The following is a 72089-nucleotide window of genomic DNA, read 5'->3' as shown; positions in this document are numbered from 1 at the left end:
AGGAAGGGAAAGGGGAGGGGATGAGGGAGGAGGGGAAAGGGGAGGAGATGAGGGAGGAGGGGAAAGGGGAGGGGGATGAGGGAGGATGGGAAAGGGGAGGGGATGAGGGAGGAGGGGAAAGGGGAGGGTGGCGAGGGTGAGAGTGCCAAGTGAATACGCGCGGGGATTCCCCACTGCCCAGGGGATGTGCACATGGACATATTAACCCGTCACGCACACATCCTCACACACGCACACGTCCCTTCACACAAGTACACATACGCACACACCCTGACACCCGCACACACAAACCAAAAGAGATGGACACGCGCAATCTTTCATCAGTGGCACTTACAGCACTCACACCCACACGCACACGCAGTGACAAATACATACAGACATACTCTCAGTATGCTAAAACATACACATATACTAAACTATAAATATACAATGCAAGACCGAAGAAACTATCAAGAAAGAAAACTGCGAGAAAAAGAAAAGGGGAGACAATAGCAATGTTCTTGCGCGTAACAAACTAGATCCACAACACTCACCTTGCCAATAAAACCCCCATTATTCTTCCCCCCTCACCGTTGTGGGGGTACTGGTGGGTGCGGTGGGGATGTGTATGCCATTATACGTACAGGTGACCATGGTATACGCACACGTGAACGCAGAGAACCGCACACACTACATACATTACTAGCGACACACAGAGGTAGCGCGGCTTTGTTTACTCTAGCGGGTGTCACTAAACCATTGTACGTATTTAGACAAATCGTCGTTTACGCGGAGGCGTTTTTTTTTTTTTTTCCACACAATGTTATTCTATGATATACTGATACAATATTAAATATAACAGCTGCGGAGAAGGGATGCATGCATCTGTATTCGTATGATGATTGAGAAATATCCATTTACTTTTAATAATACTTGTGCTTGTTCAGGTTATGAAAACGGTTGATGACAAAGCTCTCGTTACATCTTTGATAAGTACTTTTTTTTTTTCTAAGTAAGGTGTAATAACAATAAAATAAATTAATGAAATGAGACTGAAGGAACATAAGCAAATTATTATTACTACTGAGTTCATGATTGCTACCAGCTGAGACTGAAGAATTTTTCAAAATGTATTTTGAAGATCACTGCCATTTTTAACGCTTAATCACAAAGAGAAAAGCACATTAGATTTCTGAATGGTACAGTTTGAAAGTTTCACCAAAAAATGATATTACTAGAAGAAAATCCGTTCATTTTGATAATTTTGTGGTAGATGGTAAAGACCATCATCCACTCACTAAATGTTATGCTGCCTACTTGCTCCTTCACATTTATCAATCTCCTGTCTTCCCTCCTCTCTTCTTATTTCTCCCAACTTTCCTGTCACTTTTTATTACTCTTCTTTACCTTTCAGGTGACTGTACATTGAGTGACAAGCTTAATGGTTTCCTGCAAGTCAGGAAGCCATTTACAACGCTGGGTGGTAACCCTATCACCCACTCACACGTGTTCCCTACGTGTCAACAAGTGGGTTGGCGGAAGGTTTGTGTTCCTCCCAGTAAAACCACTAACTAAAAGACCAAAGTCCAGCCCTTATGGGATTATGGCGTCTCACTATAGATAGATTATGGTAATTTTGAAACTCTTAGAAGCGTAGTAGTTTCTGGTGCATTTGTTTTCATCATTGTTAATGATTTACACAACAACAATATATCTTCACAATAAGAATCTTTCTTCACAATTTGTCCTTTTCAGGTCTTGTGGCATTCAGGCTCCTTTGGGTCACTACGAGCTGAATAAAATCGACTGATGCAACAGCGCTACAGTTCTCCCGACCAGGTGAGGTTTAACAATAATTCACCCGTAAATCAAATCATCTGGCGTAACTGGAATACAGTAGCGGCACGGCAAATGATGAGACCAGCAGAAGGGTATCAATTTACTTTTAAAAATGTAACGCCAGTCTAACTCTGTAATCCGCTAAAACATCGGGTGGGAGAAAATGCTCCACTCATTTATTGTCCACGTTTAGTTTCCTCATCTTGCATAGTCACACATTCCCTTACATTTTCCGTCTACCTTCTTGGCCTTTCATGCAGCCTCTTCACACCGGATCACTTGTATATTCATATACACCTACCCATTTACACCTTATTATCAAAGCACACTCTTCTCTCATTTGATCAACAGACTTCCTTACTCCATCCGTCTGATTAAATTAATATTCTTATCCTCTTCTGCCTCTCCATTGAATACACATACCTTAAGTCTCAGTGCTGCTCTCACCTATTATTATTATTATTATTGCCAAGCTAGTGTCTTGTTCTCATACATTATGGTCTACAGCCATTGTACTCAGATCTTTACTACAAATAAAAGCCTTCATAGCAACGTGAGCCTCTCTGCTCACCTCTTTGGAACATACGTCTCTTCTACTGCCACGTCGAAGCACATAGACTCTACCACCACTTCCAGATTCTCTCCATTCACTAACACATCACGCTGAACGACAACTTCACTCTAAAATCACTGTTTTTCACTCCTGTATGTACTTTCCGTTCACATCTATTGTCAGACACTTTCATTCCCGAAGAGGTGGCCACAAACAAAACATGCTCGCCATCCTGTTCTCCGCCATCATGCTGCCCTTTCTCCAACTCACACCACCCTCACTAATACATCTCAACACTCCATGCCTCTATCTCATCCTCGGTTTCCTCCTCCCATCTCCCTTTCCGCCTCTCTCACATAATTATACTCTTCTGATCAATTTATCATTCTCCAGTCTCTCCACACGGCCAGAACATCTCGAAGTGTTTCTCCTAAGTCTTCCTAGTGTTAAAAGACATGCAGTGAGTCAGTCCACAAAGTATTAGCAACACAGCATCGCTTTCATAAATCAAATTTGACATATTTCATCCTTAACCATTTATCACCAGCTTCCCTCTCGCCTCCACAACCCTTCCTTATAATACAAGCATAATATTTGTACAGCGTTGTTCCGGTCCGATGTACCTTTCCAAGCTGTTAACTAAAGAATGAAATATCTAACTTTACCATGTAGCAAACATTTATTAACAGACACCATTTTGAAAGTAACAAAATTCGTAAGTTATGAAATGGTAGCATGAATCTGAAAACTTTAATTAAAAGTTAGATGCGTTATGACACTATGTATATTAAACTTCCGCTAAAATCTGTCACCTAGAAACTTGAGAGACCTCGATTTGAAAATAATCGGTACCGCGTCCTACTCTGGTGGAATGTTTGTTGTGTGCACTGGATGCGTTCCTTATCAGTTGCTATTTGGAACCCTTTTTTACGGATGGGCACAAACATATCCTAATACAGTAAGCAAAACATGTATAGTTACCCATATGTTGGATGAGCGATATTTCTGTATATGTTTAGGTGTATGGTAACTACAGTAACCACCACTCAGGCTGAGGCCACATCACATGTATCTCTTCACTACTACAGCGCTGTCCTCAGCTGAATTTAAGTCGCCCGGCGCCAACGAGTAAAATAAAGATGTGGAAGTGAAAGGAGTTAATGGGATGTGTTTCTTCCCCTTCAGTGCGAAAAGTGTCTCCCCTCAGCTGAATATTATCACCTGACTACAGTTCCTTGATGCGGATTTATGCCTATCAACTGTATCATTACGGCAGTTTACGGTTTGAGGGGAGGTTTTGCGACACCCTCCCCCCCGCCTAACAACAACATGAATAATATTTAAGATGCTGTACTGAAGAGGCATTGAACGACGTAACACTCAAGCTCCTATAACCCACTGAGCTCAATTAACTCCTCCGGCGTTAGCAAAAGTGAAATACTAGAACTGTCCCGATCATAAAAGGGTAACTGGAGACTCTACATTAACATCCCCAGATTCCTGTACCTCAATGTCGGTTGAATTAAATCACTTGGTGTTAGCTATAAAATACTATAACTGACGATACTTTGAGAATAATAATATGGCTGATTAAATACACATCGCTGTCTTTCAAAACCCTTCGCTTGTGTCAGAATTGATAGCACAAGCATAGTAATGATACCTGTTCTTTATTGAGCGTACATTTCCGCATGCTGGGATGAGGTAACCGCAACACGGGATGTACTCCAATGTGCTCAAGTAATCGCTATTTTTGGCACATTTATACCCCCCTCAGTCGCCCGTGAGAGCAGATAAAGAGAGGGAGAGACGCGCGAAAAAGAAATTAAAGAGACGCGGAGAAAGAAAATTGGGTGCAGGGAAAAGAACATATAGATAGAAATGCGAGAGAGAAAATAAAGTAACGTGACAAAAGAAAACTATAGAAAGAAAATAAGACAAGTGCGAAAAAAATACTAATAAAAAATAGAAAAAGGGAAAAAAGAAATGCGTCAAGAAAATTATGAAACAATTAAAGGAAAATAAAGATAAACGAGAAATGAAGTAGACCCGAAAAAAAGATAGTCGAGGAGAGAGTAAAAGTAATATGTATTTGTAAAAGAAATTAACACCCAGGCTCCTATAACCCACTCTCAGCTGAATCGTGTGGTGTTATCTGAAATACGAAGCTAGAGTTGTTCCGAGCGTGAAAGACGTCGGGAAAAGTGAGAAGAAATAACGATAGGCTCTGCAAAACATATAACGTGCAGCGGAAAATACAGAGAACAACAAAAGGAAAATGAGAGTAGTAAAATAAATAAATAAAAGCGTAGAAAAAAAAATACAGACGCACGTTGAAATATCATTAAATTGTGAAAAATGAATGTGAAGAAGCTCAAAGGGCAAAGAATGGATGTACAAAATAAAGATACAAAGGGCGGAGAAAGAAGCACAGAAGAAATTTCTGAAAGATGCAAGAAAAAAGGAAAAAAAAGGAAGCACGAAAAGAAAATGGAGAAACACAGAACAGAAGATGGAACAGTTAGAAAAAAAAAGAAGGGCGAAAAAAAAAAAACTATACCAGAAAAAAAAGGAAGAAAAACAGGTGAGGTATAAATATATAAAAGTGTATAAGACAGTAAATGCGAAAACAATATATACAGTAGTAGGGAAAAAATCAGCCGTTTCAGTACTGACACCATCTTTATTCTTGCATCTTTTTTAACGATTTTATTCACCTACGGAAAACACCTCGTACTGAAAATGTCTAGATATGGTCTCATTTTAGCCCTTCTCAAGGAGAGATCTTTCCCTGGATGAGTGAAAACTCCTGGCCGATGCAACGGTGAAATAAATAAGACGACACTGTACAGAGAGAGAGAGAGAGAGAGAGAGAGAGAGAGAGAGAGAGAGAGACGCGGTAAGAATGAAAATAAAAGCAGCATAAAATCTTTGTCCACTCCGGCTAACGACTTACTAAGCGACTGCGTCTTTAAATTTTTACCTCCGAAATCATTATTCATTATTTTTGCCTGTGTCGCCAGAAGCCATGAGAGTAACGAGGGCTTTTCTTGTTCATACTGTTGGAGAAAACTTGGAAATAAACTTTCACTGCATCCTGCATTACCCACTTTCACCGTTATGCTCCCATGGCGTCTCTCTCCACCCCCACCACAATTTCAGGTCATCCCATCCATTCCCTTGTTCCCCTCTCCCATTTCTTTACCCACCCTGACACTTAAATTCTTGGAAGTTACATAAAAAAGGACTGTAAAAAGATCATTGCACTCAAACCACTTCTTCTCCAACATATACTCGTACTTCCACAGGGTATACCTTCGTGCCCCAGCCCCAGCACCCGCCACAACTCCAGCCCATCCCAACCATTCCTGGCTCACCATCCTCACTCCTCTATGCCCTCTTTTGACGGTTTCGTGGTGCGCCGCAGGTCACTCTGGCGATGAACGCGCTTGCTTATGTTATCTTTAGCTTAATACCGATTTTTTTTTTTCGAAATAGTTATTATTACCATTTAAGAATACTTCAGTCATAAAAGGTGTAATAACATTTTAATCTTTGCTCTATAATTTTAATAAAATCTTTTTTTGTGTTTAGAATTCAATTTTCCCTTCAGTTTATACTGTTTTGTGTCTTTAGTCATATTTTTTTTGCGGTATTTGTATAGCGTGTTTCGATAACGTGAGAGGATATGAAGCTGTGATTATCTGATCCATGATGATATGAACACGATTTTGTTGAGAACTGTGTTTCGACATCTATGGAACGAGAACTAAAACCATTGTTAACTAATGAAGCTGGACGTGAGTTTATTGTCAGTCAGATTTAACTGTGATATTACCTTACATCAACAGTACATAAAAACTGATTTATGCCTATCGTCTGCATCAGATTGACAGCCAATATGGATTTAACATAATTTATAAGGAAGAGGAATACTACACCTCCATCTTCCTTCCCTTATACAACAATAACCTTCTAAATTGACAGATAATTACTGACAGCAATATTAAGCTAATTTTCTGCTGCCCTACAGAATCGGAAATGACGACACGACTGTTGATACTGAGGATGTTTCACTCCTCTCCTTCCCGCCCCCTCCCCTTCCTCTCTCTCCCTCTCTTCATTCTCCCCTCCCTCATCTCCTCTTTTCCTATTGCATTCTCTCTCTCTCTCTCTCTCTCTCTCTCTCTCTCTCTCTCTCTCCCTGGTGTCAAGACCCCTTCAACTTCTCCCCTCCTCCCATTTCTCCCTTTCTCTGTTTATACTCTATTCTCTCTCTCTTCTATCTATTCCTTTTTCTTAACTCCCCTCTCCTTAACCCCCTCCCCCTCTTCCCCCACTCTGTGTGTGTGTGTGTGTGTGTGTGTGTGTGTGTGTGTGTGTGTGTGTGTGTGTGTGTGTGTGTGTGTGTGTGTGTGTGTGTGTGTGTGTGTGTGTGTGTGTGTGTGTGTGTGTGTGTGTGTGTGTGTGTGTGTGTGTGTGTGTGTGTGTGTGTGTGTGTGTGTGTGTGTGTGTGTGTGTGTGTGTGTGTGTGTGTGTGTGTGTGTGTGTGTGTGTGGACACGCCTTCGTCTACCCCTCACTATCCCTCCTCCTCGTCCTCTGTTTTTCCCTCCCCTCCACTCTTCCTCTCCCTTTCTCCACTCTCATCTCTTCTCCCACTTCTTTCTCCTCGCAGTCTACCCTCCCCCTCATCTTCCTCATCCCACCCGTCTCCCTTCCCACTCTCTCCCTCCTCCACTACTACCCCCGACCCTCACTCTCAACACTCACCCACCCTTCCTCTATCATTTCTTCCCTTCATCCCTCTCCCTCCCTTCCTTCCCCCTCCTTCCCTTCCCTCTTTCCCCTACCCCATGTCCTCCTCCTCCTCCTCACTACACTCCTCTCTCTCTCTTATTTCCCCCTCCATCCCCTGTCTGTCCACACTTGCCTCACCCATTTCCCTCTGTTGACATTCCCCTCTTACCCCATCCCTTCCTTCCTCTCTATTTCTCAACCTCTTCTCTCATTTCTTCCTCCCTGTTTTCTCCACCCCCTCTCCCTCTCTTCACACTCTCCCCTCCTCGACCTCTCCTCACCCCTCCCCTCCTTTTTCATTTTCCCTCTCTCCCCTACCCCCTCCACCATTCCCTACCCTCTCCTCTCCCTCCCATTTTTTCTCTCTCCCCATCTCTCACTCCTTCCCCTTTCCTTGTCTTTTTTTTTTTTTGTACAGTACACACTATCCTCTCGTGTTTCTTCCTCCCATCCTTCCCATCTTCCCAACCCTTTTCCTTCTTTTTCCTTCCCTTCTTCTCTCTCTCTCTCTCTCACCCCTTCCCTCTTAACACTTTCCCTTCCTTTCTCTCCACATCCCGCCTCTCCTATTTCTTCCCTCCCGCCCTTTCTTCCCTCCCGCCCTCCCCTCCCCTCCCGCTCATCTCTTTCTCACTCCCTCCCCCTCCCCCCTCATCAACTTGGCACAGTGCCCTAACGTACAGCCACTGCCAACCTAGAGTACAGGGTGTCACAAAATTGTCCACCAAGTTATCAGCAGCGACTTTATATATTTTTAGTCTCACGTACTGAACCTCAAACTTCCTTTTTATTTTTCCGTGTTATATGTTGATTTTGGAGTGTACTGTAGGATTTAAGGGTGGGATTTGGGGGTGATATCCTTAAGGGTTGTGCTGAGGGCGTTGGGGTGTGGGATTGTGGAACCTTGGTAAGACTGTAGCTCGGCATTTCCGCCTTGGTCTTCCTGTGTGATGATGCCTTACCCTCTCTCTCTCTCTCTCTCTCTCGTTCGCCTTTTCCTCTGTTTCTCACTCCTTTCCCATCTTCCTGCCTCCCCCCCACCTCTTCTTTATCTGTTTCTTGGTCTCTTGTCCGTACCACCCCCTCCCTCCCTCCCTCCTTCCCCCCCCCTCTCTCTCTCTCTCTCTTTCTCTCAGAACACAATAATAATCTCGTAAACTGACGGTAATGTTCGTCCGTCTGTCACTCATTGACACTTCCGAGACTTAACCCCTTCAGCTCGACGACAACATCTTCATATTTTCTTACATTTTCCTGCCGATTATTATAAAGTTTTATAGACAGTAGGTAATAAAGAGTCTCCATTAACCCTCTCGCACCCGCAGGTCTCTCCCCAATTGAATATAATCGTCTGGAGCAAGCAAGAGTGAACCAAAGTGAAAGAGTCATAGGACTGAAGGGGAAGGGGAAAGAACACTGGTGGTCTTGTATTATGATTGTGTGTGTGTGTGTGTGTGTGTGTGTGTGTGTGTGTGTGTGTGTGTCCAAACTACAGTCAACTGCTATCGAAATCAACACAGCCTAATTTAATTTTGGTGTAGATAAGCTACCTCGTTTGGGCCAACTGCACATCATCTCTCTCTCTCTCTCTCCCCATATATCACTGAACTAACTGCCACCCTAGCTGGCACTTCAGCCCAGTCTCACGTTGTGGTTATTAAGGCCTACATCTGATCTCGCTCCCTCCGCTGCTCATCTCTATATACACAACACTCTCTCCAAAATTATCTGACATGACACACGGCAACTGTAGTGATAAAAAGTGGTAGTGATGATAGTGATGGCAGTGGTAGTGATGGTAGTGGTTAATATAATGGTGATGGAAATGGTGGTAGTAGTGGTAGTGACGGCTGGGGTTAACTTGATGGCAGTAGAGATAGTTGTCGTAGTGGTAATGGTGGTAAACATGATGCCAGTTGAAATAGTGGTGGTAGTGGCGGTGGTGGTAAACATTATGGGAGTGGAAATAGTGGTGATAGTGGTAGTAATGCTGTTGATCCTTGTGGCTGTGGTAGTGATGATAGTGACTGTAAGGAAACAGTGGTGAAGGGCGTCTGTCAATATACTGCATGGTTCAAGTCACAGTCAAAGTCGGTCTCATAATTTACGCTAGCATCAGGCCCTTGAACCAGCATGTAATAAATGAAGACAGATAAAAAGAACTGCGATACTGCTTCCTCCTATCCCCTCAGACTATTCCTTACCACTTGTTTAATAATTTTTCTCCTGATCACCGCAAGATAGTCAACTGAGAGAAATTATGTTTCACTTACCTAATGATGCACACGATTGAACTCTCAGCTGAACTTGTTAGAAGTGTTAATGTTTTTGTACCTGTCTGTCGGTGTTAATGCCTACTACAGACATCCTCTTCCCATTCCTACTTCGCCAGTACGAGGAGGGATTAACTGTATCACACCCTACTACAAGTTTCAATGTTCATGCTTACATAATTTGACGACTGCGTGTGTAGGGGTACGTCTGGGTGCTGTCCCTATGCGCACTGGCTGTCGTGTAATCCGTAGCTCACCCGGGCCGCAACCTTGAGGTCCTGGGTTCGATGCAAGGGCCGAGGAGGACTTTGGTTTGGGTTTTCATTATCTTAACTTGTTCGCACCAACACCTGAAATAGGAACCTGGGTTGTAAATTCGACGGTTTCGTGTCATGGCCTGAGTGAAAATTTTGGGTGCCCTTGTCAGTGCAGAGTGTGTGTGTGTGTGTGTGTGTGTGTGTGTGTGTGTGTGTGTGTGTGTGTGTGTGTGTGTGTGTGTGTGTGTGTGTGTGTGTGTGTGTAACGTCTATCTCTCTCTCAGCCTGATGCCACTGGACAGGCGAAAAACAAACAAACCTGCTTATGTCGGTGCGTCACTCCTCACAGCATCTAAACATTTCCTAAACAGACGTGTGGCCGTAGTCTGGATGGCACAGGAGACTTCGTAGCGCCTCTTCCTTAGCGACTTATTTTCCATCACACACATTATCTTATCTTGTAAGGTATGTACATATTATATGCTTAATATCGACACAATCTGCATTAGTACATACCATACACTTCGTCCTGTGCCTCTATTTATATGTCTATCTATCTATTGATCTGTCTGTCTATCTGTCCATCTATCTATCTGTCTGTCTATGTTTGTCCATCTGTCTATCTATCTCTCTATCTATCTATCTATTCGTCACAATGAGCACTAATTCATTGAAGCCACATAATATCCACCACTGAGGCCAGCAACACCCTCCTCCCCTACTACCAAATAACCTACATAAATTTTCATCAAAATGTACCAAAATTGAGGGAAGATTTAGTCGCAAAAATGACACACAGAAAATACCTAAAAAACACATCGTTCGAATATTTTGAATGAACACAAGAGCGACAAGGATGGCCTGGAAAAGCACGTGATTCACCTGAGAAGCACAGAAGAATGCCCTGGAAAGCACAAAGGAATTACCTGGAAAAATGTACTACTGACTCTAAAAAACACATGTTAATAATGAGATAAACACACAAGGATGATCTTGGAAAACACATTAGAATCACCTTGAAAACATAGGAACGACCCAGAAAATATAAAAGAATAAATTAAAACATGAGAATGACGTGGAATATTAACTGTAAAAAAAAAAATGACCTGGATAAAACATACGAATATCCTTAAAAGAAAAATACGTGCTAATGACCTACAAAAATACACAAGAATTACGTGGATCAAGCACTTACAAATGACCTGGAAAATACATATGAAAGACTTGTGAAAACACTGTAGCCTGGGAGAAACAAGAAATACGTAACTGAGGGGAAAAAACACATGGATTACCTGCGTTAAACGCGTATTAATAAGGATAAAAACGACCTATAAATGCACACACACACACACACACACACACACACACACACACACACAAGGATGACCTATCTAAAGAGGTCCATACACTTACTCCAAAGAACCTCACCCAAGCCGAGTAAAAACGGTTTGGCGTTAGCAAGAAAAAAGCAAACAAAAAACAAACTACAATACACCTGGTCGAAAAAGTTTCTGTGCGCTATAGTTCCAACGCCATCCGGAATAATTCAACGATGCAATTAAGAGCCTTTCCATGCCTTACGTGTTAGACAGGCGGCAGCTGTATACGATGTGGCAATCATCTACCAACAGGGCTGCCAACGTAGGTGAGGACAGATTCCCATTTCCTGGTATTCTTTCATCCGTGTGTCATGATATTGAACGCATATTGTGCAACGATATTTTTTGGATGGGACCGATTGTTTATCCTTCTTCATCTCCCCCTTCCCTCTACCTTCTCTCTCTCTCTCTCTCTCTCTCTCTTTCCGCGCGTGAACAGTATCTGATTTTATACTACATGCAAAACCACTACATACTTCGTAGAGTGTGCGGCATGTGTACACACACACACACACACACGCACAAAGACTCACAATCATCGCTCTTATACCTCCAAACGGCCACGCATCATAAAAACGAGTCCTCTGTTCAAGAATTCTTCATGCGGAAACGAAGTACGTCACACAAACTTTTTTTTTTTTTTGCGCCAGCTGGGTTTCATCTCGGGTTATGGGGGTAATACTTTCCTGGAAGTGCCTGTGTTAACGCCTGTCTGGTGGGTATTAAGTCACTGTGTAATGTGTTCTTCAGATAACTTGAATTTAGATTTTAGTATTTCATGCTAAGAATAACATGCAGGCTTTCATCCCTTCGTGTTTTCTTTCTTGCAAAAATTAGTACTGTATGAAAACTTTGCAGAGCTCCCATTCATTATAGATAATCTGAAAGTTTTTTAAAGTAGCTGAGATGTGTGATATTAAAGTTATTAACCTACAGAAACTCATCAGTTTTATACATAAACCAAAACTAATGGAACTGTGAAAACAGCATTCAGCAGTCTTCACTATGGATCACATTAGTTATTTCCGCAGAAGTTGGGTGCCATAAATGAATTACAGTAAGATTAAACTTTCCACTCCCAGTTTTTATCCCTAAACATTATACCTATCTATCTATTTATCTACGTCTGTTTGTCTGTCTGTCTATACTTAGGATGTCCCCAAGGTCTCAGTGTAAGCTACTCGCTTCAAGATGTGATTCCAAAGGTACCTCTGATGCTACATAGGCATGGGTCCCATTGTCATCCGTTACGGAGTTACAATTACGGACAGTATTATGGACAATTGTCTCTCTCATCAATAACTGTAGTTCCTAAAGGAGCTTATACTGGACTTGACATAGCATTTTCTTTTAGCTCAAAATTAGCCCAAGAATCACCTATTGTATATTTAGTACAAGTTCTGCGATACCCATATATAGATAGATAGATAGAAGATAGACAGATAGATGGATATAGATAGATAGATCGACAGATATGTATGTATGTATATGTATATTTATGAATTCAGTATTTTAAGTATTCTGGGCAAGACAAGTCATAACAAGCAAGTCACACAGGAAGCAAACTGGATATTTCTAATATTACTTTACATTTAAAGGTATTCAGTCCACAGTTTAATTGCAACAACAATACGAACAGAAAAATACACGAATTTCAGCAGGGAGAACCATGACCTAACAGACACAAAACTTAAGAAAATTTTTTACCTTCTTATAGCCACTGATTTGGAAATTTTCTCACTGCTACTCGATATGTTTCACATTCTACTAAATTTTATTCTCAATGACAGAAGTTCAATAGCAAATATTAGCCACAGTGAAATTTTAGCTGAAATGATCCGTGAGCGGGTGTTTTGGTAGGCTGCCGTGTTGTTACACTTGAAGGTGTGATTCGATCTCCATTAGTCATTCATTTCTTTACGCTAGGTAAGGTTTAGAAAGTTCGGTTAGGTTAGCTAATACCTAAACTAACCTAACCTAATACAAGGAGATTAGGGCGTAACTGGCTATAGTCTGTTTGATTGACCTGTGCACCTGAGATGTATGCGGCAAGTAGGGTGTGTCTGATTCGCGGCTGCTGATTGGCCGCCGATGATGTCATTGAAGTATAAGCAGGCAACTACTGTAGTGCAACATGCTGAAGCAGGCGTACACCGTGGGTGGATATTATAGTGCAACATGCGGACGTAGGTGTACACCGAGGGTGGATGCAATGCAACATGTGGACGTAGGTGTACACCGTGGGTGGATAATTTACTTCAAACATCACTCATTGTTTCATAAAACATTATAATCAACTTTAATTTTCTTTGATAAAAAGCTGTTAAAGCTAATTTTGACCTCTTTAGCTTCAGAAATTATTCCATATTTAAATTGGCTGCTTATATTGCAGGCAATTTACAAACATAAATATATATGTGTTAAAACAAGAAGAGCTGTAGCTTGACATCATCAGCGGCAATCAGCAGCCGCGAATCAAACACACCCTACTCACCCCACACAACTCAACTGCACAGGTCAATCAAGTAGGGCATAGTACAGATAATGAAATTCCATTGTCATTAAAGATAATATTTTAACGGAAATTAATATTGATTTGCAAGCATACATCACAAAGAATACCAGTTAGATATATCGCCTGGGAAAAAAAATCTGTAGTTTTACCAAAGTAAAAATATGCCGTACGTACTACTGACGCCACATAGCCTTAAGCAGAACACGTGGAGTCGTCAGGGTAATCCACAGGTAACAACAGCCCAAGACATCAGAAGACGGGAAGCTGGAAGGCGACCGACTCGTGCCACACCTACTACACCAGTGGCAGCTTAAATGCTCAGGGATTCAGAGTGATTCGACTCAATAACGGAACTCCAGTCACACAAGACACCAAAAGCACATGCACCTCTGGGCTCGAGGCATCATACTTCGATGAATAGTTAGTAAAACAGATTTATAACAATGTACTGCATATAGGTCATTGAGGAGGACAGCCACAATGAATTTAATACTTTAGTGGGGATATTTTGCCACCGTCATCTTCCTGCTACTTCAGGCAGACTAGTGTGTTGCCATACACCAGGGATTCGGATGCCTCGTCTCCCTGCCTAATGAAACTCTAGTCAGACAATCATTTCTTCGCTAGCGATTTATTTTGCACACTGCATTTTTAGTAATTTTGAACGTTGAACACAGTATATCTAGCTTCGATGTAGTTTGTATTAGCAACACAAAAGAGGATAATAATGCTTAATGAGGGAGGGAAAGCTGAAAAAGAGGTGTTGTGAAATAATATGACCCATAAACTAGCAACACATCTGATTCAAGAGCTAGCGATAATCGTGCAAATCACTGGATAGCATCACCATCACATTATATACATTATTACGGTACTTTACTCTCGGCCTTTCATGACTCACTCAGCTGAATAAAATAGTCTGGTGTTAGTTATAATTGAACACTTCAGATGTTCCGACTATGGGAGGGTCAAGAAAGATGTTTTCTTAATATGTTAATCCATCCATCATTTTGGGTACTAGTTCCTCAACTTTAAGAGATGCTTGAAATATATATATATATATATATATATATATAAAATACGCACCTTGCAAAGAGTTGCCACAGCAGATTCACAGGGGTCGCTAAGCTTTCTCCCGAGAGAGAGAGAGATGAGCAGATTGGAGAGTGAGACAGGCGGTTGCGTCATACCCTGCCCAGTACTCTCTCTCTCTCTCTCTCTCTCAGTGTGCAGGTCAGAAAAACGAGATCCCAAGATGTGGCAGCGGTGTTGGTGGTAGTGGTGGGTATGGCTGTGTCGGTGATTGTCATGGTAGTGGTGATCGTGATGACTGTGTGGTGATAGTGATGGTACTCATGGTGGTGACAACGATGGTGATGGTAATGGTGGTGCAGGGGCGTAGCGAAGGGGGGGGGAGGAGGCGGCCGCTCCCCCCCCCCTTGAGGGTCTGGAAATCGTATGGGCTAAATAAAATAATAATATATAGTAAATATTGAAAAATAAATAAATGAATGAATAAATAAATAAATCAATAAATAAATCGATATATATATATATATATATATATATATATATATATATATATATATATATATATATATATATATATATATATATACAGAGAGAGAGAGAGAGAGAGAGAGAGAGAGAGCGATGATGAGAGTCCCAGAAGCATTACTGTTCTTTTATTCCGTAAGGATCATTAATAAATCTTCTTTTTCAGCCAAAATCATTTTTCTTGCTCTATTTTTCGCCATTTTCACTCTAATGAGTTGCCACCTAAATATCCCAATACATACCTTCATGGGCCTCAGAAAGTCCCTAAAAGTACTTAATTTTCAAAAATTTTCCTGGGGGGGCTCGCGCCTCCCCAGACCCCCCACCTGCAGAGGCTCACTTCGCTCACCTCCCACCACGTTTTCAAAAATCTATAGACATCTTTCTCCCCGCCCCCCTTATGAACTATCTGGCTACGCCCCTGTGGTGGTGGAAGCACTAATGACATGATGTAAGTTACCACCCAACCCTCTAATCCCCTACATCAGATGCACACACACACACTTCTCTCTCTCTCTCTCTCTCTCTCTTCATATATATATATATATATATATATATATATATATATATATATATATATATATATGGTATGTGTATATGTGTGTGTGTGTGTGTGTGTGTGTGTGTGTGTGTGTGTGTGTGTGTGCAGGTAGGGTGGTGTCTTAGTGCAGTACTCAGAAGAGTGATACAGATCTCTTCAAGCAATTCGTTTACTTGTCGTGGTGTACAGTTCTTCTCTTTTCATTAACCCTTTCAGTACGAGGGATCTTTTCTAGGCAGAACAGTAGTCGTGTGGCGGCATTAAGAACAGAGTAATGGCGTCATACTTATGAAGTTATTATGAGTAACACTGTTATGGTACACGGTGTGTAATACTGAATGCATCCACTCAGTACAACATTTATAGAATTATCAATAGAAATTGTTGGAAGATTATCATTTAACATCTGTAAACCCATGTCTTGAACTGCTCTGATATTTTCGTAACCTGCCATTTTTTGTTAGGAAAGAAGCAAAATACAGGGTGTTTGAAAAATCTCCTTGCTGTGGGAGATGGGAGGTGTTTTTGCATGAGAGTGTTGTGTGATAGTGTGGCTGTGTGATGAGTGGCAGTGTGAGGTGTTACGGTGAAGTTTGACAGTGTGTGTTGCAGTAATGTGAGATGCGGCAGTGTGTGGTGTGGTGTGGCAGGGTGCTTAAGCTGTGGCAGTGCGTGGCATGTGAGGCGTGGTGATGTGAGACGTGCAGTGTGTGGTGTGGTGCTGCAGTGTGTATTAGTTATGGCATCTTACACAATACGTCGACTTTTATAAGCTCAAAACAGCACAGACCTTCTTCGGTTATTGTCGTCAACATCATTCTGTCACCAAAGTGCCATGTTTGCCTGTCTGTGTGATGGCACCTATATTATTTATATTCATGTCACTGCCACATTCTATACAATAATCTGGTTAAAGTGTATTGGGATAGTAAGAAAATGGGAGCACAGAAAAAAATTACCTTGACAATTGCCTTCAGATATTCAAAATCTTTATTCCCTGTAATACAGAAACAGTGGGACAGAGGGAGTCAAACCGGCTTCTTAAGATAATATACTCCATGTCTGACCTATTTCAGGCTGCTGCTGCTGCTGATGATGATATATGATATATCTCGAGGAAGAGAAACGAGGTGGGCTGGTGGAGTGTGATTCACAAAACAAACAAATAAACTTGGATGTATCCCTACTAATTCCCCGTCACCCGACAGCCATTACAGCGACACAGTAAATGTTGAGCAACAAACTCCAACCCACAGATGAAACTGTTTTGATATTTTGATTGGATAATCCACTGGTGTGTGTGTGTGTGTGTGTGTGTGTGTGTGTGTGTGTTTTAGTCTGGGATGCCTAGACAGTGTTCGAAAGACTGGAGGTGGTAGTAGTATTAACGAGAGAGAGAGAGAGAGAGAGAGAGAGAGAGAGAGAGAGAGAGAGAGAGAGAGAGAGTTAATTAGGGAGGGGAGTAACGTCATTTCCCCTCTCAGTGTTACCCTTCCCCTCCCTTCGCTCTCTCACGCAGTGGATATAATGTACACACGTTAATCAACCCAAATAGGATGAGGCATATACCCATTATTATCGTCAGATCTATTTATCAGTCTATCTATCTATCTTTCTATCTATCAGTCAGTAGGTGTGTTGCCATGGCCCACGGCTCATCGACGGTGGCTGCGGCAAAAACACCTCCACCCCCTCCACGCCATTCTCCACTCCAAGCCTCGCTCCATTACTTACTCCTCCAACCTTCCTCCCTCCACCTCCACTCCAAGCCACTTCCCTCATTTACTCCTCCAATCCCCTCCTCTCTCCTCCTCCTCCATTCCAAGCCGTCCTTCCTCATTTATCCTCCACTCCAAGCCTCTCCTTCAAACCCTCCCTCTTCTTCACTGCAAGCCACCCTCCCTCACATGCTCCTCCCCATCCTCCCTTCACTACAGGGGAAAGAATTTTACAGAACTAGGGTCGAATTTTCAATTTACCGTCGATTCCCTTTCCTACCCATAATATACTTTTGCAGGAAGAACATGGAAAGGACAGTGCAGTCTTACCATGCCTCCTGTTTGTTTTACAAAAAAAAAAAAAAAAAAATCTTAAGCTAGAAAAGGAAAATTACCTTAAAAAAAAAAAAAAAAAGACAAGGAGAGACTAAAGCAGAATCCTCCCGTGTCTCTAGTTCCTCCTGCAAAAACAAATATGAGTTACGACAGGGAATCCACTGTATGCATGGGAATCCGACACCTGAGTTGGAGGTTATAATGCTGCAGGTTCGATCCCTGAGGGTTAACCCATTTGTGTAGGTTGGCAGACCTGGGTATTTTATTCAGCCTAGTTACCACAGCTTTTGTTCAGCTCAGATCAGTTCAACCAATCAAAAACTTCCACGTTTATCAAAAATGATTCTTCCTCCACATTTGGTATAATCGGTAATTTTACTTGGGCCAGCACCAAAGGCTTTGGTTCTGCTGGGAGAAGGCCAGCATTTAAGGTCGAGAGAAGATGTCACTGGTATTTAATGTGCCATTTCCAACACAGCGTTCTGTACGAGGGTCACAAGTATCAGGAAATGCTGTGGATAGAAAGGAGTACCCAAGCTGGAGACATGCGTGAAATTTACTTCCTCGGGTTCAAGGGATTGATCTCTTCACCATCATGACATCTTTATTCATCTCTTCAGTCCCAGTACACCGTTTTCACCGTATTCTTCCTGCCTCCTGACGACTCTATTCAGCTTAGAAAGATTTTGTTTTTTTAATGGATTTAGGCAGATACAGTCGCCAAATGAAATTATCTGTCGTTCGTTCGTATATAAAGGCTCCAACGTATTGTACTTGAATTCGTCGCCATTGATCGCCTAATGGCGGCTCTCCAAGCTGTTCGATCTCTAGCAGACTATTCAGTCCCTGGGGCTACACTCCATGACCTTGTCCCAGGTCTTTTTCAGTCTGCCTGTAACAGCCCTTTCCCTAATGTTCACACTCATCCTCCGCACCCAATTGCCGTCCTCCATCCTCTCCACAGGTCCACACCATCTCTGTCTGTCCCTTCTCATCACAACACTAATACATTCAAGTCCAATCCTTCTTACATTCAAGTCCCATCATTCTTCTCAGCTCTTCATTCGCAATCCTAACCCCCCCCCCCTCCAACATTCCAATAACACATTTCCATTCGCTTGTAGCGCGCCTGTCTCAGGTCCCTTCAACAAATAAGGGATGAGGCTACGGCTCACCTAATTTCTGACTTGATTCATATCTCTGACTGGGGCAAAAATAATCTTGTTGTTTACAGTGCATCAAAAACTCAGTTCCTACATCTTTCGACCAGCCATAGTTTTCCACAAGAGTACCCGTTAGTGTTCAGCAATATTCAGCTCAATCCTGCATCATTGTTTATCATTCTTGGGGTTTCATTCTCGAGAGATTTTCAGGGAAAGATCATACTATCTCCTTTGCAAAATCTGCTTCAAGATTAGGTGGGCTAAGCAGACTTCATGCCTTCTTTACCCCCGCACAGCTGTTGACTTTGTACAGGAGTCTTATTTGCCCCTTTGTGGAGCACAACTCTAGTTTGTGAGGGGACTCACCACGTACAGCTCTTCTCCACAGGGTGGAGTCAAAAGTTTCTAGTCTTATCTACTTCTCTCTCTCTCTCTCTCTCTCTCTCCCAATTTTCAGGGAACAGTTTTGCAGGCATCTAGCCTTTGATTCCTTCTTTATTGCATAAAAGGAAAAAATTTGCAGAATATATCGCTAGGGAATAGATGTGGCGAATCTCTAGAACCACTCAGAAAACGACACTTACAAATGAAATAGAGATCTTGGTTGGTATAGATCAACGAGCTAAACCAATTTTTACAGTAAAGAAAGTCAAACACTAACAAATGGTCTCTTTGGGGGGTCGCATTTCATCACTTCAGTAATCACTCTTTATCACAGTGTGAATTTTAATAAATCTTCGTATACAGACAAAGTTATACATAAATAATTTTTATGAACTAATTAAGCCCCTTTTTTTTTTTTTTTAAGGGGGGGGGATCTGAGTTGGGGAAAAACAGAAAACTGAGGAAACTATCATAATAATGGTTGGCTAAAGCGGGGGCGCAGCTTCATAAACTTGTCGCTCAAGCTTTTATTGTTAAGACACCTTCTAACTTCTTCAGCCGGAGAACATATTCTTTATTTTATTCTTGCTAACCCCAGTTGATTATATTCAAGTCTGTGGGGTCTTAGAATTGGTGAAATTAGCGATAGTCTTCATTAACCTCTTCATACCACAGGCATCTCCTTAGCTGAATCAAAATGCTTGGTGGTGGCAAGAGAAAATCATTAATTATGCGGCATCTGACTGAAGAGGTTAACCTTTTCAAAATGGAGGCACTCTTGTAAACAAAACAAATTTGTTTGGTGGCAAGATTAACGAAAGAAAAATACATTAATTAATTAATTACTACACCATTAGAATAAAGAAGTTTATCCATTTCTCTACTTCCAGACGTTTTTACCTAACTTAAAGGAGGATTTTCCGAATAGCAAGAGTCAGACACAGCCTTCATTTGCTACTTCACTACGAGGCCTCTTAAGTTCAATAAATCACCTGGGAGCAGCAAGACGAACTGTAAAAAAAAGATCACTGGATTCAAAGAATTTATCTTCTCATGACTGCGTCTCTCTTTCTTGTTTTATTCCAGATAATGGATGACGATTTTATTCAGCTGCCAGCGTGTATATGAGCCTGCTAGTGATTCAATCGGCAACACTTCTCATAATCGGGGCAGTTCCCGAGTTCCATTCCTAATGCACCAGACAATTTTATTCACATAAGTCACAGACACCTGAGCTTGTCATTATTCTCCCCCATGTTAATTATGAAAACTATACTCACACTGAAAAATAAATAAGTAAATTAATTAGTAATAAACAAGACACGAGGTTATTGCTTATGATCAACTGCATAATGAGAAATATTACAGCTCGTCCAACTGAACGTGTGCTGATGTGTTTGTTATTTTGCATCCTATTTCCCGCCTCTCAGTTGGCAGGCTAGCACAGTACCATTGTTCTATATCCTTTCCATACCACTTCTTACTGACTAGCTCCATATTCTACTGCTAATCTCCTTATACCTCAGTTGCAGAATACTCATAAGAGTATACGGCTCTACAGCCTGTCCAGAACACTTCTTCGTGACTAGAATCCTTTGCTAGTAGGAATCTCTAATTACGGTTAAGCATTTACTGCATAGTTGAGAAATGGCATTTCTGGGCCCAGTTAAAGTGGACATAGTAAAGTAAGTCTCCTAAACCCAGGAAAACTAGAACACAGCCTAGTTCTGCACCAGCTAACCCTTTCATGGTAAGGAAAGTCAAGTACAGTATTCTAGTTGTGAGATGATGTTTATTCAACAATGAGAGAGTCGTATGAGCCTGAGCTTAATGTTGGTACCATTAACCCTCTCATGGTCTGCACAACACTAGCATCTTATTCCAGCTCATACCATACGATCTGGTTCAGCTAAGTGAGTCACAGGAGCTTGAGTGTTAAAAAGCACAACAAAACTAAACTTTGATAATCGCTGTACTAATATTTACTTCATGTCCAGCTGTTTTACTCAGAACTTTAGCATTGTTTCTGAACCATTATTTTAAGCACAGAAATGTCATATTTACCACTGTTTTAAGAGTACAGGTACTTACAATATTCCTTGCTGTTCTTTTTGGTGTGTTATCGAAATGATCAAATTGGTAGACTTAGTTTCCCTTAGTTCCTGTTCACCCAGCAGTGCAGTCGGAGATCTGAGAGTATAACAATTACTGCATGCCGTATCCTGTATGAGAAATTAACCTCCCGAATCCGGTACTGCTTTTAGTTGGTTCATGCCACCACAGGATTTCATATAACTTTGGGAGGACTTCTTGCTGCGAAGGAGGCTTTGTACGGCGCAGAGGAGAACTTTCAAAGAGGAGTTTAGCCAGTCCTCATGAACCCTCACGCTTCCACCGGGGTCTGCCAAGTGGAATGAAATCGTGTTGTGGTGGCAGGAGTAAATGAGGGTGGCGAGCGGTGTCGTCCAAGTGCTTCCCTCATCACAGTGGAATGTTGTTGGTAAGACTGTCTCTCTCTCTCTCTCTCTCTCTCATGGGCAAGGGAGAGTTTAGATGGTGAAGACAAGGTAAGCAAAAAGGAAGACAGAGCAAAGGCGTGTGGTGTACAGTAAGTTTAATTAGAAGGGTATAACACGAGAGAGAGAGAGAGAGAGAGAGAGAGAGAGAGAGAGAGAGAGAGAGAGAGAGAGAGAGAGAGAGAGAGAGAGAGAGAGAGAGAGAGAGAGAGAGACTATATGACAAGGCGCAAAAATACAAACTAGAAATTATAGTCCATCCATCCATCATTCAGTCCTTTATTGCCCCATCAGCAGAGTAGTGCCCGGGGATAGGCAGTTCAACCGAGACATTTAAGACGAGTGACTAGTCGCTCATCCCTGACCGGCATTATGTGAGCAATAAACCCCAGCCATCTCTTGGACTTGCGCAGGACCACATGAGGCTGGAGTATCTTAGCCCACTAGACCACCAGGCGTCCATATCGGGGCCATGATGTTCCCACCCAAGACTATAAATGATTTTCTGGGTTACGGGAAACCATTTGGCTTGTCATTCAATGCATAAATAAAATACACACTACAAAATCATTACAAAATTCTTTATTGCCCAGCAACAGATTACAAAACTTCGAAACCCCGACTCACGGCCAGACTACCTTCTCAGCAGTACTCTCCATCACTGTAACTCTGTTCGACCCTGTCCTTCACACCTGAGTAGCCCTAACTTATCATTTGTAGCCTATTTATCACAAACTCTGAATATCCCAAGAAATGTACGAAATTGAACATTCTTAGTGATGGAATACGGCAACTTAAAATATTCTAACCAATGTGATGCGGAAACTGAATATTCTAAATAGTGTAATTGGAAAACTGAATACTCTAAACAAGGTATTATGAAAACTAAATATTTGAAGCTTTGAATAGTCTAAGCAATGTATAATAAATTCTATGAATATCCTAAAATGAAGCCATCACAGATTAGAATACCTCTAGTTTTTATCATTCATGAGATATTTTACCGCCATACAAGTTTAAGCACAAATTAAGTATATATAAATAAAGTACATTTCACCATGGACCTTGAATCAAGTTGTACATGTCTTTGAATATTCTAAATTTTATTCATCACAACCATCTTTATTTCCCAAAGCTAACAATTCTCAACATATCACAAAAATTTATAATACACAACATATCCATCATAAACATTAATAATTCTCAACTGCAGTACATCATTCACTTATATCTGCTGACATTCATTGCAGTGTTCAACTAATCTGTACATCAACATTCGACAGTCTCTACTCGTCACACTCTTGATATTCACAACTTAAAACAGTAACCGAAAAATCTTCGTCACAACAAAGTAAGATTCTCAACTATATCAGTCCAACAATTTCCAGAAAAAAAAAAAAAATCATCCTGCCACCTATTTATAAAATTTTCAGCTGTATTCATCAGTCCTTTCGAAAATACTCAGCTACATCATCTGGAATCTTTGCTATTTTCTTCCCAGCGCTACAAATTTCCTAACCTTTATTTCCAATTCGTCAGTAAACCATCCATGCTATTCATTACAAATTCAGTGCATAATTCCTCACTTATGCTCATTGTTTAACTATATTCTTCGTCCAATTATTTTCACCCATACCTCATTCACCAAGTTGTCAGTGAATTTTTCTCTCTTTAACTTTCAATATCTCTCTTTTTTTTTTTTACTGCTTTTATATTGGTTATTCTCTTCCCTTCTTGCTTTTACTTTGCTTACTTTACTCTCATTTTACTTTCTCTTTTTTCCTTATAGTTTCGCTGTTGCACATCTTTCACTCACTTGGTTTTTCAGGCTTTGTTTTCATTAACCCCGTGCTTATTATCCTGTTTTTAATGCTCGATCCCTATTTTGTTACAACTTCTTTTTATCATAACTTAGTGCACTTTCCTTTTCTGTTTCACTTCCGTTTTCACGTGTTACATTTTCATAGTTTTCAGTGTTCTCTCTTTACTACCCATTCTCGGTATTTCTTTTAGCTGCTTCTCATTTCCAAACTGCACTTGAATTACATGGTGGCATTGCTTTGCTGATATGGCCTTGTATCTGTATGTCACGCACCTCAAAACAGCTTATAATCAGCGAATACAATTAGTGACAAGCTTGAAGATCAAAAAGAAATTATGTACAAATATCATAAGCTACTTGTGTTCCATTCTATACTCCATACTCCCGGAACCAACGCTGTACCAAGCACAACAAAAGCCCCTGTCTTTATTCTCAGCCAACAGCCTCGGACAGGAGAGAATAATCTGATGCATGAGTGGAGTTTCCTAAAAACTAAGTCGTCCGGCGAATAAATGGCGTGAGCGGTGGGTGAGAAGACGGTCAAAAAACAAAATACAATCGTCGTTGCTGGATCCTGCGGGCTTCGACCTCCTCGTATAGATAATCTAATGCCCTTTATCTGTACGGGAGCCTGCGTCCGCTAGAGGCCTCTATCTGCAAACTGGTGGTTATCTCCGCCATTTCGTTTCCATTTTTTTTAGAATTCTGGCTGGCGCTGGTGAGAGATGTCTTCGTGACGTAACCGATACAGCTGTGTGGCTGTGCTGCCCGGCAACAGAAACGTCCCCTCAGCTCCTTCTTTATCCGCCGTAAGAAGACTGGTGCACTGCAGAAAGCAGCATTAGCCTGCAGTTTGACGGGCTCACATTCAGAGGAGCCTGGGATTGCAAGAATAACAACAGCACTGACAACAATTCTGCCATGGTTTCCGCAACATATTTGACGCAGGGCAGTCCTGATTTATGAAAATTATTTGATCGACTTAGGCATTCCATAATTCAAAATTCTGACGTTTTCGAAGGAACATTCTCCAAAAGTGGCAGGACTGTAATCAAAATGGCGGAAATGACCAGTTAGTTTCATCACTAGGCCGTTAAATACCCGCGAATCAGCTAATCGTACCTGACCCAGCCTCCGTCACCGCCACCGCCACCAAAAATACAAGATCCAACCCTCACTCTCAGGTAATTCAACATAACTATACGTGAGAGGGATATTATACAAAATTACATGTCAATATTCCTACCTAACACATTTATTTTGTACAAAGTTATAATACAAACTATTTACGAAGAAAAGTTATGACTGAAGACGAAGATCTTTCACTTGTACACACGATCAAGGGATATCGCACAGGAGAGGTCCGATACAGCTCGTGATGTCAAAAGAAAATTAATCTCTTTTCATGCAGGGTTGCAGATACCAGCAATACTTATAATGGACAAGACAGAAAATGCACGGCCTGGAAAACTGGGCATTTTGCAGTATTAATCGCCAGTTGTACCAGTGTTTTTCGCGCTGAATGCACCGATACTTTTTTGATCGAGTGTACGATTGGCCCGGTTAATTCGTAGAGGCTTTGCAAGAGTAAGACAAGGCAAATAACCTGGCAACGATGTAAAATTCTTCTGAATGGACAATGCACGCTGTGACTGATCGTAATCTAAGTCACTTGGAAAATTTTGTAACATATCTTCCTCGGCTATTCATCATGCACATTAGGCCTGAATGTACAAACTAAGACACAATTATATTCCCAAAGTCTGACAAATATATAGCGGAAAAATCGAACTATCTGAAACACGCAATAGTAGAGACAGACTTCTCATAGTATACTCGTATATTTTGCAAGGTGTAAAATTTCTTTAGACGGAACTGGGAAGACAATTGTGTCTTAGATTGTATCCTTGTATGTTGCCAAATATGTCAGGTCTTAAGGTATACGAACAGCATAACAGAATATGCATTGCTATGGAAATGGTGCTATGAAATCCCCTGTCATTTGGAATACCGTTCCACGTTTAGAAGAAAGACGCTGTTGCCAGATTGCTGCCCTGCCCTACACTTGCATACTTCTGCGAATGAACTGTACATGAACAGGACCTTAAAGTTGTCGATTTAATTCCTTCACGCCGATGACGCACTTTTCAATATAGTTACGCTACCAAGAGATTATTTTGTTCTAGGCTGTGAGGGTTGGGTAAGGTTCTTAAACTTCCATTTCGAAAAGCTTCCCCAATCTGAAGTTAATATGGTGGTGGGGAAAAATGAAACAAAAACTACGTCATCGACTTGAAGGGGATAATCATAAAAACCAACAGCTTGAAGGACAGGACCCACAATTGGAAAATACAATTTGTTTTAACAGAGGATGGCGGAAATATCAGAACCTCCATTCCTTACTAATATCTTAAATCCATAGTGATAATCTGCCCCTTGTCCACCAGACAGCCATAAATCGGTTGTAATTAAAAAAATAATAATATTCAGTCTGCTATAATTATTGAGCTGACAACCTAAAAAGAAAAGAAACAACGTAGTGTAATACAATAAAAATTTTGCCGTCTTGCGTCCTAAAGCCACTTGCACATGAACCGATACGAGTAAATCCCGTATAGCCTAAATCGCACTCTACCCACCCTGCCATTACTCTGTTGTCCTACCTTCCATTTTCTCTCTCTTTCAGCCGTTCTTCCCTCCGAACTTTTTGTTTTCCTCTTCTCTTCCTTCATCCTTATCACCTTCCGTCGTGCTTCTCTACCCACACAACTTCCTACTTGTTTTCCCCTCCTCGTCCTCTTCCTTCTCTCTCCTCCTCCTTTCCTTTGTACTTTTCTTCCTCCCACCTCTCTTCCTTTAATTCCCTGCAGAACCAGAGACATGGATGTACACGCGATCGTTTCATGTGGTACTACAGATGACCGGGACAGCAACTATTGAACTTCTGCCTTAATTACCATCGTGTAGTCGATAGGCAGTACTCTAAGCCATCTTCTTCTTTTCATTCCACCTGTTCTACTTCTCTTTTCTCCCATCCCTCTTAATTCTTCCCTTCCCATCTTCCTTCTTACCGTTCTCCCTCACATAAAGTGCGGACGTAAACATCAATAAATAACGGTACGGTAAGCAATGATTTTCTAAACTCAGTGATTTCATCTTTGCAACCCAACATGTATTTCACAACACCGTGTCGGAGTTTCATAATAGTTCAATTAATGAGTGGAAAGACACTTTTGTCCGCAATTGTACCTTCCCTCCATACTGTTTGTGGGCTGCTTCTTCTGCTTCTCATACTTTATACACTTCTTTGTCTACATAGTCACGTCTGTACCAGCAAAACATAAAGAAAAAATAATATTGTAAATCTAAGTAATAACACTACCAATATCACTTGGCGTCATATTCTAAGAGGATATGGAGATTTCGTAGCTCCTTTTCGTCAGCGGTTCATCTTACCTACTGTACCTTAATTTCCTTTTGTATGTCACTGATACAAATTACGTCGATGCTGAAATTACATAAATAACATACATGGGAATATCAAGTTACAGTATGCAAAATGATGAACCTGGAAAGCACTGTTACGAAGCCTCCTACGCCACACAGGATACGGCTTAACCACTGGATCAGAATCACAGAAGTATTTACAAACGTCACGTAAATACAGAATACATAACAGCCTCCTCACTACAAAGACTGTAGGAAACTGAAATTAGTAACACAGCTGTCACGGAAAATATAAATGAATAGAGCACATAGCAGGTTTTCAGTCACAGTGACCTCTTCAGGGAGCATTACTGACCTATAACAAAGAATATACTTTCCTAAAAAAAAAAAAAAAAAAAAAAAAAAAAAAAAAGGAATAACAATCACAAAAAATCATGATCATTATTATTATCGTCCCAACCGTCTTTCTTACAAGAGTGGGAGGGATCAAGAAACAGGAACAGAAAACCAAAACCTCTTAAAGTAAACAAGTCGGCAACAATTTTCTTCCATACCTCCTTGTTAATGAGGTACTTTGGATTATTTTAAAAACAAAGAACTGTTTTTTTTTTTTTTAAATGAGTGTTCGTAAGGTTTTTCGCATCGTTAAATCTCTCACTAATCTATCATTTTGACAACCTATTCAACAGCCAAACGGATTATGCACCGTGTTTCAATGGCCTTGGGTCACTCGCTAGCACTTCACTCTTACCAATTAATAATAATAATAATAATAATAATAACAATAATAATAATAATAACTGTCGATTACAGGAATGGAGAATTTTTATATTTTGATGCAGACATTATTATTTTCTCCATATTTTACCATTATTATTATTATTATTCCAAATGACTAGAAATGCACATGATTATCACAGCACAACACAAGAGCATTGACAGAATACTTCTGTAGTCTGATATATATAATAAAGAGAGAGAGAGAGAGAGAGAGAGAGAGAGAGAGAGAGAGAATCTATTCTATGCCTATTTTACAATTTGATAACTCTCTTAATAAAATGCATAGAAATTTTTGAAGAGCGAACAAACACAACACAAAACACACATGTAGTTCTTTGACATACAGTATAGCCTGTCTCGGTTTTCTAATTACAGAAATCTGCAATGAGATCAGTGGAAAGCAGACGAAATAATTCTTAAACTTGGAAGACAATTACTGAAAGTTAGAGCCTACTGCTAAAATAAACTTAGTTTCTCCCTTAATATGGTTGCATAGTTTTATGCTGATCCAATTTCGAATGATTATGGCCTAACATTTTTCTACCTTCTCAGAATGCATGAGATGTATTCTTCAGCTATAATGTGCTAGTTAAATGCTTGAAGGGAAAAAAACGACCATACCTCAAGTTTAAGGGTAAAAAAAGAAGAAAAAAAAGAAAAAAAAAAAGAGTTCGCCTATTTCAGTGGATGAGAGTAGACAAATACTCCTAGTCAACTGGTCTGAGATCGTTAAAGCTCCTCAAAAGCCCCTCTCTACTGTACTGAGCTTGAGGGAGAGGCAAAGATAGTTACGTGGCAGAGACCGGCTCGCCAGAATACACTGAAGTTCCAACCAAACTTGAGTCAAAATTCGTTCATCTTGCGTCGTCCCCCAGAGAGTAGGACGCTTCCATGACCGGTCGTAGCCAGGAAGACGCTGGGTACTCCTCGTTTGAGAAGTGGATGCATTGCGACTCTTCGAAGCACTGAGCGTTCAGGTGCAGATTCGAAGCGTAATCTAGACGGTCCTCGAAACAGCCTGGAGTTGGGGGCGTCGCTAAGTCCCTCTCCACCGTTTCTCGACCCTCCGAATCAAACAGATCGATGTCGGAGCTCAGGGTTTGGAAATCAAAAGGCAAATCGGGAGAGAAAGGCACTAATTCCTTTACCCCGATATTCTCCAGGTCGGCCAGCGTCGGGTGATCCTCCTGAGCGGTCGGGTAGTCGGTTGAGCAGGTTAATTCATTCGGCCAGGCATATCCATCATCCGGACTCTCAAAATTACCAACCTGAAAATCTGCAATCATGTTTGAACCGTATTCCCATTGGGCTTGATATGGTTGTTGTTCTTCGTATAAGCTGGCACTCTCCGGCAGATTGGGGAGGTGGTGGGGGGATGTAGGAAGGGGAGAGGGTGTGGGGAGGCGCTGGGGAGGAGGGGTGGGGAGAGGAGAAGAGCTGGGGAACTGGTGATGGAGAGAAGGGGTGGCGGAACTCAACGAGGTGTCCTTCTGTGTCGCCCTGGCCAAATTCTTCAGACACTCGCGGACTTTGCTGACGACTGAGGCATTGGCGGGGGGTCCATGACTGACAACCTGACGAATCTTCCCCACCCTGCCACCCCCGGAAGTCCCTACACCCCTCAGGGCATCCCCAATCCGAGCCCCGGACCCTAAAGGCGCGCATATCCTCCCGAGTTTCTTCTTAGGGCGGTATTTGTAGTCCGGGTACTCCAGACGGTGCAGGATTTTCAGCCTCTGCGCCTCCTCTCGGAACGGCCTCCGCTCCTCCTCCGTCAGCAGCCTCCAGCGCCTCCCCAGCTGCTTGGAGATCTCAGCGTTGTGCATGTCGGGCGTGTGCATGACGATCTGGCGTCTCTCCCGCTGCGACCACACCATAAACGCATTCATGGGGCGCTTGACGTGGTTGGGCGGGTGCTTCTTGGTCTGAGGGCAGAGAGGCGGATGAGCTGAGGCTGATGGATATATACATGATGGATAACTTAGGAAACTGCAAGAATCTTAAGGAGATTGTTCTTGTGCTAATTTTAAGTGATAAATGCTGAATCAACATGGTTCACATTCTCGACCCTTACGGAGCTACGATTATTGGTGATAGTGGAGCAGTTAAAAAAAAAAAAAAAAAAAAATCCTGATAATTCACCCATAATGTCATCATAATAACTGTAGTTCCGTGACGGCTGACAATCTGACCCATTTGATCCAGTTTTTCTACTCCAATCCAGGCCAACAACAACCTCTAACAAAAGGTTCTCACATTTCCCGGGCCACCCTCCTTAACCCTTTCACTACGATCACTTATTTAGTTTATTCTTGCTACCTACAGACAATTTTATTAAACTCTCAAACTGTTTCTAGAGGTGAAGGACACCCACTCTATTTCGTAAATAAATAAATAAAACTGATCTGACAACAAGAATGAAGAAAATACTAAACATCTCCCCCGTCCACCTTCTCCCCCAACCCCTTCACGTATTTTTTTTTTTTTACTGTATTCATGCTATAATACGCCTGAATTACTCGGTTTAACCCCTTCACTCCGAGGAGAAACTTTTTCTATTCTTCCTGCCACGACAATCTTAATCAGCTTAGGGGAGAGGACCTGCACTAACAGGATTAATGAAAGTTGTATCTAACCTCTTCTCAGAAATTTTTATCAATGGGAATAAATTCATCTACAGGATATACTGTGTGTGTATATATATATATATATATATATATATATATATATATATATATATATATATATATATCACAATGTTGGACTGAAGGGATTACGAGAAATTTTTCGGACTTTAGTTAGACATCCATATTTCTAGCTGGCTATGGATGCGTAAAGCCTCCTCCACAGTAATTCATTTGACATCTTACACTTTCCTCCTATCTTACCGAGGCAAACTAGGTCGATCCTTTCACTATATACATATCATAAAGGGGAACATCAACTTTTATATAAATAACAAATCGCTAAAACGAAGGAGATACTAAGTCTCATACGCCACCCAGAATACGGCCCATCGAATTAACTAATCTTTCATACAAAAGGTCTCCCTTAAGGTATATGGAAGTGTCCAAGTGCAGCAACAGCGACATTTGAAAAATGTCATCGCACTAAAGGGGTTATTTCGCCGTTAGTCTGTTTTAACCCTTCGGTCCGACAATTTTTATATTTCATTCGTACTACTTCCAGACGATTTTACACAATTTCAGGACAGACTTCAAGCTGGAGGTGTTAGGTAAAGCTTCATTAACCCCTGGACTACATCTCTAATTTGAATAAGATCGTCTAGTGGTAACAGGAATAACAGATAATCCTACGTTCTTGGACTAAACGTGCTAAAGTTATGGTAAAATATGAGGACCGCTTCGGGGAGATTCAAGCTGTTCTCTTTCGTTGTCACGTTCTTAAGTCATTTTGGTGCTGTATACGGAACAGGTAGCACTTCTTCATTTTAGACAATAAAAAAGCGAACAAACAAAATATACCTTTTGGGAAAGACGTAAAAAAATAAAGCGGCCTGAACGTCTACAAGAGACTGTTTACCGATCCTGACAACTGGCCGAGTCAGTGCATCAAACAAGCTCAAATGTACTTAATTTAAAGGCCATAAATAGGTGCGGAAACCTAAAGAGAGGCGCTGAAACCTGACAGGGGGCTGAGCCCCCCAGATCTCCCCACCCACAATTATTATAACCTACCTCAGAGCGTGCTGACAAAATAATGTGAATCAGGTGAATTATGCGCCAAAATTGAATCGTTTTTGAAGAGCGTCCAGTATTAGGCTAATGGTGCGTTCGGTAGTAATTATACGGCCATGCGAAGGTGAAGATGGCGTGTCCTTGAATCAAGTATTTACCTATGAGTATATCCGACAGGAGACATCCTTACAGATATAATACAAATATGAGTACAATAACGCTTGATGATTACAATGAAACATTTCATATTCCGTAAAATGAAAGCATAATAACGTTCCCTATTTATGAACGTTTATAATATATACCGGTATATATATCATCTCATCTCTTATCTCATCAGCCGTTTGAGTGTCCACTGCAGGACCGACCTATCCCGACTGAAGCGGGGACGATACAGCCAATGTATCTCAACCAAGTGGCTTAGGCTGTCTGGTAGAGATTGTATGTAGGGTGAGAAGTGCTTGTAAGTGTATTGTAGTGTTGGAGTGGCTTTGGATGTGTGTGTAGTCTGTGAACCAAGTGTAATCGGCCCGCGCAAGCCGACTGGATGCAAGCATACTTTATAGTATGCGACACTGGTTCAGCCACAGCACCCCTGATGTCCGCCAATGCAGTACGTGGCCAGAAAAACGCTCCCAAAGTTTATTACCCTGGTGGGGAGCGAACCCTCGTTCTTCAGTGTACCAAAACGCACACTTTACCACTGTACTAAAGAGGCTCTCTCTCTCTCTCTCTCTCTCTCTCTCTCTCTCTCTCTATATATATATATATATATATATATATATATATATATATATATATATATGAGCTAATCTACAAAAATATCACTTCATTCCCAAAGAAAATGTGAAAACGCCGTGCAGTTGTCCCCATATTTTAAGTTATGATAATATTAATCTCAGTAACTAAAATTCGAGTCCGACTTTTTACTCAGCTTAAAATTTAATTTTAGCTGTTTGTTAATCAGTAATAAGTTGAATTAAAAAAAAAAAGAAAAGAGTATTACCCCACTCACCAGATGACTAAAAATTTATATTGACATACATCTGAGGCAGGTACTTGATAACTGACGAATTACCAGTTCTTCCGTGAGTCTCTTCACTATGACTGTCTACCTTTCCTACTTGTTGCTACTTTCAGAGTGTTCCCTAGCTTGGGGGAGACGAATTAAAGGTGTTAGACAAGCTTCATTAACCCTTTCAGTAGCAAAGCTTTACCTGAGGTGAACGCATTCATCTGCAACTAATATGTACAAAAAAGACATGACTGAATCGAGGGAGTTTCATTCTGTTTGGCAATATCCAATTTTAGTTGCATCCTAGTCAACCAATACACTCCTATCGTCAAGTGCTGAAGAGGGAGGCCTTTACATGGTGGCACCGATACGTCCCTCAGCTCATTCCCTATATCCTGACAACATGATGGTCAACTGCAAGATAAAGGCAACTTACCCGGCAGTTCACTGGGTCCACGTTCATATGAACTCAAGGCTACAACTACTACAACTTATCCTACAGTTCGCTCATCTTAACTTGGTCCGGATTTTTGTAGTTTTGCAGTACTTTACGAAGCCCATAGGCAGAAAAGACTGTTGTGGCCCTACATCCTTTCCATAAAACTTCGTGACAAAAATACTAGTCTAGAGTAAATTTATTGTCACAATTCTGCATTGAAGACGGAGAGATGGCAATTTTAGGCCAAGCAAAAATAAAAATTGTATCACTGTAGTTCATTCCAACCCAACCCTCCTTCCAGCACACACGAGTTCTCGTAAAACCGAGTTTTGTTACTGTCGGTCAGACTGTTGTGCAGTACGTGCTCGGTGATGGACATGGACACCTTCATGTGGTGGCGCCGATGTAACTGGTCACCTGAACTGTCTGGTTACTTAAACGTCCCTCAACTCTCCCTATCGCACGAAAGGGGGACAGTGGACTGCTTGGGAAGGGCAACTTAAGCCTGTAGTCCACCGGGTCATGTTTCAGATGAGCCAGGGGCCACCACCACCACCACCACAACAACACGCGGTGGTGTAATTGGGGGACTGGGTGTGCACTGACTGCTGTGGATTCCATTCTATGGGAAGATCACCACAGGAAGAATGGTTGCCTAACTTAGTATCGCTTGTGCACACAACAGGTATTAATCTCAGCCTTCATTTTCTTGTAGCACCCTTCATTGTTAAAAATGGAAAGCACCTCATCGGGCTGAAGAGGATAACTGCACTTCTGAGTATTCGCCCCATGCCTTCACTGCAAGGCGTTTCTTGGGCTGAATATGATGAGGGGTGGGGGGTAGAAAAAAAAAAAAAAAAAAAGACATTAAGCGGAGATGCATTTCAGTCCCTTAACCACGAGCTGTACTAAACCCTGTATTAGGGGATGAAGAAATAAAATAAACAAGAAAAAACAAAAGAAAAGAAACCAAAGGCGGTTTTTCGCAAAAGGTTTAGCGTTAAACATCAGAACTGTTACCGCCACACGATTTTATTCGGCTTAGGGGAGACGTGTCCTATCGAAAGGGTACAACAGCTGCCCTTCAGGACGCTTTTTATATTTTTCTGCAGCCTGCAGACGATTTTACGCACCTTTAGGTGAAAGGCCTGAGGAGCGCTTCGAATGTCACTTACAGTGTTCACTAAATAATCATCTGGTGCCAGCTTGAATCTTTAATGTCCATATGCCTTCGTCGTAGGGAGGTTGAACTTTTCAAGTATGTTGCCGTAATATTCATTTTAGTCTTGCTTCCTCCAGACGATTTAATTCATTTTTAGAAAAAGTCTGGTACTGGTGCTAAAGAACTTAATGAGGATTATCTACCCTCTCCAATGAAAGTTTTTCCTGAGCTTAATAAAATCGTCTGGAGACAGCATGAATATTAAAAAAAAAAAAAGTCATCGGAGTATAGTGAGAATCAAAATAGCTTTTAATTCTTTCAGTAGGACGTATTTTTACTTATTTATTTATTTATTGTTATTAATCCTGTTACCACTAGACCATTCTACCTGGCATAGGAAGGAACTCTCATACTGAAGGGGTTAATGGAAGCTGCATCTAACCTCTTCAGTTCGAAAATCGTCCAATGGTAAAAAAAATAAATAAATACATGAAAATAAAAATAAAATCCTCTTGTGGTGGTAAACCCTCTGACCACCATGATTTCTCTGGACCGAACAGAATCGTCTGATGCAGGCCTCAGTAAAAATACCAAATGTGCGTCCGTGGCAGTGACAGTTAGGGGAGGTCTTCTGGTTGGCGTATGGAAGTTTCGTAACGCCTTTTCCTTAGCGACTATTTTGCAAGTTACATCTTAGCACGCTCCTCTGTGCTATTAATGGTGTTTCAGTATCTAAATGGTTTGCATCATCACAGGAAAGGATACTGAAACATAATATGCAGAACAATCGCTAAGGAAGAGGTGTTACGGCATCTCCAAAGCCACTACTACGACACAGACCAAGACATCTTTAACCCTTTCGCTGCCACAGACTACCCTGAGCTGTATTAAAAAAAAAAATAAATAAATAAAACGCTTAACCCTTTCAGTCTAATGACGTGTTTTAACGACTTATTCTTGCTATCTCTAGACGATTTTCCTCTACTATTAGGAGCTGTGTCGTAGTGAAGGGCTGAAGGCTGTATCTCACCTCTCCAGACCGAAAAGTTTCTTCAAAGCCGAATAAAACAGCCCGCAGACAGCAAGAATGTAATAAAAAATACGTCGTTGGATTGAGGGAGTTAATGAGGTAGTTTTCATTCTATTTACCATGAACCCCTTCAGTACGATGACGCCTTATTAAAATTTTGTCCATGTTATCACCAAGCGATTCTTGTCACCTCTGAAAGGGACAGTCGGTGCTGTTGTCGCCTCACGCTCATCTGAACGTCAACCCGGTGGACCGCAGACTAGAACTGTGTACCGACTATGAGGTTCACAGCGCTGCATACTGTGGCCCTTCAATTCGATAATGTGCTTGGCATTTTATTCTTGTTACCTGCATATGATTTTGTGCTACTTAGGTCAGATCTCTCATGCTGGACGGGGTAATGGCGGCTGTGTATCTAAAACATCCAACTCAAAAAGTTCCTCAAGCTGAATAAATTTGTTTGGAGGCTGCAAGGAAAAAACAAAACAAAACACAGGTGAAGGATCATTAAGGGCTTGCTTACACCTTCCCGGGCTCACTTTTACCCCTTCAGCCCGATTATCTTTTTTAGTTTATTTTTGCTATCTACAGACCATTTCATTTAGCTCTGGGGAGAATTTTCTGCCTGAAGTTACAAAAATTTTCCTTCATTTTTCCTTCACTACACAAGGTCTCCTTCAAGCTGAATAAAATCGTCTAGCAGTATTTAAAAAAAAAAAAAAAAAAAGGATTAATGGGATTGATAAGAACTTCAGTCACTATTTACCTCATCCGGTCAGCGACGCCATTAAATTTTATTCTGGCAATTGTGAAACGATTTATTCAACTAAAGAAGTACTTTTCATTGCAAAAGGCTTATATATATATATATATATATATATATATATATATATATTACTGTCTATACACACACACTGAATAACTAACAATTATACCAGCAGAGGACATCATTTGCATGCATCTTTCATACTCGCAGGTGATTCCGTTCAGGTTCGTCTGGAGCAGATCTAATCGCCTGGACCTAAATGAAATCGTCTGAGTATGACAGGAATAAAATACAAGGGATGTGTTCAGGCAGAAAAGGTGTACCTCAAGTTGAATAAAACAGTGTGGCAGCAGCAAGGATGGAAGCAATACAGGCTAATGTTATCACCAAGACAGGTTTGCTGGACATGGTTTCTCATCTGAAGATAATCGTCTGGGCTGGCCCGAATGAATATATATATATATATATATATATATATATATATATATATATATATATATATATATATATATATATATATATATATACACGCGTTAATGTGCTGCTGGTTATCACTGAGAGGCTTTAATAAAACAAAATCGTCTGTGGACAGCAATATCATAACGAAGGAGTTCAATGTTATATTAAAGTGATAATTTGTAGTTAATCCCTTCAATCTTGTGACGTATTTATGTATTTTATTCTTGTTATCTACAGAAAAATGTATTCAGCTCAAACAGACCTCTCGTACTGGAGGGGTTAATGAAGGCTATAATTTAACTCCGCTAGTTCACAGAACTTCCCAGGCTGAATAAAATCGTCTGGTGGTATACTGTCTATAATATGCGTCATCGGATTCAAGGGGTTAATTTCGACTGCTTAACCCCTTCAGTACGACACCTTATTTTACATCTGCTTCCGCCAGACGATTTTGTTCTGCAGGGGGTTGATATGGCCTTCACCAACCCCTTCACCACAAGACCCCTGTCCAAGGATGAGCAAAATCGTCTGGGGGTAACAACAATGTAAAACGCGTTACTGTAGTGAAGGCGATCGTTTTTTTAGGATTATTTATTCAGACCAACTCGTACTAGTGGTAGTAGTGGTGCTAGTAGTAGCAGTAGCAACAACAGTACTAGTAATAACAATAATATTATTATAATTATAATAATAATTTGTAGAAGCAGTAGTAGTGGTAGTAATAATAATAATAATAATAATAATAATACGCAGTAGTAGTAGTACTAGTAACTAATAATAATAATAATAATAATAATAATAATAATAATAATAATTACCAGTAGTAGTAGTAGTAGTAGCAGAAGCAGTATACTACAACTACTATTACCATACTACTACTAGTTATAATTTCAAAACTGAATGACAAATAACTGGATGCGTTTTCCACTGCATCGGTAACTGTAGATATATTTTGTATATTTTTTTTTTTTTTTTAGTGGCAGCACAGCGGTGATGGCAGTAGTAGCGGTACTTGTTAAATAACAATAACTACCATCACCAACTAATAATAAAACCTATTTAATATTATCATTATAATTATCATTATTATTATTAACAATAATGCCTGTAAACATCAGTACCTTCCGAATAATCACTTCTAAATCCTCATCAAACTCATCCCTGCCCTCACCTGCGTGGCGTCGGAATATGGCGTCGCCGAAGTGCCATCAATCATCAACGAGCCAAAAGCCCCGCCCCCCGACACCTCCAAGTCCGCCGTCGTCTCGCTGGGCAACATGAGACCGAAAACACGACGTGACGGAAGCGTGACTGAGCTAGGCAGGCGCGTGGGCACTTGTTTTGAGGGTGCCCAGGCAGACGTCACGGCCAAGGCTTGGCGACGTCGTCCCGCGTGGTCCAATGGGTGAGTTTTGCGCGTTACGTCATCGCCCGATCGTCCAATCGCATAAGGTTGGACGGTTGCATCATCGCCCGATCATCCAGTAGTCGAGTTTCGCGCGTTTTCGTCGCCTCACGGTCGTCCAGTCAGGGGAGCTCTCACTGTGTTGTCATGAAGACGCCGTCCAATTGCTGAATTTCGCTCGATTTCATGTCCTGGCTTTACAGCGAATGAAGTTTGCTCAGTTATATAATCGATTTTATGTATTCATTCTTTACCACAACGTCATCTAGGTAAGATCTGAATGGGTAGTAGCTGACGCGGCTATGTAGTAATGCTTTTGCACTGTTGACGTAGTTTTGCGATGTTGCGTAAGTATGTGGTTGCACAATAACATTCTGGCACTGCAACGTCATCATTTGATCGCACATTCATCTTTATTCCTCCCTGTGACGTAACAACCCTACCCAATCGTCACAGTTCCTCCCTACCACGTAATCCAAATCCAACCAATAATCTCAGTCCCTCTATGTGACGTTCTTATCCTACCAACCAGTCGTAATCCTACCTACTACAACGTCATGCAGGATTGGCCAGTCAGGGTAAGGCTGGCAGGGAGAACGGGGGCCAATGAGAGAGCTGCGGGGACGGCGGACAGATGGCGCCTGTAGACGGGTGCAATGCGGGACTACAACTTGCCAAAGCTTTTCCATATTTGTTGATCCTATTTTCATTATTGTTCATCACTCACGAAAGTTACCACCCAACAGGTAAATTAGCAGTCCGTTAAATCATCATACATACCTTCATCATTTCTGGTCCTGCTTTTACTATTCCATGATCACTCATCAATAGTAAACTGCCGTATCTTTGAATTCATGACGATACTGACTGAATATTTATTGGTGTAAAGGTATACAGAGTACATAATTATACAAAAAACGAAGATGATGGGTCTTGCCACACACCTTCAGCAAACATAGTTATATACAGTCTCCGGTTACAAATTTGTGCCAGAAAAACCAAAAACAAAAAATAGTGGGTCTTGCCACACGCCCTTTAGGAAACAGAGATGGAGTAATATACACTTAGTAGATATATGCTATAAAATGTAAAGGAACTCGTATCACACACAGGAGAGAGAGGCAGCAAGAAGCACAGACATAGCAGCGATTAACACGTGAACACTTATCTCTTGGACTTTAAGAATTCATCGCATTCATTCACAGATGTATCAATAATGTTAACTACTTAACACATTACATCATCACAATTCTTTAATTACATATTTACATTTATTCAATTGTAAATCAACGCTATTCTTTAATACGTCACAAATTCCTGCCTAATCGTCACCATCTGACCCTTTCGTGACAAAAATCACAAATCATCACCTTCCCAGATATAGGTATAACACATTTTTACAACTCGCCACATTTTCACCATTGGTAACTCATCACATTCCTTTGCCTCTTAACACTGAAAACGCAATATGTAGTTAAGTACCTTTATTATTTTTTAAGTTCTGAGGCATGTTACAATGAGGGAACATATTATAACTCTGTATATCGTTGTTGACAACACCCTGTACTACGGAATGCAGGCGGGTTACATGGAACATAGACAGTGCTCTAAAAACGACAACTTTGTGTTCTCAGTTTCAATGACTGTATTGTTAGAGGCGCCTGGTGGTTCAGTGGTTAGAACGCCCCAGTCGGAGTGACGGCCGTGCATAGGTTCGATCCCACAGTGGTGACTGGAGGCATTTCAATCAAGTAATGCCCTCTTGGGACGTAGGCTGGTCATCTACCCCTATTACCCCTAATGTAGTGAACTACGGTAGGCCAGCCTCGAGCCCCTGCACCTCTGGGCTTGGGTGTTACCGTATGTTAGGCGTATTACGTTATCACAGTTAATCTCATTATTATAATTAGGCTATCAATCACATTCCTTGATTTCATTGCACTTCACGCATTCGGAGCACCTCTTCCTTGGTGATTTATTCTGTATAAAATTATCGAGGGATGGCAAAAATGCAATATAAAAAACTTCTCCGGTATTACTAGACTAACCCCGTCAGCTCCATTTTTTTTTTTTTTTTTTTTTTTTGCCATCTTCAGACCACTCAGTTCAGCTTTGGTGAGGCCACTACCTAATTCGTAGGTCAGAAATTTTAGCACCAAACTTGTGAGGTCTCTCCAGCTAAACACAATCGCCTGAAGATATAAAGCAGAAAATACGTCATCGGTGTGAACGGGTTAAAGGTATGATTCATCTGGAGCTTACTGTAAATGGTCAGCCGGGCATTTTTTTACCTTTTTAATTCATTACAATTTATTTTTTTTATTATTATTATTTTTTTTTTAGGACAGACGGTGTCGTGGGGTGGGTGTAGATAATGCGGTGGTATTTTAGGTAGGATGGGAGACTTCGTGGTAATTTCCTCTGCGATTATTGTGCATAACTGTACCTTAACATTCTACTGTAAGTTATTTGAATACCAACACGGTGTGCAGCAGTGGCATACCCAAGGATACTGAAGTGCAATGTGCAGAACAAACAACTACGAAAGGAATGTTACAAAATCTCCACAGCCACTCTTCCTCCACTTTTTCTCTCCTTTACTTCGATGACATTATTATTTCGTTCCTGCCGATTCCGGGAGATTTTGTTCAGCTCACGAGATACTTTTCGAACTGAGGGTGTCTGATATAGTCTTTGTTTTCCTTCACAACAGAAGTGCTTTTCCAAATCATCATCATCGTCATCATCATCACCAACATCATCAGTATATCTTTATGACAAATTGGTGAAAAATATAAGAAAAGTCTAAGGATGTTAGACTCCAGGCTTCAGTGACACGTTGGCAATAATTTTATCTGTTTTTCTGTCTCTTCGACGGATTATATATCTGTATCTCTGTTTATTTGCTAGTATGTCTATATATCAGTGTATCTATCTACCCGTCATAAAACCATATATTATTTATCTGTCTACATGTATCCATCTAATCACATTGGTCCGAGAATGTCATATTTTATTCACTCACGTTTTATCCTGACGATTCTATTTAGCTGCAGGAAATTTTTCATAGGTCTTCAACAAACCCATCGCAAACGCGTCTCCCTCAAAGCTGAATAAAATCGTCTGGAGATAATTTAGTTAAAAATAATGAACCATGAATTAAGAAAGAAAGAAAAAGTAAAGAAAATACGTCACCGGATCAAGGATGGGGAACAAAGGTCCGTCTATCCATGAAACTATGGGTCGCGTCAAAAATATATACCGCTAAAGGGAATACCAGATCCTTCTTGCTGATAGTTTCCGAAGCAGGTAACGAGGCTGGAACCTATTATGGCCTTTATATATCTTCGCTAACTGCACTTTGGAATGTGGGATGCAGGCTGACCACACCCACAGGCGTTCCATTAAAACTGGTCAGAAGTAGTTGACATTCCACTTGCCGAATTAAAATACTGTATCCGCACACTGCTCTATTCCTTTGTATCAATTCTTAGCGTCGTAACCTGTTTTCTTCCACGCCAACCTCCTCATATACTCCTCAGCCTTATTCTGTCATCTGAATTCCTTCACCTACCTATCATCTTGCTCCCTTGATATTTGTCCCTACTCAGTAACCACCCCTCCTTCCACGACAAATTATCTTCTCATAAATAGATACGCACCCATTTCCAGGCATTTCCGTCCCTACTCAGTAACGACTCATCCTGTCTGGCAAAACCACAAGCCAAAATATTCTTCAACCTGGCTCTCAACATCTTGTTCTCTTCCCTACTCAGTAACGATCCGTCCTCCCACGACACGCCAGTTTCCCTGCACTTAGTTCTCGAGCTATCTCTCTCATGTTTTCAACAGTCAGTCTTTCCCTGCCCTGGCTGCCTGTCAACCTAGTCATCCTTTTTTCTTTCCACACAGAGAAATCTGCAGAAATTCCCGTACGTATTAATGATGCTATTAAAGAGCACTTAGAGAATGCAACCACCGCACACACCAACTAGATTAAGGACCAAGTATTTGACTACGAGATCTAACTTCAACAGGCTGCTCTCAAAATCGAAGTAGCTTTATGACTGACGGACCTTTTTAACCTTTCCACCAAGTTTGGTTCACATCAAATTACAGCTGCTTGAGTTGATTTTGTCCAATGACCTCCACTTTGACCCTTTCCTATGAAGAACTTTGACTGACTGCCCTCATAATCGAATCCCTGTGTCCTCGTTTTATCGTGAACACTTGCATAAGGTTTAGTCAACACCGGATAAAAACTGCGTAAGTTGACCTTGTCACGTGAATGACCTTTGGCCTGCTATGCTCAAAAACAGTAGGTAAACAGCTTGAACGATCCTCAACTCATCCACCAGTTATGACCTGATTCAGATCAAATGTTTCGGTCATTTTGTCCACACATAGACACACAGCTCGTACTTTGACCTTACCCCATTACCTGGACCTTTGACTTTAATCAAAACCGAATCTTTACGTTCTTGCCTGACCTTTAACATTGCTAGCAAGTTCGGCTCACATCAAATCAAAACCTTTGTCTTTGACTTATCTCTGTTACCTTGACCTTCTACTGATTGTTATCAGAGCTGAATCCTTTTGTTCATGCTTTACCCTCAACTCTTCCACTGAGTTTGGTCTAAATCGGATGAAAAACTGTTTATGTTACCCTTGCCCTGTGGCCTGACCTTTCGTCTATTGTTCAGAACCAACAACGGGTTTCCTCACTGACTGTCCCTCAAAACCCTTCCATCGTCTGATTAAAATCGGATAAAAACTGAGTTCTTTGTTCACACACACACACACACACACACACACACACACACACACACACACACACACACACACACACACACACACACACACGCGCTTTCTTGCAATATCCAGAGAGAGAGAAAGAGAGAGAGAGAGAGAGAGAGAGATGCTTTTATGGTACAGAATCTATCTATAGCCGGACGCCATAATCCCATAAGGGGTGGCCGTTTGCCATTCAGTTAGTTGTTTTAAGGGGAAGGACACTAACCCTCCGCCAACTCACTTGTTGACACGTAGGGAACACGTGTGGTTTGGTAATATGGTTACCACTCAGAGGTGTACTGAAAATGGTTTCCTGGCTTACAGGAAACCATTAGGCTTGTCACTCAATGTAAAGCCACCTGATAAGAAAAGAAGATGAAAAGCGACTGGAAAGATGGGAGAACTAGGAAGTGAGAGGGCAGACATAAATTGATAAAGGTGAATTAAGTAGTAAACAGAAGTACATCAAGTGAGTGGATGATGGTTGCCACCAACAACCATTATTTGTTTAAAAAAATGATGATGATGAAAATAATAATAGTAACAACAACAACAATAATGATAATAATAATAATAATAATAATAATAATAATAATTAGTTGTGTAACCACAATAAGGAAGCTTCGCCGTTACTGTTTATGGTACATAAGGTATGAAATTTTGGCATTATAAACAAGTCTAATCTTTAAAAGTAGTTCAAGGCCATTCATATTTGGAACATGTACATTAACATAAGGTAACTTCTTGTGTAATATCAACAAGATTTGATGACAAAGGTGTGGAATAACACATGGGTACATTTTACTTTTGTCTCAATAACTGGCTAACTGTATGTTTAACTGTAACCATATTCCATTCAGATAATAAGAGGGACCATAGGTATGTTTCTGTAAAGTTACTGTAGAGCTTTCCAGCTTTTGTGGTTTTCTCTAAATCGTGCGACAAATAAAAAACTGAACAGATTGAATTCGGTACATTGCACTCGGCTAAATGGCAAAATATTCAGCCAAAATTCTCAGCAAACTAATATAGAATTTTCTACCAAACAGCTGTATCTTAATCAGTTTCCGAGATATTTCAGTTTCAAATAAGCAATTTTTGCACCGGAAAATGAGTATATGATATTAAAAAATACAGTAGGTCAAAGTCATATATATTTGCCACAAGCACTTGGGTACCCTAGGGTACCTTCCTGTATATAATCATCAAGATCATAAAAAAAAAAAAGTGCAAAGAAGAATTAAAATAATACGAAAGCTATAAGCTTCGCCATTTTTATGGCGAAGCATAATAATTATCATCATCATCATCGCCTTGATCATTTTCCCACCAAAGGCTGGTGTAAGTACAGTCCAGGGAACAAGGCAAGAGAAAGCAAGAGAGCGGAAGGAACCATGAACAGCACATCAAATGAAATGATCCAGACACTCATTAACCAAATAATGCAGTTCCCTGGAATAATAATAATAATAAAAGTCACTTTTATATATTCGTGCTGCCACCAGGAGATTTTATTCAACTTAGAAGGGTTTTACTAGCTAGACTATATCTAACCCATGTAGCGGTATAAGTCCCTCCTCAGCTGAAGAGTCTAACACAGTCAGGAGGAAGTTGGAATGAAATAAATAATACGTCATCGGACTGAATAGTCATGTGAGTAGGTTTGGGTAGGCTACCACTACTGGCATAAAGGCTCCAGTTCTGCTGTTGTAACCATGGCTCATCAGGGTCTCTCATCAGGACGCAAACCGCGATGCACTGCAGGCGGAAGTTGCCCTTCTCCTGTGTCCATCATCTTTTGTGTTACAGGGAGGGATTTGGGGGGGTGTTTGTATCACTGGGCAGCAGAGCCAGCCAGCCGTTACTCTGTCACCATATGAAGGCTTCCTTTTCCTGTACTGCGGGTCATACTGGCGATGAGACTTGCAGTTCTCACTTTTATGGGGCAATTCAATACCTTTAGTTCCATGACGCATTTCCTAGTTTAGTCTTACCAACACCAGACGATTGCACTCAGCTGAGGGGAAACTCCTTGCACGTGAAAGGAATAATGGAGGTTGTTTGGCCGCTCCAGTGCGTACTGCGCAGTCTCTCCCAAGGTTAATAGAATGGTCTAATGACTGCACAAATAGTAGAAAAACTACGTTATTTGTGTGAAAGTGTTTCCAAGGGCACACCACTTTCCATCAAATGAGGTGCCAGAATATAAGGATGGGAGAGACACTTCGAGTCAATAAATAAGTTACCCGTATATTGTTTTCTATAAAGAAGTCAAGGCAGAGTTTTCTATGACAAAATGAAGGGGAAATTCAACATTAATACTACGACTACTACTACTTCTACTACTAATAATAATAATGAAAGATCGAGCTCTCTGGATGAATATTGTGAGTAGAGCATGAATCAGGGATTTGGCACCCCTTTTTAACGTGACAGCGTCCGGATTGACTCTCTCGGATACGTTTAAGTGAAGTTACAGCTAACGTGGTGAATGTTTTTGGCGTACCCAATAGAGCCAGGATTCCGAGGGCTTGAAAGAGGAGTGAATGGAAGCGTGGCCCATTGGACTGGGCAAATTTGGGCTGTCTGGACATTGCTACTCCTCACCCTGCCCGAGGGTGGGAATGGATGTCCAGATTATAATAATAATAATAGTAATAATAATAATAATAATAATAATATCAGACAGAGCCAGGATTCCGGGGGCTTGAATGACGAGTAAATGGAAGCGTGGCCCACTGGAGTGTGCAAACTTGGGTTGTATGGACGTTGCTACTCCTCACCCTGCCCCTAGGGTGAGCCAAGTGGGAAAGGAGGTCCGGATGATACTACTACTACTAATAATAATAATAATAGTAATAATAATGTTTGTATTGATAAACTTTCCTTGTAAACCATTCAAACAAAGATATCTTTTCAAAGGTGTACTGTACGATCGAGAATAACCTGTCACCATACCCATTTAATTGACTTATGCACTGGAGATTTATGAGGCGAGTAGGGTGTGTTTGATTCCCGGTTGCTGACTGGCCGCCGATGATGTCACTGAAGTAAATGCAGGCATGTATTATAGTGCAAATGCAGACGCAGGTGTACTCTGTGGGTGGATAGTTTACTGCAAACGTCACTCATCGTTTTATAAAACTTTATATTCAACTTTAATTTTCTTTGATATCGGTAAACTTTTTAAGCTAATTTTGACCTCTTTACTTTTGGAAATTATTCCATATTTAAACTGGCTGCTTATATTGCAACCAATTTACAAATATAAATGTGTTAAAATAAGAACGGCTGTAGATTTACATCATCGGCGGCCAATCAGCAGCCACGAATCAAACACACCCCATTCGCCCCATACATCTCAGCTGTACAGGTCAATCAAATAGGCTATTGCAAGAACACAATTTCTGTGGATGGCAAGTACGAGTACATAATGGTTTGAAGGTTGCAAGCATACACCCACACACATTTAGCACACACACACACACACACACACACACACACACACACACACACACACACACTTCCACTTAGCAGTTCTTTACCTTTACCACCTTCACACCTTCACACTTTGTATTTTCCATCCTCATTTCTGCGTTTTCGCACCTTTTTTAAAAAGTTTCCTATTTTCAGGATAGTTTGTATTCACTATTATACCAAGATGATCATTTAGGGCATGATTCAGGTTACTACTCTCTCTCATATATATATATATATATATATATATATATATATATATATATATATATATATATATATATATATATATATATATATATATATATGGTGAGTGTAGCCTATACACTGTATATACACTGTATATGGCTAGTGAGGGAGTGATCGCCCTCTACCTACACAGATCAAAAGCCCTCGGGAGCAGGGGGTGGTTGCTTTCTCAGGCAGAGGAACTCCTTGAGAGTGAAATGGCTGGGAAGCATGCCGGCACGTGACTGGCTACAGCATAGCTGGGTCTTTCGGGTGTGGGCAATCAGGCAAGTTAGCTGCCTACTGCGACTGCAACACAATGGCGAGGTGTTCAGGAAGTTAGCCAAAGAAACCTTGATGGACTCTGAAAGAACAATAATGGCCCCCAGTCCCGTGCAGCCCTTAAATGGGCAGGGGGTGCTAAGAATCTCACGGTTGCCTCAGTTACAATCTAATTCCTTTGTCAATGCAAAAAATACAATTAAAATTGGTAACTGGAATGTGAGAACGCTAAATCATGACGGTAAAATCGATAAGTTAGTGAAGGTTTTTCAAAATTACGGACTTGATATTTGTGCTCTGACAGAAACTAGATTAACTGGAGTCGATAAGTTGGATTTGGAGGATGGTATACGTTTATTGATATCTGGCCGACAGGACGAAATGCATTATCAGGGAGTAGGATTGTTGCTGGGTTGTAAAGCAAATAAGGCTTTATGTGAGTGGGATCCTATAGATGAGCGATTGCTATACGCACGGTTTAAATCAAATCATGGCAACATCAGTCTGTTTGTGTGTTATGCACCTACTAATGATGCAATCGATGAAAGGAAAGACACATTTTATGAAAAGTTGCAAGAAGGAGTAGGAAGGGTACCTAGACATGATGTTTTGATCTGCGTTGGAGACTTTAATGCAGTAATGGGCTGTTCAAATGAGGGATTTGAGGCATGTATGGGTAAGATGGGAGTTGGTAGTAGGATGAGTGAAAACGGAGTGAGGTTTGGAAGCTTCTGTCTAGCAAATGACTTAGTCATCGGGGGCACACTCTTTCAGCATTGCAATATACACAAGACAACTTGGGTGTCGCCGTGTGGAAAATATAAAAATCAGATTGATCACATCGCTATCAGTAGGAGGCATAGAAGTTCTCTGCTAGATGTTCATGTTAAACGGGGAGCGGATATTGGTAGTGACCATCAACTCAGCATTGCAAAAATAAGGTTTAAACTTAAAAATCAGAAGAAGGAAAAATCTGGTGTTGGTAGATACGATATTGTTAAGCTTAGAAGAGAAGGAGAAGAAAAGGAGGAATTCAGATTAGAATGCAGAAATAGGTTTTTGGTGTTGGAAACGTTGGAAGAGGGGGAGAGAAGTGTAGATGAGATGTGGGAGGATGTGAACAAAGTTTTGCATGAGACTGCTGAATGTACGATTGGAAGGAGACATAGATTCAGGAGAAAGAAATGGATATCAGAGGAAACGTGGGATATCATAAAAAAGAGAGGTGAGGCTAAATTGAGGAGTGAGATGCAATGCGTTGATGAACGAGAGATTGAATTAGCAAGAGCTGCGTACTGGAGTTTGAATTCAGAAGTAAGAAGGTTAGCTAGGAGAGATAAAAGAAGATGTGTGGATGAAAAGGTTGCAGAGACTGAAATCCTAATAAACAAAAATGATGGACAGAGTCAAAGAATAGCATATGAATCGATTAGAGAACTGAGTGGTAATGCAGGTAAACGCAAGGAAATACCAATTAGAGACAGGGAAGGAAATTTATTGACCAAAGATGGAGATATTAAAAATAGATGGAAAGAGCATTTTGAGACAGTGCTTAATAGACCAATACCACCAGAAGAGGATATACCGTCTGCTCAGGAAGATTTAAATATAGAAACAGGAGAGTTGAGGCTTGCAGAAGTGGAGAAAGCAGTAAAACAGTTAAAGAATAATAAGGCACCAGGGGAGGATGGTTTATTTCCGGAAATGTTTAAAGTGGAGGGGGATAGATTAATAATGATCTTGACCAAGCTATTCAATAAGATATGGGTGACGGGGTTACTACCATCAGTTTGGAAGAATGGTGTAATTGTTAAAGTTCCGAAGAAGGGAGACCTGAGTGAATGTGGTAATTGGAGGGGAATCTCTTTGTCACCGATAGCTTTGAAAGTTTTCAGTAGAGTGTTGTTAAATAGGTTGGAGCCGGTGGTTGAGGGTATTCTGAGGGATGAACAGGCTGGTTTTAGAAAGGGACGTGGTTGCAATGATCAGATCTTTATAGTTAGGCATTTGATGCAGCAAGTTAATGAAATGAGAGTACCGTTAAGTCTTTGTTTTGTTGATTTTGAAAAAGCTTTTGATAGTGTTTCGAGAGAGTCTATGGGGAAGATCATGAGACATTATGGAATACCAGAGGAGTTTGTGAGGGTCATTATGAACATGCATGAGGACACATTTTGTAAAGTGATGGTTGATGGTTGTCTGAGTGATTCGTTTGAAGTCAAGTCCGGAGTAATTCAAGGTGGTGTTCTATCGCCTTTACTATTTATATTGGTCATTGATTACATTATGAAACGTGTTGGAACATAAACCGGTGCAGGTATACTTTGGGGAGAGAACAGGAAACTTTTGGATTTAGATTATGCAGATGATATAGTTTTGATTTGTGATGGGCCAGAAGAGATGCAGAGAGTGTTGGACTGTTTGGTGAGTGAAGGTCGCAAGGTGGGTTTGGTTATAAATTGTGGAAAAACTGAAATAATCAATATGAATATGGAAAATGCGCAGGAATGTGTAATTGGAGGTATGGTTGTAAAGCATGTTGATAGGTTTAAATATTTAGGTACTTATTTAGCCAAGGATGGTTCTTTGAACTTTGAATTCGAGGAAAGGTTAAAGAAGGCTAATCAGGCAATGGGAATGCTTAAAAATATTTGGAATAATAACAATTTCTCTGTGCATACAAAAATCAAACTTTAAAAGGTAATGGTTAGGAGTATCTTAATTTATGGACACGAGTCTTGGTACAGCACAGTGACTATGGAAAATAAATTCTTGGTGTTTGAAAATAAAGCACTTAGAAGAATATTAGGAGTTAAGTGGTGGGAAAGGATACCAAATAGTAGAATTAGAGAAATAACGGGAGTGCAGCCGATCGATGAATATGTTAGATTCTCACGATGGAAGTGGCTAGGACATGTGTATAGGAGACAGGGAATAGTACGAGGTACACCAGGGTGGGTGGCACCTGGTAGGAGAGGTAGAGGAAGGCCAAAAGAGACGTGGGTGAGGACAATGAGACGGGAAGCTGGAGATGAGTGTTGGGGAGATCTTGAGGAGTTAGCACAAGATAGGATGTGGTGGTGTGAGTTCATCGAGGCCCTATGCATCCCCGAGGGTGCCACAGGAAATGATTGATTGATTGATTGATATATATATATATATATATATATATATATATATATATATATATATATATATATATATATATATATATATATATATATATATATATATATAAGAAATAGCAACCACGATGGTCATTGCTTATTCACTTCATTCTGACGACACACTGATGGCTGTATTCTCTCTCCAGACGATTTCATTGAGCTTAGGAGAGGCTTTTTGAACTAGTGGGATTTAATACACCTTTCAGTGACCCCCTTCACAACAAACGGTCTCCCCTAAAAATAAATAATATCCTCTGTAGGTAATAATAATAATAATAATAATAATAATAATACTTGTCACTCAGTGTAGAGTCACCCACAGGCAGAAGGAAGAGGAAAGAACACCAGGAAACCATTTACTAAGCGGGTGGTAACCAAATAACCAAATTTTGGCGCCTGGTGGTTTAGTGGGTAATTATTGCACTCCAATCGGATTGAGCTGGTGAAGGATTATATCCAAGGGGTGGTTGGGGTTGATTGCTCATGTAATGCCACTCAGGGATGTGTGAGGCTGGTCACTCTCATCTTAAATGTCGGGACCAACTGCCTAGCCCCGGGCTCCTACGCTCCTCATGGGGCAATGTAGGACTGGATGATGGATGGATGGATGAATAAAAATACTGTCACCTGATTCGAGGGATCAGTGATGGAAGACGGACATGTAACCCCTTCAGCCCGATGACGTATTTTCTGCTCTATTCTATTCCTTACAGATACCAGCCTATTTTGCTTACTGATTTTAATTAAGAGCACCCTAATAGTAACAGGGTTAAGGAAGGCTGTGTCTGACTCCAACTGGAAGTCTCTCTCTCTCTCTGTCTCTCTCTGTCTCTCACACACACACACACACACACACACACACACATACACACACACACAATGTCAAGAAACAAAAGGGATTAATTACTTCAGTCCCTTTAAGTGTGGAAATCATACTTTAGGCCTGTATTGTGTGTGGCATAACAAGTTCGTAGCACCTCTTGCTATGCGACAGAATGCATAATATACTTTAATATCAACGAAAGATTACTGACGTGCCAATTGCAGAACAAATCGTTAAGAAAGTGGTGTTACGACGTCTCCAAAGCTACTTTCTATACCACCCTAAGCCTCAATGCACAAACAAATTCATAACTATGCTTTGTTCAAGCAAGAAGGACAAGGCGGTGCAGGACGTTGTCTTTTTCCAGGAATTGTATATCTTAATTACGAGAAGGAAATTATCTTACTTTCAATCTACACGAAGAACAAGAAAATCACAACTTAAAATCTTCCCGTGTCTCTAGTTTTTCCTGCAAAGACAAATATAAGTTACGAAAGGATGTCCATCGTAACAAGAAGCGGTGCCAAGGCACAGCAAACCCGTCCCCCATAGTCATTCTAATGCTGACGTATATACACAACAGGATATCTAGTTAAAGATGTCACATATCAATTTTGGAGTAAATCGGATGAAAATTGACGATTTTATTCCCAATTGAAATTTCAGACCCGACCTTCCTGACATTGACCCCCCTACCGCTAAGGGGGGGGTGACCCCACTGATGTAATGAAGTATGTTACAGGTTGCAGATTTGAAAGATGCACATTTAGGTTTTAGTTTCAAGTCGATATGACGAATTTCAAAGAAGTTATGGTGAAAAAATGATTTTTACCCGTCCCCGCTTGGCCCAGTTTGGCCCAAAATTTATATCCGGTGATCATCTCTGTAATTTTAGTCAAAATCGCACCAATAGTTTTCGCAAAATTTTTTTAACAGACAGACTGACGGACAAACAAAAAAACAAAACAAACAAACAAACAAACAGACAGACAAACCGAGTGAAAACAACACCCGTCCGCGAGCCCCTCCGGGGTGGGGGCGGGTAAATACTCGTACTGTATATTGGAGAATCCGGCCCCTGTTCTTGACCCGCCTCACATCGGTCTACACGTGGCTCGTGTAGTTTCACTTCCTCTTGTCCCTGTTCACCCACCGGTTTAAATTGGGACGTGTGTGGAAATTCGATTGTTGTGTGTTTTGTTTTAGAGGAAGTTTGGGTCTAAGCAAAAATTGATTGTCTGCCTGAAGGATCATCGTTCAGTCGATAGGCATTTATCTAAGCCTTCTTTGTCATCGCTTTGTCGTCATATATCAGTATCAAAATCTGTACTTGGTTTATATTACCACTCATTCCACGGCACGATCAGTCCTGTGACGTGCTTTTAATTGCATTCTTGTTACCATCATACGACTTTATTCAACTTCAGAGAGACTTTTTGGAACCTATAAGAGATTTGATGCAGAATTTTTTTCCATCCCTCAAATATGGGAATTCCGTCCTAAACTCAATAATCGTGAGGTGACAGCAGTAAGAAAAAAAAAGTCACCAGATTGAACGGATGAATCTTCTAGTTGCCCTCAAAACAAGAGTAAGACATCCCCATCGCCTTGACGTGGTTCTGATCGAGTCCGCTGCCTAGGTGAGATATACCCTGTCTCGGAATTTCTGTGGTCTTGTGAGCAAATGCAGTCATACAGTACACATTCAAGTACATTCGCTTATTGGGCTTTAGGCCAGAGTATACCCTACCTAACAATGTCTATCGTCCTAAGAGGAAATGATGGGTTCTTTGCTTTTATGAATAGTAGATTTCAGCATTGTGATGGGGATACTACAGGTCTAATCCAAGCATGTATTAGGAAGGTTTCAGTTTGAGAACTATATAGTCCCCCAAGTCAAGGACCTTGTACGATCAGCTGAGATGAGAGTGTTCCCTCTGACCGCCAAATCGTTCGCACTCTACAGGCCGCATTTATGGACTGACTTTGACGACTGAGGTGTCAAATGACTCCTCTCCACCTAACGATGCTCCCTCGCTGGAGTGGTCAACACCCTCAGGTCAACCCCAAGGTCACACTGACAAAAACCTTTTATTTACGTAAGTATAGGTATAAAATTGTTAGCAATGGAAAGTGCGTTCATGATGAATTTATCGAGAACTTCATAACAGTGGAAATACAGCCAAATGTAACTCTGCAGTTAGAATACGAGTGCTGTATGCGCCTGTGTCACTTCATCATTAAGTGTGGAGGGTGAGGGGGTGAGGGTATGAATGTGGGTGTGAGTGTGGGTGTAGGTGCGTGTGTGTCGTCGTACTGACAGATATACAGCAGTGACAGGTAGATTGATCTGTGATTAGGATTCTTGTCATTTTGTACGTGCCCTGATTTGTGACTGTGATTCGTTCACTTAATGTTCTATCATCCCTTCCTCGTAACTCCACGAATTTGATGATTACTAAAACTTCAGTTCTCTTTTTTTGGCTTGGGAAGGACCTCAATTAATATGTCTCTCCGGTCCAACTCAAAATTTTTCTCCTAAGCTGAATAAAATCGTCAGAAGCTAGTAGGAAAAAATGCAGAATCCGTGGAGGGAGGGAGTGGAATGAACAATGAGACGGTTGTCCCTGCTGCGGTCTGAACACCGTCACCCTGCTGCACCTACTGGGTCATATTCTAAGTCCCACAGAGGCTTCGTAGCAACTCTTCCTCTGCGATTCATTCAGCACATTACACGGCAGTATCCTCTCGTTATGCTATTGATAAAAATTCTGTCGGTAATAATGGATGTTAAGATGATACAAGACAATGTTACGTCGTAATATGCACATAAATCGCCAAGGAAGAGATGCTACGAAGATTTCCATACCACTGCCACACCCAGGCCTCCATTAATCCCTTCAATCCGGGGACGTAATTTGTAGTTTATTCTTGCTGATGTCAGAGGTTTATGTCTACCTTACAAGACATTTTCTTCCTAACTTGAGGGGTTAGATACAGCCTTAATCAACCCCTTCACTACCCGAAAGCCCAGCCTAACTTTGCCTTTTAACTTAGAATCGGTTTGCTTTCACCTGACGGAACTGGACCACTCCCACAAACTGGATACCAAGTCGTGCTTGCACAGAATTCGATGAATCTCAGTTATGAGGTAGGAATGAGTCTCCTTGGTTACTGGTAAAATCCATCCTTCAGTCTCGCAACATTTAGGACACCAAGTGGGCTGTAAGGAGTTAGGGATCTCCGTCGGGAAAAAATAAACGTGCTATAGTACCCTTAATGCTCTCTCTCTCTCTCTCTCTCTCTCTCTCTCTGGTAAGCAGGGGGCTCCGGAGGCACCCTGGGGCAGTATTCATAAACTGCCTTGAACCTAAGTTGTGTATTAGCGTGACTGTTCATACTTGTACCTTCACTCAAGCACCTGACAAACACTTTACGAATAAACAGAATGAATTATATAGTGAACAATATATGACAAAATGATTCTCGGCAATATTTCACTGCTAAGAAGAACAGTTTATCGTAAGAATATATATATATATGATCCTTTATATAAGGCTACGTAAAAAGTGAGCTAACCCATTCACTACCATGACGCCTTTTAAATCATATTATTGTTGCCTCCAGACGATTTTCATCCTGTTTAACCTCTTAAATCCGATGACGTATTTTTGTATGTATTCTTGCTCTCTTCAGCTTACGAATTACTGGGGGCTGTATCTGACATCCCTTGTTTCGAAAGTCTCCCCTAAGCTGGATAAAATCGTCCGGAGAACAAAAATAAAATGAAAAATACGACATCGGCTTGAAGGGGTTGAGGGAGGCCTGTTATGATGAAGGATTATTTTACCATCTCGTTTCAAAAATGTCTCCTCAGCTGAATAACATCACGTGGTGGTAGCAACAACGAAATATAAATCACGTCGTTGCAGTGACGGGGTAATTATGAAGAACGGTGAAGGGCCTAGTTACACGAAGGCCAAAATCGGACATACTCTAGCGCAAATTGTTCAATTGTTTGGGTCGGGGTGGTGGTAGTTGTAGTAGTAGTAGCTGTTGTTGTTGTTGTTGTTGTTGTTATTGTAGGTTCAACCCAAACGTGAACCCTGTGAGTTGCAGGCTGAAACTGTCCTTCTCCGATAGTTCACCCTCCTCCTCTCGGGGGATAGGGCGTGAGTTGGGGTATGCTTGTATGTCCAGGTAGTTTCACCACCCGGTTATATTGGTACCACCACATGAAGGCATCCCTCTTCTGCACCGGAGGTCGAGGTACAAGATGAAAAAAAAATACCCAGCCTCAACGGGCCTCCCTCTGGGCAGTTCGTTGTTCAGTACCAGGCATGATGCAGTGAGTGATGAACGCAACGGCTACTGCAGCCTGGCCTTATGCAACGGTGGTCTTCATTCACTTTTAACCCCGGCCTGTACCATCACACAGTTGGAGTCGGAAAATAGATCGTACAGTAAATCTCTAGTTCATTCACTGTAACTAGGCAGAGATATTCGGCCTTGTGCAGCCCATTTCCTTTACCACACTGGCTGAATAATACTAAAGCCTTGTATCCTTTCTACAGCACTTGTTCGTGACTAATATCATAAACTAGTTTAATCTACTGTTGTAACTCAGCATTCATGATGGCGAGATGGCAATTATACGTCCAATTAAAGTGAACAGGGTATAGCTGGCTTAGGAGATTTCATAACTCTTCCTCAGCAATGAAGAAGAAACCTCAGGCTTAATGCCTATCAACTGCACGAGGGTCATACTGAGGCAGATTATCAATATCGGCAAAGTTCCAGTCATCCTCCAGAAAAACACACGCAACACGTGAATTTACTGAATTTACGTCCCCAGCCGTACTATAGGCTCAACAGAGGCAGAGGGGAAAACGATCTTTGTTCAACAGTCTGACCGGCCCGAAAATGTAACTCGAGGTCTTCCAACCCCGGCTCCACCTTCAGCTACTACTTCTGTGCATCGCATCAATAATCTTCTTGTTTGGTGTTTACTCACACTGCGTCAATATTATACAGAGATGCGTAACATACGATGAGATGGTGGCTCACCTAACTGGTCGCTCTGACTGGCAGTTCTTCAGATGTTATGCTTTCCTTTTCCTGTTTCTGGGACCCTCCCACCAAAACACTCAAGGTATGAGCAGCAAGAGTCAAGATGATGGAAAAATAATCAGACACAAAAATAAATAAATAAATAAATAATAAAAATGTAGGCTGATAAATGCAGACGTAGGTATGTAAGCACGCAGAGAAACAAGGTAATGTGTGAGTAGTAATGTAAATCTTGGAGGATGAATGCAGTTCGCTGTCCGGCTCTGGCCCCATTATGCCGAGGCCTAAGAGTAAACACAAAAGCATATCGGGAAGAGTTTGCCAGGCCAGCACCAGCCAGTCTCACATCCACACAGTTACATCCCAAAATTCACCCTACATCTGAAAATCCTGGTGAGACAGTTAGCTATTCTTCAATCTGTTCCAGAAATAACACATACATGTTACATAACCGGCGAGACGTATCAGGTTATCCCTATTTATTCGTGGAAGGCAGCGTCAGGCAATGCTGCAACACCCTACATTATTCTGTGCTGGACTCTTGATCATTTGGTGTTGTGTTGCCAGGCCGACTCGTAAAGGCTCTGGGGTGATGACACGCTATAAATAAAAGTAACAGTAAAGATAATTATAATCAGTATCCTGGTGACATTATTATTATTATTTTTATTATTATTATTAATTCTTATTTGCTTTGTATCTATGATGTAACAAATTGTTTCCTGAGAGCATTTCCTTCATGTATTACTTTATGCATATTTATTTCCTGTTGCCATGATATTTTACACGCCTCAGTATATTCTTCTTACCATTTATGGATGCAATCCTCCCCAGAAAAATATAATTATTACGTCCACCATCTCTTCCAAATTACCATTGCTATTCATGTCAGTAGAAGAGGATTACTGACAGTGCCAGAATCAATCGCTGAAATATAAATTGTGCCTATCAACTGTACGGGGCCCTCTAAGACAGATGTCGGTATTGGAGTAGATTTGAGGAGTGGATATTGTGCGAGTTCCACCTCCCTTCAGTATCACGCATTGTTAACAGTATTAATTATGTATTACTGTTGAAACAAAAATATATCCACTAACATCAGGAGTTACTACAAATATTAACGTATTGCTGCCACAAGGAATTCCATCAGTAAACTGCGCTTTGTGAGCGCGTGACCTGCGAGCGAGCGTTTGTACACATATGCCTATCATCATAATTTCACCTTGGTATAAACTTCAACATTTCTGGTGAGGTAGTTAAGCGTTTACAGAAGAATAATTGAGATAAAAATTTACCTTCTCACGTTTTCTCTCTCTCACGCGTTCTCTCTGGATGTGTACATACTGTATAGCGGGGCACACGCTCAGTTTTAATTCTCAGCTCCCGACTTGCCGTGTCAACGAACTGCGTCGGTAAACGCTTGGCTGTTGATTGAATGATAAAACCCATGAAATGGGGCTATTACCCTTGCTGATTTCACCCTCTAAACAGAAAAAACGTTCTTTTAAACTTATGAGCACAATATTCGTTATTTAATTGTTAAAATTCATGCAAGAAAACATCGTGTTACAAAAGAAAATCTTTTAAAATTCGATTCCATATAATGGTGCATATCTATTGAGGCCCTCGGTACATTCCCTTGGAAAGCTGGAATTCCAAGGGGTTTCTTTGGTCTCATGAGTAAATATATAGCTAAAAACAAAATTATTACAATGAATTTACTACCTGCTGAAAGAATCTCTTCCCTATCTCACACTGAAGAGAAGTTATTAGCCTCTGAAATCATCGCGGTCGCTGTGTCGTGTCTGCCCAGGCAGGGTTGTGTCGGGCCGCTCATTTCTCAGCTGCACGTAAACATCACTTCGCTACTCTTGCTCGCTCACTCGTAATCAGATCAGCCAGATCCAAAATTCAGCCATTGTCCCAGTAGTAACACTCCCACCTGCTAAATAAAAAATAACCAGTCTAAATATAACACTGTGCTGCAACGACTTTTACCACACTAATATTACCAAGAATATCACCCACCACACCTACCCTAAAAATAAGCCACCACCACACTAGTAACACCATCGCCTCAGTGGTAAAAATAACACTGCATTAGTTTTACCCTCGTCCTGGCTGAGAATGTAATGTACACCTTTTCACATACTTGTCAAGACATAGTTACACACCGGTACCTACATGACATACCTCATAACTGAATGACAGAACACATATCGAGTGACACTGTCACATATCTGTTCGACTAACCTAACAGAAATGACTGACATACTTTATGAGATTGAAAGACTTGAAAACAACAGATCGAGAGTCTGCATAATGTTTGAGATTGTACCAGCTGTTATGTGACATGGTGTATTTCAGCTCACAAGGTGAGGGGAAGGCTAAAAACAAGTCCAAGCTGTTGTTCTGGTTTTGTATTCATTAAGTCAGTTGTATTCCTTACGTATCGAGGGCAAAAATAACACGACAATGGGACAGATAACGAGGTCTGAGTATGCCACACCATCTCTTGCTGCCCAACTTCCCAAGGTTCAGGACAGGGACACTGGGACTTATTTCAACACATAGTTCCAGTAATCATAAGCAGCCAAAACAAATCAATAATACAGGAAATGTAATCGAAATTGCATTATTCTGTGCTGTTCTGTTACCAAAAAAATCAAGGTAAAATCCCAGGTCGATCACGAAATCTTTTGGCAGGGTCTCGCGTACCGCAGTCTGTTATCACTTAGCACAGATATAACAACCTGAAATGTAAAGCGGCGGCTGCTTCTTGTCTGTGGGAGAGTCTGGGTTCTCTTCTTGTCAGTCAAACTAAATTTTTAGTACGCCTTTGTGTTTGTCCCCTACCCACGAAACACCATTCGTACATACCCCAGATACTTGTTCCTCCGAAATTCATTTCAGCACCATCTAATTCTTCCTTTGCCCCTCTCTTTATTTCCAACGTTGCAGCAACCCTCACAAAATTATCGGTGCTTTCCCTGAAGGGAACAGAGATCTTTGGATGACCAGTAATATCTATTTATATAAACGAGCCCCGTTGTTTGTTTGTCCTTCAATCACTCCCAAACCAAGGGCCAGAGACCCCCAGGCAAATATATATTCTGAATCAGTGTGACACAAAGATGGTTTTACGGGGGTCAACATTCAGATCTGTGTCATTTGAGGTTGCCGGTAGTGTGTCCGTGTTTATGGCCCGGGCAACGCCGGGTATCCCTGCAGCCCAATTTTTGGCATGGAGACTCACATGGTCTCCCGCTCAGATATAGGCTATGCGAAGTTGGCCTCCGAGGTCATTTAAGGTCACTGGTCTGAGGTCATCTGAGGTCACCGGTAATACACGCTCGAATAACTGGACCCAGCAGCCCAATTTTTGGCATGGGGACTCATTTGACTTCCAGTTCGGATACTGTTTATGTGAGGTTGACCTCCGAGGTCATTTGAGGTCACCGGTAACAGTAGACAAATGCGCACAAATACTGTGCATTGGTCTGCGAAAGCTGAAATAGAGTTCCTGGACCTCTTATTGCCAGTCCTCAACAGCATAAGAGGTAGTGTACTGTACATGGTGTTTCTGGAGTAGAAAGACTGAGCTAAAACAAATAGGATTAGAGTGTTTGGCTTTTCTGGCCCGGGCAACGCCGTTATGTGTATCTATCTATTTATAATCTATCTATCTATCTATCTATATATATATGGAACCTCTGTGGTACAGTGGTAATGTGTGCGTTTTCGTACACTGGAGAGCGAGGGTTCGCGCCCCGCCAGGGTAATAAACTTTGGAAGCGTTCTCCCGGCCATGTACTGCTTTGGCGGACATCAGGGGTGCTATGGTTGAACCAGTGTCGCGTACTGTAAAGTATGTTTGCGCCCAGTCGGCTTGCGCGGGTCGATTACACTTGGTTCACAGACTACACACACATCCAATGCCACTATAACACTGCAATCACACTTACAAGCACTTCTCACCCTACATATAATCTCTACCAGACAGCCTAAGCCACTTGGTGGAGATACATAGGCTGTATCGTCCCTGCTTCGGTAGGGATAGGCCGGTCCTGCAGTGGACCTCAACGGCTGATGATGATATATATATATATATATATATATATATATATATATATGTGTGTGTGTGTGTGAACCGTATCTATATCTATCTATCTATCTATATGTGTGTGTACCGTATTTTTATCTATCTATCTATCTATCTATATCTATCTATCTATCTATATATATATGTACCGTATTTTTATCTATCTATCTATCTATCTATATCTATCTATCTATCTATATATATATAAGCTTCTACTGACACACGTTCTCCTTCTTTACTAACTTTATAATCACAATTTTTGCCCGATTTTTTTTTCTTTGCCACCAATCTCTCCTCCACTTTAACTCCAACAGTTCTTGTGATGCATTTTGTGAAATATTGCCGTCATATTTCTTATTCTCTGATTGCAAATAATTACTTCAAACATTATTTCATACCGGCGATATCCTGTGCACGACAGTGTAAATAATGACGAAATATGGACACGGTATTACAGTATTTGCTTCATTGACAAGCAATTTCAAATCCCGAGCTATCACACAATAATTGCAATAATTTAAAAATTTATTAAAACATAATGGATCAATACTGCAGTTTTCAGTCAGTCAGTCTGTTTCTTAAGTGAGGAACATAAACCTTCTACGGGTATACACATGTTCGTCTTGCCGTGTACAAAATTACAGCTGGAGTGCACTATTGCTCACGCACACTATAAACCGGTGATTTACACACTGGGATTAGATATGGTTACGGTGACAGAGTTACAGTCCACGACAAAACTTCTAATATTTCACCCGGCTACCAGTATTCCACTGCTTGCTTATATTTCTAAACTAAGAGATGTTTGGTATTTATCTCTGCCCAGATATGATGCTGATTGATATGATGCGTCAGGGAGGAAGTTAACGGACATTCTGTAAGTATTATGTAAACGCAGTGTTACAGGAGGCGGACTTTTGTCCTTCACTACACAGGAATGGCTGACGGTTAAGCTGGAGATGTGTGAAACAGCGCAGCAATGTGCTGTGATAAGGCAGTATTGTACGGAATGCGGGAAATATTATCCGACTTATCTTTATGAAAAGTAAGAATCATACTGTCTACGGTGCCTCTTAAGAGTTTGTGTTACATACTGCTAATTGACAATGAGAAAGTATTAAAAAAAGAAAAAAAAATCAGAAGAACCTCGCCTCTATGTATACTCAGGTTCTCCTCGAAGTTGGCCATTCACTCCAACGATCTTTGGTCAAAACAAGATAGGGGTGACGGTCCTTCACTAGCGAATCACAGGAAACAGTTATGCAATATTTAATTTCAGAATTCACTGTTCTTACTTCTGTTCAGCATGACCCAACACCGTTTACACAATAAAACTCACCATATAATATACTGGAAGCCTGTTGTTTAATATATGCACTGATTATGCTGCCTCACATCCACCCTCATGTGTAACATCACCGTTCTGCCTCTCTCCAGCCCTTCCCCTTCCTCCAACATGCCTCCAACACTATCCCTCTCCACTCTCCCTCCAACATGCCTCCAACATTGCATCTCTCCACTCTTCCTCCAACATGCCAATAACATTCTCCCTCTCCATTCTTCACCAGTTGAATATATTTCACCACCTCAAACACGCCACAACAAGCGGTCTTTTCTCCTGATCTAAACCTACGTTACTTGGGTTAAGTCGCGATCTTTCATCAGATGCTTGACTCTCTTAATTCCATAACTACATTTAAATCTAGGCTCTTCCTTCACCCTCCATCTGTTTACATGTATTTAATTTAAACTGACTGAGGTGGCAAGGAAGAATTCGAAAGCTGATCACTCTCAAGACGTAAGGAAATGTAAATATCTATGACTCTACTCGCCGCCTGACGATTATCATTTACTGAGGAGTGGCTTCGGGTCCTCTCACGTATAAACCTAATTTTTCGTCAACATCATCGGTACAGTGAAGTATTGTTATGATGTTAACAATGCAAGACGTGTTTCTGAACCTGAAAAGGCCGTATCCTCGCGTATGTGTTGGGGCAAATATCCATTACCCTCTCAAGCAGGCTACTATGATGTTATCTTTTACTGTATTCTTGATAAAGCCACACAGTTTCAGTCATCTTAGATCCTTCAGTCCGGTGACGTACTTTCTACTGTATTTCTGACAGTCTGTTACCAATGGACGAATATATTCGGCTAAGGAGAGGCTCCGAACTGACGAAGTTTGACAGCCTTCTGCAACACCTTCACTTACTAAGAAGTCTTTCGTACAATGAAGAGCATGTTTAGGCATACGAACAGCGTAAGGAAGGCTGGTGGTGCAAACATGAGATTGAAAATAAAAGCTGTCACTGTGTGCTGGGATGTATATATTTACAATGGCCAATGCTTACACAAACGCCAAGATTTAAACAATTCTCAAACACGACCTTCTCTTTTAGTGCTGGGTTCCTACTTCTACACCGTCACAGGAAAGATTTTCCACTGAAGTTGTGAAGGATGGCTATCTAACTTCTCGACTGATTGCTTGATTGTGAACTTTTTACGGGAAAATGATTGTTTACCATAAAAGATAATAAACAATCAATCGCGAGGTAAGGTAGCCTTCATTAACCCCTTCAGAGCTAAAAAGAAAAAAATCTACCTCTCGAATTCGAAAAATCTCTCCTACACAGAATAAAGTAATTTTGAGACAGAAACACCAAAAGAAGTGTAAAATTACTAGAGATATGCGGGACCACCAGGGCCGTGGTAAGAGGTCTCTCTAACTTTTAGGGGGTGCATCACCTTGCGTTGAAATACTTCAGGGAGTGACTGACGGTCAGGGTCGCTCCAAAAAGACAGGGACAAAAGACAGATACACAGACAGACAGATACAGATAAAGATATAAGAAGAAAATACTGACATATAATCTGATTTTTTTTTTTTTTTCATCAGTCTTTCGAAAAGAGACTTGTGGGCTTTCTAGGACAACAGTTATGGTGCAGGGAGTACCGGGTGTTACCTAAAATAATCTTACTTAACTTTCTCATGCTGGGGACAACTCCAGTATGTTATTTCAACTAACGCCAGGCATTATTATTTAGCTGAGAGTGAGTCACAGCAGCCTCAGCGTTACTACTGACACCATCACCCACCACACTGTCGGGAGTATTCAGCTATCTTATCCCAGCTAACACCAGACATTTAAAACCTGCTGCGAGTGTTAATAGTAACCCCATTAACTTTTTCATGGTTGAGATAACTCTAGTATTCTACTGCACTTAACGCCAGACGATTCTATGCAGGTGTGCGTGTCATGAGAATCTTTGTGTAATGTTCAAGTATATTTATGTGTACTGCCGGCTTTGGTCATTGATTACATTATGAAACGTGTTGGAACAGAAACCGGTGCAGGTATACTTTGGGGAGAGAACAGGAAACTTTTGGATTTAGATTATGCAGATGATATAGTTTTGATTTGTGATGGGCCAGAAGAGATGCAGAGAGTGTTGGACTGTTTGGTGAGTGAAGGTCGCAAGGTGGGTTTGGTTATTAATTGTGGAAAAACTGAAATAATCAGTATGAATATGGAAAATGCGCAGGAATGTGTAATTGGAGGTATGGTTGTAAAGCAAGTTGATAGGTTTAAATATTTAGGTACTTATTTAGCCAAGGATGGTTCTTTGAACTTTGAATTCGAGGAAAGGTTAAAGAAGGCTAATCAGGCAATGGGAATGCTTAAAAATATTTGGAATAATAACAATTTCTCTGTGCATACAAAAATCAAACTTTATAAGGTAATGGTTAGGAGTATCTTAATTTATGGACACGAGTCTTGGTACAGCACAGTGACTATGGAAAATAAATTCTTGGTGTTTGAAAATAAAGCACTTAGAAGAATATTAGGAGTTAAGTGGTGGGAAAGGATACCAAATAGTAGAATTAGAGAAATAACGGGAGTGCAGCCGATCGATGAATATGTTAGATTCTCACGATGGAAGTGGCTAGGACATGTGTATAGGAGACAGGGAATAGTACGAGGTACACCAGGGTGGGTGGCACTTGGTAGGAGAGGTAGAGGAAGGCCAAAAGAGACGTGGGTGAGGACAATGAGACGGGAAGCTGGAGATGAGTGTTGGGGAGATCTTGAGGAGTTAGCACAAGATAGGATGTGGTGGTGTGAGTTCATCGAGGCCCTATGCATCCCCGAGGGTGCCACAGGAAATGATTGATTGATTGATTGACTGCCGGCTTACTGACGCCTGGCATGAGGGGGGCAGCTCTCCCATATACGGTCAAGCTGCGTTTTACGGGTTCTGATGGGTAACTGGCTCGTGGGTTTTGGGAACCCCAGTTTCTGGCAGAGGAGAAGTGACCCGCCCTCACCCAGGGCTTCAGGAACGGGTATACGATAGGTGCGAATCGGTTTTGGTGTAATGGATAAGGTCATGTGGAAATAATGCGTTTAAGTGGTTGTATTGGTAAGAGGTAATCCATCCACCAGTAATGTAATCCTTCTCTGCACTGACAGGAGCGTAGGGGCCCAGGACTAGCCTATTCGGTCCCGACAATATAAAGCAAGAGTGACCAGCTTCAATCTCCCATCAGTGACATTATGTGACCAGTTAACTCCAACCATCTCGGACGTAAACCCTTGCAGGCCCCATCTGGCTGAAACGGCTTAACCCACACGAACACTTGGCGTCATTTGCTTCTATGGTCACTCCTGGCGTAGTCAATGGTTTCCTGGATTACAGGACACCATTTGTGTTGTCACTCAGTGTTGAGTCACCTGAAGGTAGCACCACATCCGGCAGCTGGGCGCTCTCACCTACCAGTCGGGGGTAATATACTAATAATTAACATACAAGCGACCATTAGACAGTAACAGGGAAATAATACTAATACTCCGTTTTATGCTATTGGTAAAAAAAAAGAAAAGAAAAGAAAAGAAAAACAGCCCGTATTAAACAGACATCCACAAAGTGCGAGGTAACATCAGCCCTCTCATGGTGGGAAGAGTCTGGGATTCTGTTCCAGCCAACACCACAATTTTATTCAGCAAAGAGGTAGAGGAGCTACATTGTGTTAAAGCTTTATAATGCCAAATAAATCACTAAGAAGGAGGTGCCTGGGGAGCCTCCTAAGCCCAAAAGAATACAGGTCACTGTTAAAATCCCTTCAGTATGAGAGCGCGTTTCGTATTTGTCCTGGTACAACCAGACGATTTTGTTCAGTTCCATGTATCCTCCTACAGTTGAAAGGGTTTACAACAGTTTCCATTGGCCTCTCTAGTGATAATGCCTTTGTTACTTTAGTTTTACCAACGCCAGACGATTTCACTCAGCTCAGAGCAAAATTACTGTAATGAAGGGGTTCAATTGTCTGTGAATGGAGGCGGAGCAGCACGAGTAGGGGGAGGGGGGAGGAGGAGGAGCACGAAGAGGAGAAGGGGAAGAGGACGAGGAGTCGAAGAGGACGAGGAGGGGAAGAGGAACAGGGGGAGGAGGAGAAGGAGAAGCAGTTGCCTAGAACTGTGGTAAAAACATCTTTATAATCAGGGGGTGTTGGCGGCGCACTGGTAAGCACACACCGTCCGCATATGGATTCACGCGAGTTCAATTCCCGGGCCGGTCAGGCTACTGGACGAAGCTTGCCTCTCACATGTCTCCGTTCACCCTGCAGTACTGGCCATACACCCGACTGTTGTGTATCGTTAATTAACTGCCTTCATGACCCGCGTGAGGTCGGTAGGCAGTAATCTAAGCCGCCTTCTAGTACATCAGGTAAGGAGGTGGTCACGGGGGGGGGGTAAGGGGTAGGGATCGTTACCAATTACGGACGTTACATCCACTCCACGTACGAAGGAGAGAGAGAGAGAGAGAGAGAGAGAGCTATTGATGGTGACTGATGAAGAGGAAATATATATATTAACGTTCAAATTACTTCTCAATATACACATCTTTTTAACTCTCTCTCTCTCTCTCTCTCTCTCTCTCTCTCTCTCTCTCTCTCTCCACGTTAAGGTCAAACAACTGGGCAAGCAAAACAAAATGAGCGAGGTCAGAGGGTTATAGCGGAGCCCACGCTTAGCAACAGAAGGAGGAGGAGGAGGAGGAGGAGGACGAGGACGAGGAGGAGAAGGAAGGGGAGGAAGAGGAGACGAAAGAAGAGAAAGAAAGGGGGGAGGTGGGGGGAAGAAGGTCAAAGTAACAGAAAGGGCTTGGTCCCACGGGTGTTGCGAGGGCGACTTCAGGCCGAGCATTTAACACCTTCAACACCAAGACGTACAGCCGAGGACAAAAATATCGTTCCAAATTTTAGCTGAACAATTACGAAACTCTCACATATCATTCTGAAGTGTGTTAGATCGCATCACTGGGCTTCAAAAGTCATTGGTCACTGTCTCGCTAATTATCGTGATGAAGTGTATCGATATTTATGTCCACTACTGCACCTTTTATATTATTCTTGTTTCAGCCAGATAATTTAATCCAACTGAGGGGAGATTTTTCAAACGAGGGGGATAAATACAGCCTTCATTAACCCCACCAATACTAGCGGTTTTTCCCGAGGTAAATAAAACCGTAGGAAATGAGCACTGAGTAAACTAAACAATTACCACATCGCAGTGAAGAAATTAACCCCACCAGACCACTACATATTTCATATTATTCTTGCTGTTGCCAAACTATTACAGCAGCCTAGGGGGACTACTGTAGATATTAACCTTCATTTACCTTTTTATTACCAGGGTTTTTTTCCATGTTGAGTAAATCGTCTGGCACAGCAATAACAAGCAACAAAAATGAGTCACCGGATAAGGAGTTGGAATCGTATTCAAAGTAACTCTGGAGACTTCAAAACAACCCCGTCTATAGCGATTTCTTAAATGTATAACACCTTCTTTTTCTATATTGTGTTATTTTTTGTTTTCTTGTATACCTTGCTTCAGTAACGTACAAGACGATAAAGAAATGAATAACAGGCATAATAAATGTCTGAGGAAAAGTCGTTACGACAGCTCAGAAGCAACGAAAAATACGGCACTTAATACCTTTTTTTCCCCAATAGATCCTGATGAAGAATTCCAAAGACTTGCATGATAAGTGGACGGAATTGTGTGTTGAAATGGTTAAAGGGTATGTTGTTTAAAGTACGTGAGTTCGATCCCAGGCTCGAGCAGGGAACATTTCGACGAATGAATTTCGTCAAAATATACTTTAATGATTTCCAAGACCTACCGACACGGCATAAAACACCCCGGCCAATACCATCCCATCAGACGCACATGAGCCAGCCCTGCCATGTACCCATTAGGGACGGTGGGTGTTAGTAGCGAAGTGGTGGCATGTCAAGTAGTGTGGCACGTTTGAGAACCGCTGGGTCAATGGGAATGCACTGCTAAGTCTATGTCCCACGTCCAACACTAATGATGACACGAACCTCTGCTACTTCTGCATTTACCTTTTCCTGTTTCCGCATCCCTCCCACCACACCATTTATCAAAGTGGAAAACACGGCAGAAATGGCGATGATGTGTGCACTATTTCTGTGGATGAGAGAGAGAGAGAGAGAGAACACAAAATTAAAAACTGTCTAGCAGCATGCTCAGTGAACTGTGCCGCACAATCATTACAATATCATTCAAGGTTGCGGAATCCTGCCTTGACCTCACACATGAAAACTATATGCACATACTTTATGTTTTGCATTTTTCTCTACAGACGTCCTTCACATACACTTGACAGATAGTGGTTCCGTCATTACCAAATTATAAACTGGGTGCTAACTTTCGTTCTGTACTTCTCACAAAATTCATCCACCCATCCGCCTCGCAGCATCCATTCCGCGCTCTCTCACACATTCATTCATCATGGCCATCTGTCTTGTTACTGACCTACCACGCCTTCTCCCACCTTAACCCCTCAGTCTACTTTATTTCCTCAATTTCATTCTTCTTTCTTCCAAACTCTTTTCAGTTTGGTACCATTCCTTTATTTCTTCACCGGTTCGCTTCATATATGGAACAAATTGTCCTCGAGCAAATACCCTCAGATACGTTCTTCGCTTTTTTGGATTTAGGCCTTTTAAAGCGCTTACGGTGTCAAAGGTCAAACAGTACGAACACACAAATTTTGGGATCCTATTTTCTTGTATGTTCATCATTCAGCACAGCAATTAGCACAGAAGTACTGTAGGTCATTATACTGCAGCTGTGTGACGTCCATCCTGCATTGCTTAGGAATGTTGGCAATTTTTATTTCGTTATATTCCTGCTGTCCCAAACAGTTGTATTAAATCAGGAAAGATTTTTCGAATTGTAGAGGTCAGATACATCTAGTCTCTGTCAACCCCGTCATTAAAATACGTCTCACTTAAGGCTGAATAAAATCCAATGGTGGTGTCATAACCAGAATTAAGTATGTCATCGAACTGAAGGAGTTAAAATCACTGACATACATCCTTTTCACCATCCTGCCTATGTTCATTCTCTATAAGACATATGCCATCTCAGCAAACTATCTTTCGTCATTTTGTCAGTCAATATCCATATTCCACACCATTCATGTCTCTTTATGTTTCTCACGCCATCCAGTCTTAGTAACCCATACAGATTCCATACAACCTCCACTTCCATTGCTCTTACTCCTACCTGTCTTAACTGATGCCATACCAAAGTCACGCCCATATATTACTGTGACCAACACTATTTCGTATCAAAGACTTTCATAGCACCGTCCTCCTTTCTTCAATGATTCACTTTACACTCCATTTAGACATTTAACTCTCTTTTCTGCTACTACACACAAGTATTGCCAACTTTTCATCAGGCTCAAGTGTCTGTATTCACCAGCACATCACACAAAAGTACCTCTATCAGCAATCAGCAATTCAGTATTATCTGCATTCACTTTCAAGCTACGCCGCTCACAGCCTTCATAAAACTCTGAACCAGGTTACAAATCTCCTTTTCACTGTAAGCAAGCAGCACAGAATAATCTGCACACATCAGATTCCGGTTTGAAATACTCGACCCTTCACCATTCATCACTAGCCCCTTCCCCTTTCCATAGCTCTAGCTCTGATCTCATATATACATACATACATACATACATATATATATATATATATATATATATATATATATATATATATATATATATATATATATATATATATATATATATATATATGTATGTATGTATGTATGTATGTATGTATATGAGTGTAATGCTGCATTGTAGTGAGACCTGGGCAGTTATGGAAGAGGATATTCAGTCTCAATCGTACAGAAATGACAATGATTAGGTGGATGTGTAGTAAGTCCATGAATGTGGGGGGTGGAGTGGCTAGTTTTGCAATGGAAGAGTTGAGAGGCAGGATGGGACTGGAGTGTATTGGTGTTGTGACGAGGAGGGGTAGACTGAGATGGGTTGGGCATGTTGAGAGGATGGAGGAAGACAATTGGGTGCAGAAAACGAGGAGTGTGAACGTTGTAGGGTATGGTTGCGAGAGCCAGATCGAAAAAGACCTGGGACGAGGTCACAGAGTGTGACCTCAGGGATAAGGGGCTGGAAGGATGGTTGCCAGAAATCAAGCAGTGTGTACAGCCGCCAAGGTCGACGCATGCAAGCATGTTAGAGCCTTTATAAACGAAGCGAAACAAAACGACATACGATAAACATAAGAGCATCACACCCCCTTGTCTCACTCCAGCCCTAACACAAACCATTTAACATCGACATTAAATTCACCTACTCGTATACATGCTCATAAAAATTCTGTACGGCATTCAACACGGGTCCATTTAACAGAATACATACAAAAAACATTCCACAACTCCTCTCCATTCACTTTGTCATGTGCTTTTCCCCGATCCATCAATGCCATTATACCTCACACGCTTTTTTTAATACCTCTCTTACTACAAATATTTGTGGTAATTTCTCAATCGAGTAGTTATTATGTCCGACAATAGTACGATTTAAAAATAAGCACACTGAATGGGATAATATCTTCTTGTATGGTATCTGCAGAATATTAGCTCTGTTGGTTGGCAACCATAAATAATGGACGCCTGGTCGTCTAGTGGGTTCAGACGCTCCAACCAGACGGAGTCCATAAGGGCTTTGATCCGAGAGACGGCTGGGGCTTGTTGCTCACATAATGACACTCAGGGACGACTAAGGCTGGTCACATTTGCCTTAAATGTTGGGACTTAACAGCCTAGCCCCGGGACTCTATGTTCCTGATGTCAGAAATGACTGGATAAAGATTATCAACATGTCCTCAGCAGATATCGCCTAGAGAGAAGTGCTGTGGCGCCTTCTAAGTCCACCAGGATGCGGTCACAGGTGATTTTGACAAATTCTCGATTTTAGATATCGGTGTTTTTCGTGCTGGACGTACAGTACCATCCCTGAGTACACCAGGTGGGGGGGGGAAGGAACCGATGTTTGGGCCATTCAGTGGTATGACTATTTTCATTTTATTGTTGCTGCTGCCAGACACTTAAAACTCAGCTTAGAAGAGTGTCCCGCCAGAGAAGGCATCCATGAAGGCAGCTTAGCCTCTGCAGCTCAAAAATTCGTTTTAAAGCTAAATAAACATCCTCAGAAACAGCAGGAATCAAACGACGCCCTCAGGATGAAGGTATTAGTGTTTTATATGTGATAGTTACAGTCATCCTGCTGTAAGGCCAGATTATTCAGAGTATGACAACCCTCGTGCTGAAGGGGTTGGAATGAATGTCGATGAACCCTACCAGAACGATAACCTTTTGATGTACTTCTGCTGCCGCCACGCGACTGTATTTGCCTTAGTAGAAATAATGAGTGACCAGATTAAAGGTAAAAAAGTGTGTGTGTGTGTGTGTGTGTGTGTGTGTGTGTGTGTGTGTGTGTGTGTGTGTGTGTGTGTGTGTGTGTGTGTGTGTGTGTGTGTGTGTGTGTGTGTGTGTGTGACAGACAGACAGACAGAAGGGCGTAAGGGAGAGAGAAGGCTGGAGGGAAAGAAAGGGAGAGGGTTAGGGAGAGGTGGGAGTTGGTGAGTAGGAGAGAGGGGGAGGGAGAGGGGAAATGGACAAGTGAGAGAGAGAGAGAGAGAGAGAGAGAGAGAGAGAGAGAGAGAGAGGAGGGGGAGGGGGAGGGGGTGAACCAGAGGGACAGGGAGAGGGGAAATGGGCAAGAAAGAGAATAGGGGGGGAGGGGGATGTGAGAGAGTGAGAGAGAAACAGTGTGAAGTCCTTTACTGTAGTTGCCATCCGGAGCAGCTCCAACTCTCTCTCTCTCTCTCTCTCTCTCTCTCTCTCTCTCTCTCTCCTTCCTTTGTTTCCATCTCCCTTTCCTACTTCCCTCCCTCTTTCTCCCCTCCTCCCTCCCCTCCCCTCTAATCCTGTTGCTACCCCACCAAGCTGACCGGTCAATTTTTCTTCACCCGTATTTCACTACCATTTCTTGTCTATGCTCTCTACCCGTATTTCACTCGTATTTCATTCACATTACCAGCGTGTTATTCACTAGTCTGTCTTTCACACCTCTAGTATTTCACTCCCCTCCATTCCCTTCATTTGTATTCCATTCGTATTTCACTTACTTCACTCGTAGGTTATCATTTCACCCTTATTCCTCTCCTCTGCAGTTTTTTTAATTTGCATTTCACTCGCATTTCACTCTTTTCACCGTATTTCACCCCATTTTTGTCCTTCAACCTCTTTATTCGTATTTCACCGGTATTTCATTTGCATTTCATTCGTATTTCATTCATTTTAATCGTATTTCACTTGCAGTCATTTCCTCCGTATTGCAAGTATTTCACTGGCATTCCACTTGCATTTCACTCGTGTGTTATGTATTTCACTCGTATGTAATTCATTTGTGTCACTCGCATATAACCTATTTGTCTTACTTCACTAGTTTTTTTTTCCTGTATTTCAATCTTATTCTACTTGTATTTCAATTATTACACCAGCGCAAGCGAAGCGAGACCGGTTGTTATGCTTTGAACGGTGTGTGTGTGTGTGTGTGTGTGTGTGTGTGTGTGTGTGTGTGTGTGTGTGTGTTTGCAACTCAAACATTTTTATCTGATTTTAACCCATTTTTGGATAAAGGGTTTAGGGTCAGCCAATGGGGAAGCTTTTTAATAACGGGTCAAAGGTCAAGGTCACAGGACTACGTCAAACATGGACCTAGGAAAATCAACTTATGTCGTTTTTATCCGAAATAGATCAAACCTGGGGAACTGGATGGGAATAAGGCAAGAATGAAAGCAATAGGTAGAAAGGTCAACCTCAGAGAGCAAGGTCAATGTTCAACCCTTGTGTGTGTTTGTTTATAAAATATCTCGAACTGTTTTAATCCGATTTCAACCA

At 41.3% G+C, this 72089-nt stretch overlaps 1 protein-coding gene across 1 annotated transcript; it reads right to left on the bottom strand.

Moving 5' to 3' along the window:
- Positions 1-28712: 28712 nt before the first annotated feature.
- Positions 28713-37706, bottom strand: LOC145401917 (uncharacterized). Its single transcript, XM_080274023.1, has 3 exons — positions 37599-37706; positions 29333-29783; positions 28713-29134 (listed from the first exon to the last, which is right to left on the bottom strand). Exons 1-3 carry the CDS (start codon positions 37704-37706, stop codon positions 28713-28715), a joined length of 981 nt encoding a protein of 326 aa, XP_080130149.1.
- Between the last annotated feature and the right edge of the window lie 34383 nt (positions 37707-72089).

This window comes from Coenobita brevimanus, chromosome 57 (assembly GCF_032717465.1).
Source record: "Coenobita brevimanus isolate Jiangsu-jjx chromosome 57, ASM3271746v2, whole genome shotgun sequence".
Classification (NCBI taxonomy): domain Eukaryota; kingdom Metazoa; phylum Arthropoda; class Malacostraca; order Decapoda; family Coenobitidae; genus Coenobita; species Coenobita brevimanus.
The sequence above is the reverse complement of the archived record's forward strand: the minus strand, read 5'-3'. Positions and strand labels throughout refer to the sequence as shown.

Bases quoted from the DNA above. Each gene is read 5' to 3' on its own strand.
- LOC145401917 (XM_080274023.1), bottom strand. From the start codon at position 37,706: ATGTTGCCCAGCGAGACGACGGCGGACTTGGAGGTGTCGGGGGGCGGG. The intron at 29,784-37,598 runs GTGAGGGCAGGG...CTCTGCCCTCAG, and splicing joins CATATTCCGACGCCACGCAG to ACCAAGAAGCACCCGCCCAA. The intron at 29,135-29,332 runs GTTCCGCCACCC...ACATGATTGCAG, and splicing joins ACAGAAGGACACCTCGTTGA to ATTTTCAGGTTGGTAATTTT.